At 32.4% G+C, this 72,089-nt stretch overlaps 3 protein-coding genes across 3 annotated transcripts in view; 2 read left to right on the plus strand and 1 right to left on the minus strand.

The window, feature by feature from the left end:
- The window catches only part of LOC143056239 (uncharacterized), a 6,177-nt gene extending 1,964 nt beyond the window's left edge, over nucleotides 1-4,213 (minus strand). The window contains exons 1-2 of the mRNA XM_076229323.1: nucleotides 4,170-4,213; nucleotides 2,819-2,846 (exon numbers count right to left, since the gene is read on the minus strand). The gene's annotated coding sequence lies outside the window, so the exon portion shown is untranslated. The remainder of the gene's footprint in view (nucleotides 1-2,818; nucleotides 2,847-4,169) is intronic.
- Nucleotides 4,214-16,909: 12,696 nt separating this feature from the next.
- Nucleotides 16,910-19,726, plus strand: LOC143057169 (uncharacterized). Its single transcript, XM_076230417.1, has 3 exons — nucleotides 16,910-16,995; nucleotides 18,664-18,755; nucleotides 19,326-19,726. Exons 1-3 carry the CDS (start codon nucleotides 16,963-16,965, stop codon nucleotides 19,570-19,572), a joined length of 372 nt encoding a protein of 123 aa, XP_076086532.1. The 5' UTR covers nucleotides 16,910-16,962; the 3' UTR covers nucleotides 19,573-19,726.
- A 4,662-nt stretch (nucleotides 19,727-24,388) lies between these two features.
- On the plus strand, nucleotides 24,389-50,638 carry LOC143057405 (uncharacterized). The gene is made up of 17 exons (XM_076230708.1): nucleotides 24,389-24,534; nucleotides 24,983-25,127; nucleotides 26,864-27,019; nucleotides 28,298-28,559; nucleotides 28,934-29,082; nucleotides 30,889-31,142; nucleotides 31,452-31,672; nucleotides 32,189-32,397; nucleotides 33,785-33,971; nucleotides 36,191-36,364; nucleotides 38,791-39,234; nucleotides 39,885-40,038; nucleotides 40,494-40,633; nucleotides 41,029-41,132; nucleotides 47,848-48,007; nucleotides 48,195-48,274; nucleotides 49,705-50,638. Exons 1-17 carry the CDS (start codon nucleotides 24,389-24,391, stop codon nucleotides 49,927-49,929), a joined length of 3,210 nt encoding a protein of 1,069 aa, XP_076086823.1. The 3' UTR covers nucleotides 49,930-50,638.
- Nucleotides 50,639-72,089: the final 21,451 nt, after the last annotated feature.

A 72,089-nucleotide genomic window follows, 5' to 3' on the forward strand; every position in this document is an offset into this window, starting at 1 on the left:
TACCAGTAAATGCAGTTGTAACTAATAAAGGAGAAACAATATCTTGAAAATCTGAATTTTAGATTATCATTCCCAATCCTACTCTGAGCAGCACTTTCATAATTTATTTCACGCTTTCAAAAATTGCCGTGAATTCTTTCAAACAATGCATTTTTGTTAATAAAATTAAAAAATAAGAGATTTCCTCTCTCCAAATTTGATGCAACACATTTAAGATATATGCACTATACACATATATATCTTTATCGTAGTGACCACAGATAAATACCCATATAAAAATATTTTCAAATAATTTGAACTTCGACAATTAAAAAAAAATATAAATGCAAAAAATGATATTTGATTCATATCATATGATTTTAGTATTTTGGTAAACATAAAAATATTGTTTGAACCATTCAAGTATCTGTATTTGCAGTTTTAGGACAAAACGACCAGCACTAAATGCTAGGATTTGAAGTAAGAACATAGGGTTGATACGTTTTAAAAGATAAACTTGTATCAACTGGTGCAAGAAGATATGTGTCTAAAAACGTCATAAAAAACATATTTTTCTACTTGAACCGAGTAGTGGCGTAGTTTTACTTATTTGTTGTCAAAATATGTCTATACACTGTACATATATAAACTTAAAGTTCATACCCTATATATGCGACAATATATAACTTAAAATACAGTCAGCTTCAATTGTCTTTCAATTGAAAGCTGTTGATTTACATACTGAACAGCTTGATCTATGTCAAACTGTGAAAAGAATGAAACATGTAAAAATCTAAGTTGCTCACATGATGATACAATCAAACAAATATCAGTAAACATAAAATAAATTTGGCATGCATCAAAAATGACAAGAAATTTGAAATTTCGAGACAAATCTGCAATGGTTGCAGCAGTAACCTTAGTGAATGAAATATAAAGGTGTCTCAGTTGTGAAGCATGTGACAATATTACTACTTGGTTATCATTTATTGATGTCCCACTTATATCAAGGGTGGTTAAATTTCGCAAGGACATTACAAATGCAAGATTGTTTAGCGGTGTTTCTGCTACATACAATTCTTGAATAGTAGGAGTAAGCTTTAGCATCAATTTGGTAAATCTGTGTGACCCAAAAGTAATATTTTGGTTACTTAGATTGAGACATACAAGCTGATTATTTTTCACGATCATTTCCATCATTGCAATGTCTATAGTATAGGAATCGTCAAATTCTACAATAGTCCACAAGCTTTGCATTTTTCGCACAACATCCTTTAGACCTCTGCATATTTTACAGACTGTATAAAGTAACTCCGACACAGGAATATAACTAAGTACCATTATCACTAATTCTTCAGGAAGGTCTAATAGACTAGCTGAAAATATTAAACAAGTGAATTATTGCAAACACCTATATTTTATAAATGTCATACTTATTTTTTCAAGAATCTAATATACTTTTATTCTATATGTACGAGTGCTCAGGTGAAGACCGAAGAGCGTTGTTTTGTTATATTTGCCATTTTATAAATTAAAACAAAATTAAAATGTATCAATAGCTTCAAAAGTTATAGATATATTTTGACATTTTAACTGAGTTTACAAATGGAAAATATAACATAATAAAACCTTCAATGATGTTGACTTGAGTCTTTTTGTCGCTGTTTTTAAAAGAAGTAGAAGCTAGATATCTGCACTGAAATATATATCAAGCCACTCAGTGACTCACATTAAGTTTCAAGACACTTTATGTTAAAAAAACTCCAATGATTGGAGACCATGGTTCAAAGGTAAATTACTCAGAAATGAGTATGCAACATTCACCAATTTTAGATATTGATAAATTAATTATGTATATTTTTCATGTTAATTAATTTTACTAATATTCCACGTTTGATATGGAAACAAGGTATGGGATACCCATAATTGCCACGTTTATTGCAAGCCGTTCACGTCAAAACTCAGTATGTTTAAACCATTTTTCGAAAAATTTACACACTGAGAATTAGAAAGAAAAACACTGAGATGAAATAAACTGAAAAACACATCCTGAGAATTGAAAATTACACAATGAGATTTGTGCGCACTTTTTCTGCGCACAGATCGAATTTGCATATCTAATCTGTATCTATTACAATCTTAAACAACTAGGAGACAGAACTCGCTTTTAATTTGTAGCCTAAGTTCATGGCTCAAATTGTTATTTCGATTAAGTTTATGTCATCAGCAGTCCAAGGTCTGTTTAAGTTACGATTAGTAAAGATGTGAAGAATTTCCCTAAATCTCCTGTATCTTTAATTGACATTATTAGGAAACTCGAGAGTTCTAATGCATCTGTATGTATTTAAAACTTTAAAAACAGGTTTAATCCACAATTTTTTACATTATAAAATGCCTGTACCAAGTCAGGAATATGACAGTTGCTCTCCATTCGTTCGATGTGTTTGAGCCATCCCCTTGTTTTTGCCATGTGATAATAAGGACTTTCTCTTTAGAATTGTCCTTGGAATTCGGATTTTTTGTTATTTTACTTTTTACAACTTGCACACAACATGAACATAAATCTCATTGTGTAATTTTTGAAGTCTCAGTGTGTAATTTTCAAAGCTCACTGTGTGTTATTTATATTTTTGTAATCTCAGTGCGTCTTTTTGATATCTCAATGTGTATGTTTTTATTCTTAGTGTGTGTTTTCAGGTTTTTTAATCTGTGGTTTTTTTTAATTCTCAGTGTGTTAATTTTTCGAAAAATGTTTTAAACATAGTTTTGACGAGAACTGCTTGCCATATACGATGATATAACGTTACCACATCTCTGTTCATACACATATTATACTTACAGTAATTGCAAGGGATCTCTAAGCTGACCTGTAAAATACAAGAACAGATCAAAAGATTTAATCACATTATAAAGTGCCATAGTTTGTCAGCTTGGCGTGTGACATCAAATTTCCCTCATTTTTTAAACTAGCTTATAATACAGACATTACAGCAATCGGACTTGAGTATGTACAGGTTCAAACAAAATCTTTTGTTAGCAACCTTGCTAGCTGAAGCGTAAAGTCGTTATTAGCTTATAAGGTTTACCTTTATTACCCTTATTTTGAAGTAGTTTAGTCCAAAAGACGATAAATTGATTAGTCCACTCTCAAATTAGGGTAGTAAAGGTAAACCTAAGAACGATGTTACGCTTCAGCTAGCAAGAAAGGTAATCAAAGTTTTTGATTGAACGTACATAGTCAAATCCGATGGCTGTAATGTTCAACATGATTAGACAGTCATTTATTTATTCCTGGTATGGCGGACTAAAACAGCTTATTTTTAATACGAAGTTAACAATACGTCATGTCAGTATTTATTGTAAAAAAAATATGGAAAATAAGGATAGATCATAGAGGGAAATTTTTGTTTACTAAATTTGAGAATGGAAATTGGGAATGTGCTAAAGAGACAACAACCTGACTAAAGAACAGAAAACAGTTGACAAAATTTGTCGTCTTTGTACTGTTTATTGCACACACAAAAACATTGCGGTAGGGGCTTTGCCCATTGTTAAAGGCCGTACGGTGACCTATAATAGTTGTTAATTTCTGTGTCATTTGGTCTCTTGTGAAGAGTTGTCTCATTGGCAATTACACCACATCTTCTTTTTTATATTAACCGAACAATTATAATTAATCTGCCCCGTCATTTTTTCAGTACTGCACGAGATTTTTTTTCTCGCTGAACACTTCGAAGTAACAAGAGTCACAAGAACAGTCATTGGAACTTTATATAGGGGGAGGGGGTCTATATAGTTCAAATGAACTCGTAGTGACTCAGTATTAAAACATCAAAGGATCTTATTTTGCCGCAACTGTGAATTAAAAAAATCAGAACTCGACTGGCTCTCTCCAACGTAAATTTCGTGACACCCTATGTTAATTTATAGTTAAACCTGATTATTTTATGAGGCGACCATTTTACTTTCACAGCTGGAGAAAAGGGGTTGTGTTTTTTTTTGCATCAAAAACAAAATTCCCCTAACGTGTGTATACTACGGCAGACACGTGGAAAAGCCTTTTTATAGAAGTTTTTTTACAACAATAACTTAATGATTGATTGATTGATTGTTGTTTGTTTAACGCCACATGAGCACAACAAGGCTATATCGCGGCGAGATATCATTTAATAAATTGTTTCTTATCTTACCTCCATTTGCTTGAAATAAAATGCTCAAATGTGATGGCGACCTGATCCTTCCAAAGTCAAAATGAAAATGAACAGGTTAAAATCGTGCCACATTTATCTCGATTTAGCTGTAAACTTTCCCGTTGCTCGCCTTAATTTAAAACAATGTGTTGCTTTATAAAACAATATATCGAAGAAAAAAAGGCAATTTATTATTATTGCATGATATTTTTATTGACTTATAAATTAATCTTAAAATGTTTTCTCGTTTTGATAATTTGTCGCGTTATTTAAAACGATTTATTTTTATGGCGATAAAAAACAAATCGGCTTAATGCCTTGTTAGGCATTTTGTCGAAAAAAATAAATCGCAGTAATGAGAAATAAAGCAGTTTCCCGCTAAAAGTTATATCGCCTTCATGGATTATAAGTATTAAAACGAGGGTAATATACGCTTCCGTAGCTACGTAATTGTGTTGAATTTAACGCGTTAAAGTAAATTAAATGTATTGTAGCAACGTAATTGTGTTGAATTTAACGCGTTAATGTGATTGATTATGACACATGTGGCCAGTGCGACGGGTATTTTATCGCGATAAACGTCTTTTTTCACCTACGGGTTAAATCCCAAACTTGATAATTGCAAAGTTTAACGCGTTAAATATAATTATTTCTTTACGCGTTAAAATCTCGTTTTAACGCGTTAAAACTGTATTTATCGCGTTAAATGTGATTTTATCGCGTTAAATGTTAACGCGTTACTTTATCGGGTTTTTGACATGATCGGCCTTTCATAGCCATTTGTCGTCATAATGATCGTTAGCATAATACAACGATGACATTTAACACTTCGACATTTCACACATCGACAATTCACGAATCGACAAGTCACATGTTACAAGTTACAAAACATCAATATACAAAAAGACAATTTACCAATAAAGAATTTTGAAATCTACAAGTTACAAATTGACAATTAACAAATGAAGAATGTTGAATTTTGATACAAAGATACATGTTACAAATCGACAATTTACGAATGAAGCATTATGATGAAATTGCACAGTTACAAGTAACAAACTGACAATTTACCGATTAAGAATGTTGAAACTACAAAGGTGCAAGTTACAAATTGACAATTTACGAATTAAGCATTATGAATTTCACAATAACAAGTTACAAAATAACAATTTACGAATTAACAATTTAGAAATTGCACAGTTACAAGTTACGAATTGACAAGTTACGAGTTAAGAATTTTGACCTCGTTGGCTTTCCATAGAGATCGGCAGTGCAAGTTATCACTAAGTTTGTATATATTATTAACTTGATGAATTGCTTCTTGACGTAAAAGATTCATCAGGCTAAAGGAACTGTTATATAGAATATTGGTCCATCTATGTAAAAATCTGTTTGACTTTATGCCTGTTGTAAGTGGCGAAGACTTTAAAACTAACCCTTTTAAAATAATTCCTTGATCAATTTTTCTACCGCTGTCATATTTTAAATATTATACCAGCGTAGATCGGTCAGGACTGTTTATTGGGACTGTATTCCCACGCAGTTGTTTAACATCTCAACTATCACCACCTTTTGAAATTTTAGAGTTGTGCCAGTTCACATCGTAAATAACTATTTTTATTTTGGCATATCTCTGTAGTCTTTGCGCCGTGTTTGGAAATTTTAAAATTGTTCAAGCGTTCGCTTAAATTGTATTAATTTCAAGATTTTGATAGAGTCTTAATTTGAATTGACATGATCGATTCATTTGTCATCGTGCTATTACCGAGGAAGGATATCTGTTATCCGAAATATCTAACATATAATTGGTCGTTTTATTGTGTTTTTGGTGATGTTGTACCCTTTTAGACTTGTTATATATGGAATATATATTCCATATAGATGTTCTCTTATTTACAGGAGGTTTATACACCGAAGAAGAAACCGAGCGCCATCTGTCGTCATAATGATCGTTGGCATAATACAACGATGACATTTCACACATTGACAATTTAACGAATCGAGATGTTACAAGTTACAAAACCCTCGTAAACATGGTAAATATAAAGGATTCAGTTTTGATATTTCTACGAAAACTTTCGATTTGTGTTAACGTTTTGGTGTAAAAAAAAAACAAACTTATTGAACCGCTGAAATAATTTTAACACAATAATATTCTCATAAAAAAAGAATGCAAAATGTGCGATATGATATTAATTACATTAAACAACTGGTCAATAGAAATAGAACACTTTTACTGAATGTAAACATTGATAAAAACTGCAAATTAAGGATTGTTCACATTTTCAATAGATGTGATTAACTGATTTAGCAGCTATAAAATTTAAGTATGTTCTGTGTTAATTTTATACACTGATTTAATCATAAATTATAGTATCAAGTAATATCGCTTATGCCTGTTTATCGAAGCAGTCTTATGACTATGATATGCGCGAATGCCATCTTAGAACACATTTATGTGGTTATATCAAACGTGTCGCAACCTAGCAGTGGCGGGTCCATAATTTTTCATTAAAAGGGGGTTCCAGTCATGCTTCAGTGATTCCCTATATGATGAACCAAATGTTTCCAACGAAAAGGAGAAGGCGGGGCCACAGGGCCCCTTGGATCCGCCTATGCCTGGAATATATCATAGGAATTAGGTGGTCTCCTTTAAATAGTCCTTACTGTAAGATACATTTGATGGTGCTTATTTTGGATCTCAAATTCCTTTTAAGCACTCTTGTTTTCAATATTGCAATGGAAAGTTCACTGAAAGGTTATGATTTATGCGTTTCCACTGTCAACGTATACTTATTCCACCTAAAGAAGTTTCCTTGGACATTTTGTTATCAACAATGCCATATATGATATATGTTCCTATTTTTATTATTGAATTCTATGCTGTAATACATTTACATAATAGTTCTTGAAAAACTGGTCATTATCGTGATATATGGACTGCACACATGACAGTGGTATTGCCTAAGATAGTGATAATGACTGAGCCGAAGGGTAGGTCATTATCGCTGTCACAGTCAATACCACTGTCCTACGGGCAGTCCATGTATCACGATAATGACCAGTTCTTCAAAAACTATTATGTTTATTTCATTGAGGAACCATGTTTTTAAAAATTCTCATAAATTCAAAATGTCCAAAGCAAACTAGAGCAGTTACATGTGATTTCTATGGCAAAGATTGAAGAATAGTCGTAGTAATACTGCCATTCATTTTAGTTCAATTCTTCAGTATATGACTACTAAATCAAGTTCTCTATGATTTTATAATTTACGAAAACATATGGTTAACAATTCAACAACTTAAATATTATATTGAAAACAGGTAAATGTTTTATTAAAGGGACATCTCTCTAACAGAGAAATCACGCCCAAACGGTCATTAACAGACGTATACCACGCCCCACCTGTCATTATCATGTAAAAATCCGTTAACGACCGGTTTTCTGGTCCGTGTTCTGTTAATGACCGCTGGAATTTATTACTGAAGAATAATGAATATCATGTGGTCCAATAAGAGAAGCTTATTCTTAACCGATATGAAATAAATGTATTTAATGCAGGACAGTATTGTGAACTTGTTTTTTTTTATATAAAAATTGAAACAACACGTTATAAATGTATTTGCCTCCGAGCGCCTTTTTTTATTTACCTTCATCAGGAACGTCCATGGCCGAATATTTAAAAGCAAATGATGCATAATAACTGAACAAGTTGAAAAAAATATACCACAAAAAGTATAGGTGCTTGAGGACATACAGAACCCTAACTTGAGGCCCACAGTCCCTCCCCTTATATTTTTATGAATCACAAATTTCTAATATGTACTAGGAATATCAAAGTACTGAAGTACTGAACATCGGTTGACAATTACGCGCGTGGATAAATGACAGGAAATTCAACCTCACCGTAATAGCTTTTATATTATAGTGATACATATCAGTATACACTAGTTTGTTGTTATATATTATAAGAATATAAAAGTTACATGTATATATGATTTTCATCTATTTGTATATCATTATATTCTACTATTCTAATAATAGTGCAATGCAAGTGCATGGTGGACACTCTTCTGTAAAAATTCGATTTTTCTAAAAGATTGGATATGACTAGGCATTCATATTTTCCCACAAAAAACAATCTTCCATGCAGAGTTACCGGTCCTTGCGGAATGGTTGCAAAACGGTTTTTAGATGTTCTTCCGTATGCTTATCACAATTTTTCAGTACGCGGTATGCATAGATATTATCAATGATTTTTTACTCATATTTATATATATCTAATGACAATACATTTTCATATCATTAATTTATGTTCTAAACAAAAATATTTTTATCAGTATTTATTGAAGAGATGTATTTATAACGAGGGGCTCAGTGGCTCAATGGTCTGTAGTTACTACTGTAATCATCATCCAGTCAACACTGAGGTTGTGAGTTCGAACCCGCTCGTGTGAGTGCATTCGACTCCAATCTTAATTGACTAGGAATGTCAATTTTCCGATCGAAAGTCGGTGGTTTTCTCCCGGCACTCCGGCTTCCTCCACCAATAAAAACTGGCCGCCAAGAAAAAGTCTAAATACGGTGCTTAAAAGTGGCCATTTGGTGGCGTTAAAACACAAAAAATCAAATCAATCATAACGATAAGGAATGTTATTTCGCACTCGTTAATATCCGCGTAGTTTACCATGTTTATAGATCGGTTACAAACCCAAAACGAGAGTTATGGAACGGAAATCTAGGCGATAGCAATACATTGGAATGCCCTCACGGTCATCGCGATTTAAAAAGGAAACGATACAAGGCAATGTATTTTTTATATATATATATATATTATATGTCATTTGTTCAGTATTTGCTTTGTTGTATAGGGAAACTTTTCTAGGTGGTTTTTTTTTTTTTGCTCAATCAGAATGAGGAGGAATGGACGACGCTATCTGTATATGGGAGATTGACAAGATGTAGATAAACAGATTAATAAGATAAATGTAAACAAAGCTACCGGCTTTGATGGTGCATCGGTCAAAATTTTAAAAGTAGCCAAACCAGTAATTGTGAAATCTATAACTAAACTTATTAATATGTCAATAAGAAATTCAGAGTTTCCTGAAGATCTAAAGGAAGTAGAGCTTTGACTAGTTCCTACGGCCTCCCAGAAAGAAAAAAAATAGCCTTGCCAGACGTCATAACTATTTGGACTAAGCTTTGACATAAAAAAAAATATAGTCAGCTAGAGGCAGGAAACCTCAAACCTGTTAGCATACTACCGGTGGTGTCAAAGTTCTTCGAAAGGACCATATATAAACCAGCAACTTATAGAATATTTTAGTAATATTTTCCATCCTTCTTTGTCAGCTTTCAGACCTTGCTATGGCTGTAATACAGCACTTCTAAAAGTCATTGTGGACTGGAAAAAAGCAGTCGACAAAAAAGTATATGTTGCAGCTGTGCTTATGGACCTTCCGAAGGCCTTTGACTGCGTACCCCATAACTTACTGTTGAAGTTGAAGGCATATGGCCTGTCAAATGAGGCACTTGATCTTATCGGCAATTATTTGTCGAACAGAAAACAATGTGTTAAAGTGGGTGCATATTTTAGCACCTGGCAAAACATTTATAAAGGTGTACTGCAGGGCTAAATATTGGGTTCTGTGCTTTTCAATATTTTCAAGAACTCTCTCTGTATAGGAGATTGGCATGTAGACTTGACCCACATTCAGCTTCAGACTCGATTTGACATTGAAGATATACGACTCAAAGTTTTCAAATTGCAATATTTTTTTTAATTATTCAATGGAATTTAATTCATCAAGTTAGAATTTTATTTGTTGTTAATACATTTTTTTGTATACCAAAAGTTGGATTAAGTTATTCGACAACCCAACAGTACTTTTCATATATTTTTTAATAATATCACACAAATAAACTTTTAGTTTCACAAAAAGTAAAGTTGAAAGATGTCCATTGAATATTAAAAAAAGTTATTGAAGTTAGAATAAGTCCGTTCAGGTCTTTTCATTTCTCCGACTGTTCGGGTCCAACTTTTGGCACAAAATATTTTATTTTATTTAAAACATTTAAATTTTTATGAAAATGGATATTTACATTTAATTATATTCTAACTTGATGAAATTCCATTGAATAATAAAAAAGGTTATTGCAATTTGAATAATTTGAGTCGTATATCCTCATGCATGTCTATTCAGGTCTTTCCAGGGTCACTTTCAGGTCTTTGGTTTAACCCCCGATAGAGGGCGTAGTAATCAGGTAATGATTAGAGTTCACCTTCTTTTCATTTTGAGCGTGAAAGGTAATACATGTGCCAAATACTACTCTCTTTATAATGTTGTCTTAATAAGTGAATGCCAGTAAGGAATGGAATTAACTCAAGAAAATGCATATTTGAGCCTGTTTGAAGTGAATTTGCCCTGAAAACCAGCCGAAAAGGTCAACTTCGATTTAAAAAAATTGTCAACGTGGGCATTTGAATTCAATGAACAGAGATTTTCAATAGAAGTGAACATAATTTAGTTATGGTCAGTTACACCAGCTTGATCAATTGATTTCCAAACAAAAAAAATCATGTTGAATGTTTTTGTAGGTACGGAAAGGGATTTTTTTAAATCAACTGATCTTGGGCAACTTAACCTCATTTTAAAGGCATTGTGAAGACATTTTCAAAACAGTTTCACTTTTATCAATACACATAAAAACAACGAAGAAATAGCAAATATTCAAAATGGTAATTTTTATACTATTCTGGAAAAACTGTTTCCTCTCTTCAAAAGATAATAAAATATATTTTTTTAATCATTTGGGTTATAGTTTCGTTTATATTGCTTCTTTTACATCTTGTCAGTTAATTTCCATCCTCCATATTAATTTTTTTGGTCAAAATAGAAGCATAAAGCATGAAAATGTCAACCACTCTCATGAAATTCTATAGTCTAAAGTCACATAACATGACGATACCTTTATATATTCCTTTTTTTCAGAGCATCAGTTGGTATATTAAAAATGTAAAGTAAAACTTTATAAACATTTGAATCTAAAGAAACAAAAAATAAATATGAATATTACTCTTTATATACAAATGTATATGTTTGTATGCGTGTATAAAAAAGATGTGGTATGATTGCCAATGAGACAACTCTCCACAAGAGACCAAATATGACACTGAAATTAACAACTATAGGTCACCTTACGGCCTTCAACAATGAGCAAAGCCCATACTGCATAGCTATAAAAGGCCCAGAAATGACAAATGTAAAACAACTCAAACGAGAAAACTAACCGCCTAATTTATGTACAAAATAAAACGAAAAACAAATAACACATCAACAAACGACAACCAATGAATTACAGGCTCCTGACTTTGGACAGGCACATACATACAGAATGTGGCGGGGTTAAACATGTTAGTGGGTGCCCAATTCCCCTGACCTGTGACAGTACAACATAAGAATGAACTATAAAAATCAGTTGTACCACGAGAGACAAGAAAAGTTTTGAAATATGTCATCTGTCTTTGTATAGTCATGATAGTTTTAGAATGTTCCCTTTTCATTAACATTCTATTTAATGAAATATTCTTATTCTTATATAGCATGTATTGTGCAAGGCCGTAGCGCATGTTCATTTAAAGTGAGGCAAATCGCCGAGCGGAGCGAGTCGAAATTTTTGTAGCCTTTTTTATGGGGGGTTCGGGTGCCTGAAACAGGAGAAGCTAGCTTATTTCAGCATTACTATATGTAATAAAAAACAAAAAAATATAACAGAAATGCGTTATTTTTATTAGCTAGCCTATAAGTAAATATTAAAATAATCTCTGTTGGTCAAACAACTTTCCAATTTTCCTGTGTGTGACCTGTACTATCGAAAAGCTTCAACATACGTTCTTACAGGGTTTCCCCTGGGTCAATTATTTTTTTCGCCACCTCTATCGCCAAAACAATATATTTTTCGCCACTTTATTATTTTTTTCGCCAAGTAACATAACTATTTTTCGTTTAAAATTTACCTTTTTTTCTTAAAAATTAATGGACATGTTTAGATTATATCATACCAGTATAGTTCGTAGGGAAAGTTTCTTTTAAAGAAAAATATTGATGTGCCCTTTTGTACTAAGAAGTGTTTTTTACAACAAAATAAAAGCTTTTATCACATGATATTTTGATCCCTCATTTCATGTGTAGCCATAACATTTAAGGGCTACTCTCATTCGAGGGGTTGTTCCCAACCTTTTGGATATATTTCTTCATAACGACAGTTTTCTTTTCTTGACCATCGTAAATGAAAAAGTTGAGACGTAAAACTATGCTTGAAACACGCGTGTCACTCAAACGACTTTAAAGTAGTCTCCCTAATCAATTACCTATATTAAAGTCAAAGGATAGTTAGAGTTTTAAATCGGAGATTTTTTTTGCTTTTGAAAATTTTTCGTCACAACAACAGCTTTCTTTTCTAAACTATCTTTAAAAGGAGAGGAGACGTCAAAAGTTTGCTTCAAACACGTGCGTCGCAAAGTGGTAAATGTGACATTTAGCAGAAGCCATTTAACCATATCATTTTGTCAAACAATTCAATCAACACCTTTATTAATTAGTCCTTTGTTGTCGATAGCTATAAAATGCAATCAGCTGATTATTTATTTTCTGTCCAAATCTTAATGAGGTCAAGGTGAATTCTGAGTATTGTCTGATCGGGTAAAGTCCGAGAAACTCGAAAAAAGTAAATAAACAAGATGGAGGAAAATAAATCGTTCTATATATTTCTTTCGCCAAATTCTTTTGCAAATGACAAATTTTTATCGCCACAATTATTATTTTTTCGCAAATTGCGAAAATGGCGACCGCCAGCGGAAACCCTGCGTTCTTATGTATATACATGAATATATATTTATGTCCAGTAGCAAGTTATAAGCTTCTAGAAGACGAGAACATTTTATAAATATTTTCAAACAATACCAAAAATATATTTCATACTTTTTTATTAAAGATAAATAAAAATCATGAATTGCCTTATACACCAAAGACTTCCATAGAAAAGGCGCTTCATGATTTGTTTAAATTAATTATGAATATTTTTTTTTTATTTTTGGTCAATGAATTATTTTACCGATTAGCATTTGTTGTTCAGTGAGTTGATATTGTAAACATTGGTAGCTATAGCGTTATCGATTCAAAAATAAACCAAGGAAAGTAATAAGCCAGCATACTTATAGGGGGTGATAAGACTCATGAGTTACCTTTTTCATCTTTTTTTCTCTTTGAAGAACCCGTCTTCAATCAGTTTTGTAACGACATTAAGATTTGTTTCAATATTTTTATTTGTATTTGTATTCGGAACACTTCTTTTTTTACCGTCACCGCTATGGTAAAAGCTGCAATCGCTGCTGCAGAGTGGACACACTGTATGTAGTGTGCCGGTAGATAATTGGAAACTCGAAACTCGCATATTGATAATGTAAAATACATAATTAAAAAAAATGACACTTCTAAAGTTTGGTCGTCGTTTCAAAAGTGAGGCATTTGCCTCATTTGCCTCCATTACGCTACGGCCCTGTTGTGAATGCTTATAAATAAAAATAAACAACAACCTTCTAACAATTATTCTACCGGACTAAAATACCCGTTGCACTGAAAAACAATGAAAATAATATAACATTATTTTTATTTGAGAAATTTCAAACAAAATAATTATGTCAGATCACTGTAAATACTTGTATGTATAAAAGTAAAGTAAATTCATATCTGTATATCAGTTACAATATTTATACAGTGAAATCTGTAAACCAATCTCATTCAGGACTGAAATTAAAAATGCATTGAATAGCATTCGAAGTGAACTAGCTGCTGCTACTGCATGGATTCCTATAATTCTTTTAGTTGAACATGTTGAAAATACATATATTGATTGTTGTTAAACCACATTATTCAGTATCCTTACTATCTCGTGTGCAATGGCAAGTGGTTGAACTATCTTTAAATCGCAATAAACTGGCTGTGTAATGCAAAAAAAAAAAAAAACTATCACCGCTGATTTCCAATCAAAACTAAACCAAAAATTGTCCATGCAAGGAAAATAACTCTGTATACACAAAAAGGGGGGTGATTTATAAAAATTGATTTTGATATGAACACAGCTATCTAGATTTATTTATTGGACCTTATTATTTAATTAATATATTATTAAACTTAATAAAAAAGTACATTTTATGGCTATTAACGTTCCCTTGTATTTTTTTTGAAATGTATATGTTATTAAACTTTCAAACCCTTGTTTGTACCTCAAATATTTCATCATATTCCCAAAAATTATAATATACAGAATCATGAATATTCATATAATATCTATCAAAAGCAATCAGAACCTTCTGAGACTTAACAAGTTAATAGAAGGCAGTAATCGGAGGTCACTCAAAGATTTTATTTTTACACACATCTGGGAACACATGGCCGTATTTTCACCTCATTAAGTACAGTAGAAGTGTATACAAAATGGCATCAATTTCACATGTCTGATTTATGGATTTCAAGATAAACGATGTTTTTTGTAAGAGTTCATTACAGTTTTCATCTTTTTGTTAATTACGATGTTGTCATGGAACTACGGTAAACGTTGCAAATTCATCCGCCCCCCCGCGGTGCTTGTATGATAAATTGATTAAAAATCAAAGGCCATCTGACTGAATTTCTATTTACAAATACTAATTAATTATGAGGATTGTTATGACCCATCAGGTAATCCGATTACTTGCAACAACAAATTTAACACCTGTTGTGACCGTTGATTAGCGCAGGGTTGTAAACTTGTCATAAAAGAGGGAAGAAAGATACCAGATGGACAGTCAAACTCATAAATCGAAAATAAACTGACAACACCAAGGCTAAAAATGAAAAAAAAGGTAGAGACAAACAATAGTACACACGACACAACATAGAAAACTATAGAATAAGCAACACGAACCCCACCAAAAACTAGGGGGGATCTCATGTGCTCCTGAAGGGTAAACAGATCGTGCTCCACATGTTCCACCCATTGTGTTGCTTATGTAATAAAAAATCAGGTAAATAGTCTTAATTGGGTAGGTCACATTCATGAAAGGGAAGGGAATTGTAGTTACGACGTAAGGAACATATCCAAAATCATTTGTGAAATGGTCATTCCATAACCGTCAACCAACTCTTGATGGTGTCCGTAAAATTTTTGAATTTTACACAATCTGTCCCCAGGTAAAATTATAGATTTTTAAAAATTGATCAGAAAAACTTCAAAATTGGTAACCAATAATTTTTCGGGTATATTTTGTGAAAATCATGATTTTGACTTGTTTTACAATCCTGATATTGGGATTCGGGTTGAGGGATGAAAATTGGGATGATACCGCGAAAATTGGGATAGTTGGCAGGTATGATAGTTTCCACATCCCATGACAGAATCTTTCATAATAAGGGCTAAGATACAGTCAAATCATACAATACTGACTGCCAATCATGCCATTATATATAAAGTCCCTTGCTGTTACACAAAAAAGGTTGATTTTCATAGTGCCAAAGTGACTAATGGCCTTCAAAATCCTAGCTTAAACCCTGTTAAAGTAATACAATAAACCATCAATGCTAACTTTCGGGAAGTTTGCTTCTCAAAATAAAAAGTTTTTAAAAGACTGTTATAAATCAATAGAATATAAATAAAAGAGCTATATAAATAAGCAGACAAAAACTGTGGTCTTGCATGCTTGTTTTCGAGATATTAACCATTGAAAATTGTTTGGCAGGATATAATTCTCTCTAAATTTTTTCATACATTTACATATATAACATAGATTAAGGCAGCAACCTTTTGATTTTCTGGGGGGGCTATGGTTTTTTTTTTTCGCGACAAGTAGAAAACAATTTTTTTCTTTCAATTTTAGCATTACATATAGTGGCAGCTGAGGGTGAAACAAACAATTTTTTTTTCTCAGAATCAAAAACAAATTATTTTTTTCTCCAAAAACTGGAAACAAACTTTTTTTTCCAAAAAAAACCACCGAATTAAATATAGATGTTATAAAATTTTATTTTTTTTGGGGGGGGGGGGGGGCTAAGGAGGGTCAGTGAAAAAACTACATGTATTAACTGTTTTTGCCCATCCCATTTATGGGCATTATATTTTCTGGTCTGTGTGTGTTTGTTCGTCCATGCATCCATTCATCTGTCCTCGCCTCGGGTTAATGTTTTTGGCCAAGGTAGTGTTTGAAGAAGTTAGGAGTCCAATCAACTTGAAACTTGGTATACATGTTTCCTATGATATGATGTTTCTAAATTTTTTGCCAAATTAGAGTTTTTACCCCAACTTCACAGTCCACTAAACATAGAAAATGATAGTGCAAGCCAGGAGCATCTGTGTACTATGGACACATTCTTGTTTGTTAATGAAATTTAAATACTCCAAACATCTGCATACAGGCATAATCTGTTTAATCTTAACCATAAGATTAAAGATGCATTCGCTTTCAAAGTCCTCTGTATTGGCTGTTTCTGAATTCAATGGAATACCAAATGAAAAATAAACAACGTGATTTGGTTGAGTTTCTATTATTAAGGATGAATTTTAGTAAAAAATAATGTTTTGGTGTAGGCGTTGGAAAATATTACCCATAATGCATTAGATCCTGAAACAACAGTGACAGAAATTTTTTAATGCTAAAAAATAAATAGAAAAGATATTGATATAAAACTATTTTTTCAGAAAATTGTGAAGGCATTGAATTTAACAGAGAGTATTGTACATGATACAGAATCAAAGATGAACGATTTAAAAAATCAGTTACCACAAGAAGTAAGTTGTTATTATCAGTATATCAAGAGGTTTAAACCTATTATACATTGTCAGCTTCTGACAGTAGAATTCAGTCTGACTAATGTGTTGACTTCATACTTCTGTCTTCATGACATTGCCAGAACTAAGTTTTTCTTGCTATATGACCATAGTAGCAAAATATGTCTCTTTTTTTACAAGTTGCATTTTAGCTCACTTTTCTGAAGGAACTGCATGTGGCATGACTTGGCGTCCATCGCCCTGAACCAATTCCAACAAAACTTGAGCTGAATAATCCTTAAAGTTATCTAGAATAAAGTTTTTGTTTTATTAACTGTTTTGTCAAAAAACATGGCTACCATTGCTAAAAATATAACACAGGGGTAAAATGCAGTTTTTGGCTTATATCTCCAAAACCAAAGCATTTAGAGCAAATCTGACTTGGGGTGAAAGTTTTCATTAGATGAAGTTCTATCAGCCCTGTAATTTTCAGTTCAATCTGATAACCCATTGTTGGGTTGCTGCCACTAAGTTGGTAATGAAATTTTGCAGTTTTTAACAGGATTTTTGTGACAAAAATGTCGGTTATTGATTTGGGGATGTACGGCGGTCGGGCGACCGGGCGGCACCAAATGTTGTCCGTGCATTTTCTCATGAACCGTGCATTTAAAGCTTTTAAAATTTTAATATGTTGTTACTGACAACAAAATGAAGGTCAAGTTCAAGAATGACAATTTTGACTTTTACCGTTAAGGAGTTGTGGTTCTTGAAAGATTGAAAATGGCGTTTCCAGTCGTGTCAGTGCATTTACGCATGAACTGTTCAACCAAAGCTTCCCAAATTTTAATATGTTGTTACTGATGAAAAAATGGAGGTCAAGTTCAAGAATGACGATTTTGACTTTTACCGTTCAGGAGTTATGGTTCTTGAAAGATTGAAAAATGGTGTTTCCAGTCGTGTCAGACGTGAGTGCATTTACGCATGAACTGTTCAACCAAAGCTTCCCAAATTTTAATATGTTGTTACTGATGACAAAATGGAGATCAAGTTCAAGAATGACGATTTTGACTTTTACTGTTCAGGAGTTATGGTTCTTGAAAGATTGAAAAATGGTGTTTCCAGTCGTGTCCGTGCATTTACTCATGAACTGTTCAACCAAAGCTTTTCAAATTTTAATATGTTGTTACTCAGATGACAAAATGGAGGTCAAGTTCAATAATGTCGATTTAAAACTTTTACCGTTCAGGAGTTATGGTTCTTGAAAGATAAAAAAATGACGTTTCCATTCATGTTGTTGCATTTACTCATGAATCATTCAACCTAAGCTCTTTCAAATTTTAATATGTTGATACTGATGATAAAATGCAGGTCAAATTTGATATTGACGATTTTCACTTTCACTTCATCAGTTATGGTTCTTGTGATATTGCCAGGAGACAAATAAATGTTAATAAATCCGGTTTGCTGTCGTTGTGACAGCCTCTTGTTAGTTATTATCTTGAAAGTTATTAATGATAAACAATGAACTGCATAGTGTGAACAACAAAAATGTTCAGCAAGGTGAGATCTTCAAAAAAGTTCATATGACCAAAATTGACCCCTTAAGGAGTTAGTGCCCTCTAAGGACAATTTTACACAATTTGTTTATCATGTTTTCTAACTTTAAAAAATCTTCTTCTCTGAAACTAGGTAGAGGAATATTTGGAGGAGGAGAGAGAAGAAAAAATGCAATCAACTGATTTTGGAGCATTCATGCGCAGTATCAATGAATTAGAAGAACTGTAGGTTTATTATGAGTTAACAAATAATGTTTTGTTTGATATTACTGTATAATATTGAAAATAAATAGGAAAATAGGGAAACTGTTTAAAGGTAATCGATAAACAAGCAACTTTAAATTTAAAAATTGTCTTCATGAATTAACACACTGGAAAAGTGGTATTATAAAAACTAAATAATAATTTGGTTCCAGAAGAAAATAAATACTTTAATAAGACCATGTCAAATCCAATTCTTGTTTGGGAGTCCCTGCTTGTTGAAAAAAGTTGTAAAAAAATAAAATCTTTAAACCTGCATCCAATGCGAGTCCAAAGTGTCCTGAACTTTTATTTCAAAATTTTTAATTCAGTTGTGCATTTGACACAAGTCTAGAGCTACATTTTAACCAAAAAAATTAAATATGTCTTCAAGAGTAATTATTATATTATTTTTTTTTTATATAATTGTCTGAGCCAAAATGTTACTGCAGAACATGTTTTCGGAAATGTTTAGGATAGTCGGTCAATCTTTTTTTCCCAGAAATATGTTTTAATGTCATTATGACTTACAATGTATATTGTTTTCTTATTCAGGTTAGAAGAAGAGGAACAAGAGATGTCTAAGGAAAGACGATTTTTGGAGGGGAGGGTCCATGAAATACAAACAAAACTTGTGAAGGAAATGGAAAGATCAAAACAAATGATGAAATTGAAAAATGATTATGAACAAGCTATTAAAGAATTAGAAGAAAAACTTGGGAAAGAACAACAGGTATACTTCTTATTCTATATCCTTACTAGTGAAAGATCATTGTATGTGGTACTCATGTTGTACAAATAAATAAATAACCTACAACACCTATGTAACTGTTGAAATTATAAAATCTATAATGGTGTTTTGTGTTTTGCTGCATGTGCTTGTTTTTAGCACGGAGAGTCCATAATTAGGCTATTTGGAAGTTTCCATCTTACAAAGGTATAGTGTTTAAAAATTAAGGCTGTCAACGAGTACTTGAGTACTGGCGTAAATTGCTCGGGAGCATGAAGTATCGATTACCAAAATGATACTTGACTAACCCATTTCCTGTTAGAATGTTCTTAAGTTTAGACAAACTATATTTCTATTGAGAGCACCTGACCCGGGACATTATATATTATTAAAAATTAAAAATAAAAAGATTACTATTCTAATGTTTCCGATTAACTGTCATTTTGAATTCCTTAAAAGGTATATGTAGGATAAATGAACAAGAGCACTTTCCAAAGGCTGACACTTTTAGCTAATCTAAGTCACCCCACCCCCACACACACCTCTGTACCGTCAGATCTTGTCTTTTTATCATCAGGACTGATGGTTACCTAACAAATTTGAGAAATCAGTACCTTGGAAGTTGACAAGATTACATTTTTAAATAAGACCAAATTCATTGCACAATGTATCGACCCTAAAAAAATGATTAATGTCATCTGTAAGTTCTAATTATCATCCCTTTGCTGATCATTAAATGTGTTTTTCTAAGGTTTCCAAAAATTGATACTGTTGTTTTATAGTTTCCAAATACTGTTGTTTGAGTAATAATTTTTTATTAAGTTAATAAATTACTTGGCCAGTTAACATAATTAGTACGCATAGTAAATGAGCTAAAATTAATCAATAATGGTAAAAAAATAATTTGACTTTTATCTAGTCCTAGGTATTAACCTAGTACTGCAGGACATTGGTATAGTGACGACCTGTATAACTTTACTCTACTGATGGTCGTCGATATATTGATAACTTTGGGTAGTTTCATTCAGTGCCGGTCGTCGCTATATTGACTTTCTAAATAAGGTAAAGGTTTCGAGTTCTAGCCAATCAAATCACGCAGATATTCTTATTTTTTGTCAATATTACGTCAGAAGAAGGATTTCCCCGTAGAGAGATGTTTTTATTGGTTGCTTCCAGCATTCCATTTTAAAATTATTTTGATGACAAATTTGACCCCGTAGTTTGTTTACTTTCAAGTTTGAAACAATGGAAGTCGTCAAAGTAGACCCTGAAAATCATGATTTTGTTGAAGAAATAATTCTAAACGATGATTGTAATAAAGGATTTTTATGTTTTGATGAGGATGATCTTGAAAATGATGAAAATATAACAACGTTTGAGGACACCTGGAAACCTGGATACACGTGGTATCGCTTTTGATGCTAAAGTAAAAACTCTGCTGTTGGACAAAATCCAGTGATGATAGATTTCTTTAGTTTAATTATTGATTAAAATTTCATAAATAAATTAGTTGAAGAAACAAACCAATACACTATAAACATTTTTTTCCTCGGATAGGACAATAACATTGAAACCACACTCTTGGTTTAAATTTAAATTACCAGGGTTGACATGAAGTGGTGTTTCACGAAATAAGGAAAATATAATATTAAGACAGCTATTTCACTTTTAAGGTGGCACGCGGCTCTAAATTGATTTTTTTATTTTATATAGGATATCACTATATTTTTCTATAAATGAACTTTATCTTATACTTATTACAAAAATAAAATAAAAAAATGGGGTCACTGTTCATTTACGCTCACAATCTGCCTTCGAAAGAAGCATACATTTTTGTAAAGGTACCTTTTTTCTGTTGAACTAATAGGAGAAATAAAAAAAGAACTTAATTACAGAAATCGCTCAAATTTTACAATAGTTTAGTTTTTTAAGTACAGCTTAATTGAAAATAATAATAAAAAATAATTCACCGATGAGTTAAAAATATTTCCATTTTAATGCCAAAAAATGGCATTATTGTACCAAAGGGAGATAATTTTGAGCGTTTTCAATGATATCTACATTTTAAAATTCATCTGGGGCAAACACGAATTATTTTTTTGGAATTATTTTTGTACCATATAATAAAGTAACAACTACTAAAGGTAATGAATAAAATTTGTAATGAAAAATAAATGTTTACTTTTTTCTGAAATTTTTATACCCTCGAGCCTCCTTAACACTTTCACTACTGAATTTATTTTTTTCGCGGGATTCCCTGGCCGAAAATTTATTTGCACGTGCCATATGCCTGACTGGGATTTATTTGACATGTGCTTCAGCAAAAACGACCTCATAGTTTTGGTCATTGAAAACTCAGGAACCGTAGCGAGTTGTGCGGTCAAATTTTGATAAAATGTAGATAAATATCATAGGTTGAGCGTCCGTAACCTTTTCATAGAGTGAGAAGCAGTTTACCTTAAAAACGTGTGTCGAAAACGTAGATTGATTGAGTCAGAAGATAATTTTTGTCATTGCCTACCGTATATCACTTTCACTTCCATTCGGCAACATTTCTTAAGCACACGTGTGTTTTAAAATTCTATTTCTATGAGGTACTGAATTATTTTCTTTCAAAACCTGTTTTCTTGGCAATAATACTTCTAAATCGAGACTGTCGTTTACGTAGATTTTGGCTGCCATTTGTTTACGGTTTCGAAAGAAGAAAGATAACTCGGGCTCGATAACGGACAATAACTCTTCCAGACGAGGTGTATAATACCCCCAGCGTTGATGTGCGATTACTGAACTAATTAAAAATAATTGTTAACTGCAATAATAATCGACATGGGACTTCATTACTTTATGACTTAACCCCAGTATTATGCCTTAATTCTTCCACATGTGAATGAGATAAAGCTTTCCAATAAATAAAAGTAAATGAACCCTAAAAGTGATTTTTTTTAAAAGTTCTAAATCCATGAAATTTCCGATAAATTCGATTTGGGTCATGGAGGTTGTATAATATAAAAAAATATTTAAGCATTAATAAATGTACTACAAATAAGCAAATATTCAGCTGTATCTCAAGATAAAGAGCCTAGTGATTTGATTTTTTTTTGAAAATTGTTGAAATTAAATTTGAACTATGTAGTCCAAATTTAGGATGCATAAAATTGACAAATACATCAACTGATGTTTGTTAAAGCAGCACAAATAAATACCAAAAGCTGGCAATTAATATTTTATAAATTTATTTTCATCATAGTTAAATTTATTAATCACATGCAGTAGAGGTAAAGAAGATAATATATGCAGACAACTACTGGGTACTGTTTTATTTAAACTCATGATATGTACACACAGATGCAAGTCGTTGAAAACTATTGCCAAAAAGGGATTAAAATACATCATGTACATGTTTTACTGCAAAATGCAGTTTTAAAATTCATTGATGGAAAGCTTACACCAGGGAGCTGCATGATATATATATAGTTTGTAATAACATTTGGAAGCTATGAAATTTGTTTTAGTTTATAATTCTGCATACTCATTGAATAGGAGGATTCATATCATAAATTTTGATTTTAAAATTTAGTGAGGACAATGGAAACTATTTTTTTTAATTTTCTGTTATATTGTTGGGTTATTTAATGGAATCACAGTTTGTCAAAAAGGGAATAAAAATTACTTGAGTGAGGTTGTTATACTACATTTTTTGTACAGACTCCTGAGAGTGTCTAAAACGATGATAAAAGACTCTGACTCAATCGGTAATGAAAGGTTGACTGTCAAACGGCAACAAGAAATAATTATTTACAGTCGTGCACCTTATGGCGACAATCAAAGTCTCGATTTCAGGTTGTTTTACAAATATCGATCTTCTCACAACTCCAAAATATACGTACAATCACTACTTTTGTTCAAGTTAAACGACTTTCATGACCACAGGTTAAGTTTTCTCAATGTTTCAACTCGAAATGAAACTCCTGACCACGATTGTTTATGATTCCGCCATTTTGTTTTTCACGAGGTTTTTTTTTTCTCAACAATCTTTGAAAAAACATATTTTAACAGTGTTTTTACGCCCAATACTAAAATATCGAATGCATTTGGTGTTTATCATAACATCCATGGAGCAACGGTGCCAAGAAACATGTTTAAACGTTATTTTTACTGTTTGCACTGTGACCGTCTAAAAATAGAAATCTATGTATCCTTAAGGATACATTCGGCATCTACACGGGGGTGCCAAAAGGATACATTCGGCATGCGCGCGGGTGTGCCAAAAGGATACATTCGGCATGAAAGGGTTAAGTGCTATAATTAATTTATAATTAAATAAGATAAACAAATATGTTTAATGATCAAATAAATAAAAACATAATTTTTCTACTTTTATTTGATTTAACTAAATAATTTCATAATCCACTGTAACTTATTTTACACTATGAAATTCTGCATTCAATTCTGCAAAACAAATACATTCAATGTTATTTTCTAAAATGTTCAGAAATTAAAGAAAATTAACAAAAAAATAACATGGTGTAAAACTGATAAATTTCTGTAAAACAACTCGGCACAGTGAGATGCAGAGGCTAATAAGCATCATGGCACTGCAGTGAACTGATAAACTATTTCTAGGTGGCAGTACTAGGGTTAATGTTGAGGGTTTTACGATCATAGAACCACCTACAAATGGTATAATTTGTGTTTCCATTTTTTAAATTTTTCACCAAGCAAGTACTTGAGTATCACTCCGTAAATCCAACGAGTAATCGATTACTAAATATTCACAGAGTTATACATCCTTATTAAAAATAAATGTATATTTTAACAGGAAAATTTTTATTCAAATGCCTCTGACTCCACTCTTTTTGTCATAATTCTGTGTACAAAGATTATCGTAATGATTACTTTTCTGACAATACAATTTCAATTTTTACAGGCAAGACAAGAATTAGAAAAAGTATTAGATGAAAAGATACATCAAGTTGAAGATCTACAGTATCAAATATCCAAGAGAGAGGAAGAGGTTCAACATGCTCTTCAGAGGTAAAAATTGTGATGGCTAGCTTGCAAGTATTTCTATAGGAGACATGTGTATGGCAACCAAATAATTTCTTCTGCCGCATGGACAATTACTTTTTTTAAGTTCAGCAGGCTCAGTGTAAGCTTTTCCCATCACTTGGCATAACATTAATTCAAGGTAGAATTTAGACTCAGCTTGATTTTATTTATGGACTATGTTTAAATTCTGGTACAAAAATTATCTGAAGCATAATTTTGTAAAGGGCGGTGGTTAATGATAGACAGATAAGTAATTAACTTCCAAATTCAAAAGGTTAACTTCAGAAGAAGTGCCTATATCAATGAGAAGGCAATCTATATTATAACAGATAACATGTATTACTTTTGTCTGACAGCTTAAAAAAGGATTAATCATTATAGGTACAAATGATACTTTACATTTATACTAAAAGTATTAATTTTCAATTTTTAGTGCTGAAGAAGAAAGTGTCAGTAAAGCTTCCTCAATGAAACAAATGAGAGAGGTACAGAATCAAATCAAGGAATTACAGGAAGACTTGGAGGCCGAGCGGGAGAGTCGGAACACTGCAGAAAAACAAAAAAGGGATATAAGTGAGGTAAAGATATAAAAAGGGGTATAAGTGAGGTAAAGATATAAAAATAAATAGTTGTGCTAATGAGACAACTATCAACATTAAGTATGGCCTTTGTTAATGAGATAAGCATATACCATGTAGTCAACTTTATAAGCCCAACATTAAATTATGAGAAACAAGTTTTCACCAAAGGACAAAGTTGAAATGGACTTTACCCTTGATAAAATGGTGCAGGATATCTCAGGATAATCTTGAGAAAAATCACAGGGCAATCTTGAGATATCCTGATCCTGGGATAGGGTTAAACATGGGATGGTATTGGAACAAGGATATTCCAGGGATATCCAGAGACCATCCAGACCATAAATATCTTAGTAGAAAATCCTGTGAAACTACTGAGCCAATTTATTCAAACTTGTCCACAATCATCATTTAAATAGGGTATTTAGTTTAAAATTGGTGTTTGATGACCCCGCTAGCAAACCAAGAGGCTAAAAATGGTACATAGGGTAAAATGCAGTTTTTGGCTCATATCTCTGAAACCAAAGCATTTAATACAAAAAGATGTTCACTAGGTCACGATCTCTCTGCCCTGAAATTTTCAGATGAATCGGACAAATTGCTGCCTCTGAATTGGTAATTTTTCAAAAAATTTGCAGCTTTTTAGTTATTGTCTTCAATATTATTATAGATAGAGATAAACTGTAAACAGCAATGATGTACAGCAAAGAGAGATCTACATATAAGTTTACATGAGCAAAATGGTCAATTGACCCATTAAGGATTTATTGCCCTTTATAGTCAATTTTTAACCATTTTTCGTAAATCTTAGTTTACTTTTACAAAAATCTTCTCCTCTGAAACTACTTGGCCAAATTTTACCAAACATGGCAAAATCATTATAAGGGTATCTAGTTTTAAAAATGTGTCCGGTGACCCGGCCAACCAACCAAGATGGCTGCCATGGCTAAAAATAGAACATAGGGGTAAAATGCAGTTTTTGGCTTATAATTCAAAAACCAAAGTATTTTTTCAATTTTTGAGTCAATTTTTAACCATTTTTCGTAAATCTTAGTTATCTTTTACAAAAATATTCTCCTCTGAAACTACTTGGCCACAATCATCTTTGGGGTATGTAGTTTAAAAAATGTGTCTTGTGACCTGGCCATCCAACCAAGATGGCCGCCACGGCTAAAAATAGAACATAGGGGTAAAATGCAGTTTTTGGCTTATAACTCAAAAACCAAAGCATTTAGAGCAAATAGGACGGATTTAAATTGTTTATCAGGTCAATATCTATCTTAATTACACCTTATGTAAGAATCCTGGGTTTTGATTGGTTGATAGCCAGTGTATTTTTCACAAATTTACTGCTATCAAATGCATATCGTTCATTTTTAACGTTGCCGGGGTATATGCAAAAAGGATATGCCTTTTTTACCCTCTCTGCCGTGGTATTTGCCAAAAAATACTCTCTCCGACTGGACGCTTGTAACGTCACGATCATCAATGCATTTTAGACATTTGGTGTAATTAAACAGATATAGCATGTTCTTGAGGGGTATTTGCGAAAAATACCAGTCGAGAGAATGTTAAATTTCGCGAGCCGTAAGGCTCAAGGTGAATGACACAGGCTCTTTAGAGCCTCTAGTTATAGATTAACCACTCATTTTCATCTGTTGCTACACATGCTTATTTTTGCTGTGCAAAAGTTTATTTTCCACTTTTGTACTTGATTGTTTCCTTATTTTTTCTAGGTATACATCCAAGCAGTCAGTGGTAAAGGCCATGCTGTTACAGAAGTGATGTTATGGGAGGGACCAGTAGATGGTATAGCTACCTTCAATCATTACAGGGAATCAGACTGGACACAGGAATTCTGCAGCTGTTGTTTTATTACACCTATACCAGAGGTAGGACAGAATGTCTTACTGTGGATTCATTTATTTTCATGGATACCAATTTTTGTAGTTTGAGGAAACCTTGCTTAATCATGGACATTTATTTTTGTGGTTTTGGCAAATTCTGCATACCTTTCTTTAGAAAATTTGTAATTTGTTGAAAATTTAATTTCGTTGTTCCCTTGAACCCATGAAAACCATGAAAAATTGGTATTCTATGAATACTTATGAATCAACAATATGTCAACTGTGTTTTATGTTAAGGATGAACTTAGGTGAGGTTAGGTGAAAATTAATAAATTAAGAAGTTAAAATTGAGACTATAAGCTGGTAGAGCATTAATTGAGGATAAAAATAAGCTAAAAATATTGATAGGTCATGGACCTCCTTTTCCAGATATTTGAGATTTGAAATGTGGCGGGAAAAGGCTGACTCAGACTTTTACCTTATATATTTGCATTGGTATTATCAGGTCTCAAAACAAAAGAAAGAAAATTAAGAATCTTTTAAAATTTTGGTAAAGGACCTTTCATGAGCTATTAAGTCTTATATGAAAAAATAAATGGGTGTTATGGGGCAAAATATTTTACATTGTATTGTATGGAAAAACACCAAGGAGTTCGAAACATTTGACACAAATTCCAAAACCTCACCTAAGTACATCCTAAAGCTCTTGATTAGTGCAGATAAATCAAGAAAAGAAATTTGATTTTAACTTTATTTTTTTCTAATCACAAAATTATTTTACGACTCTTGAGTGGTATAAAAATGAAACGAAAAGATACAAAAGAGAGGCGAAAGATATCAAAGGGACATTCAAACTCACTAGTCAAAAATAAACTGACAACTCCATGGCTAAAAGAGAAAAAGACCAACAGTACACAAACACAACATAGAAAACTTAAGCAATAGGAACTCAATAAAATACTGGGGGTGATTGAAGATGCTCTGAAAGGGTAAGCAGATCTTACTCCACATGTGGCAAACATCATGTTGCTCATGTTAGAACTCTAAAAAATGTGCTTGTTATTCAATGCTTTCTAAGATTCAAGTTAATATTTATTAATCTTGATTTCTATTATTAATTATTTAATATTCTAATTGATCTTGACTACAATGAATGAATGTATTTCGGCCGGAAGGATGAAAGTTCATAAGAATAAATGTACTGAGATGAATACAAGTTTCATGCATCCACAATGGGTTTGTCAGTTTAAATAATGCAGTAATCAAATTTGTGCATATAATTATAACTTATAAATAACAACATGATCCTCTTTTTTGTTTTAGAACTGCACTGCGTGTAATTGTACCAAATATTTATCTGATAAATTTGGTAATGATAATGTGACAGCACCACCTACAATGTCTACCACTACCATGGTACAGACAACAACTCAACCGTATGAAATAGTTCAGACTGTAAAAACAAATGAAAAAGACATTGTATACAATATCACAAACCCTGGCAACACAACTGTTACTGACCAGGAACCAGTAGATACCAGTACATCACCTGCCCAGCCTTCATGTGGTATACAAGTTGTGGCAGGTCAGTACCAACCTATATTGTTACATTGTGTTATGAAATTGTTTGATAAATTCAGAGATAAAAATTTATGAGGAAATCTATATAATTTTAAAACACTACACAGTTATATATGTTAGAGTGATTAGAAAAAAACAGATGACTTATGAGTGCTAATGAGACAACTCTCCATCCAAGTCACAATTTGTGAAAAGTAATCCATTATAAGTCAATGTACGGTCTTTAACACATAGACTTGGCTCGCACTAAACAGCAAGCTATAATAGGCCCCCAAAATTACTAGTGTCAAACAGTTCAAACAGGAAAAACAACGGTCTAATATAAAACAAGAAACACTTATGATCCTTATTTTTAGTTTAAATTTATATTTGTTTCAGATACAAGTCCATATTTAGTGTCCTGGTGTAGATTGTATAATGATTCCTTGACTCCTCTTTACACTGATGATGACCTAGATTTTGACCCATCAGCTGGTTTCCATGACTATAAGATGGTAGTTGATTATGAGAAATATGATCAGATTGAGGTAAGACGATAGTTGTGCTCCTGCTGTAGGCAATGTGCCTTGTATTTTTAACTGTTACCCTTGTCCCATTTCTTTTCCATACTCTTAATATAAGTTTTCTTGTTCCATTTTTTTTTAACTCTTACACAGTGCTAAGAGTAAGATGAACCAATACTGCAGATAAAGTTAGATTTTGAACAGTGTATCACTTACCGTTCTAGAGTTATGCCCCTTTACAATTTTGAGAATCACAATTTTTTTCCTCTCACTCTGACTTAAGTTTGCTTTATCGAAACATATGGACCTTAGTTGAAGTTTCATAATAAATGGTGATCATCCTGCAAACACAGAATGATTTCTTTAAACAACCTCAAAAAGCGGTTGAAACAAACAAAATACGTTGTTCGTCAACATGTGAACAAGAAAAACCTTGAAAAATAGTTTATATAGAGAATAATACATGGCAAAATCCGTATCATATGTCGTATCATCCCGAGACATCAATATCAGCCCAAGGGCCTTTAGGCCCGAGGGATGATATTGGTCGAGGGTGATACGGCATGTGATACGGATTTTGCCATGTATTATACACTTTATCATATATTTCAACAGAAGAGTATTATATTATATGAACTGTTTTTTGATCCATAGCACTGGGTTACCTTCAGTTCTACTTTTGTCTTGTTTCAAAGGCCTTAAAAGAACTGCTCAATTACTTATCCGAAGCACCTGTGTTACCTTACAATTTGCGTGCTGTTGTTTTAAAAATATTTTGTTTATTATTGTATTAATTTGTGTGTTTTGTATTTTTCATTGTTGTATTTAGTTTGCCGAAAAATATGAAAACTTGACGTTCGTGACGTCACATACAATATGAAAACTCGACGTTTGTGACGTCACATACCAAACAATGACGTCATTCAAAAAATTTACCTATTTTGAGGAAAATTTTTCTTAAGCAAAAAAAAAAACCAAAACTGACTATGTAAAAAAAAAAAAAAAAAAAAAAAAAGTAGGGGTGTGATAAAGGGTATGCGATAAAGGGTGCGCGATATGGATTAAACAGCAGGCTATTTATCACATATGCAAAACTACTGTATTTACTACTAAACATATGATAAATAATTTTATTTACTCCCTAGTTTCACTCCTCTGAAAAAGTTTTTTTCTTGACTAGATATCGTAGAAAAAAACAAACACAGTATATTGTTGTGTCTTTGCTACAAGATCGCCTATAATTTTACATGTTCACCATAAATATATATACAATCAGCAATTCATAAATGAATCAATTTTTTTACTATACACAAATTGATAAGAAATAATAAGTTACATATAATATGGGTAAATGGGGTGGGAAGATGGGGAATAGTATACCAAACCAACCTTGTCTATCTTGTAACCAGCTTTGCATTGGTCAAACACACCTTAAATCTTCTTATATACTGGTTGCCGTAATTGTCCCAGCAGAAAGGAATTCAATGGGTATACTCTATCTTGTTTCTAGATATGGAAAGACTGTTATGTATAAAACATAGGAACTTAAAGAAATGTACCTTCTTTTTTTGTTCTTGGTGTTTGAAGGTGTATGTAGATGGGTCTATGTTCAGTAAGATATGTTGGATCCAAGAATTCCTTTGTTTCATTTTTCAGAAAACTTGGTGCTTGAAGGTGTATGTAGATGGGTCTATGTTCAGTAAGATATGTGGTATCCCAGAATTCCTTTGTTTTATTTTTCAGAAAACGTGGTGTTTGAAGGTGAATGTAAATGGTTCTATGTTCAGTAAGATATGTGGGATCCAAGAATTCCTTTGTTTTATTTTTCAGAAAACTTGGTGCTTGAAGGTGTATGTAGATAGGTATATGTTCAGTAAGATATTTGGTATCCCAGAATTCAGTAGTGACACCAAACTATTGCTCCATGTCTTCAATAAGAACAATTATGTACCACCAATCACAGATTTGTTTGACGTGTTCTCGACTAGAGCCAGCTTCAGGAATGTGATAATGCCTCCATCTTCTGATGCTATGTGTAGATATGGGGGAGTTATACCCATTGACAGATATGAAGCTGGTATTGGGTGAGTTTACAGCAACTCAACAACACACCAAATATATCAAGAGATCAACAAATTTACTTTAAAAAAGGCAAAAGGTGCACATGCACGTTTAATCAAGCTCAAAATTGTCTAGTCTTATTGTGTCTTAGAAGATGTGGTAAGATTGTCAATGAGACAACTCCAAATGACCCAGACATTAACAACTATAGGTCACCGAACAGCCTTCAACAATGAGCAAAGCCCTTAATGCATACTCAGCTTTAAAATGCCCTGAAATGACAAATGTAAAACAATGCAAATGAAAAAAACTAACCAGAAATTTTATTTCAGAACTGACCAGTTAATGACAGATGTGGTATCTTATCAGGAAGTACTGGATCCCTGTATACCATGCTATAGTCCCTGTGCTCCATACACTTGTCAAACCACATGCAACCCAACAGAACAGAAACTGTTAAACTTTACGTTAACAGATCTCAGCTTGCCTGCTAAAAGAGAGGAGAATACAACAGGACAGTTGGTCAACACGTCTATTTCTTACTTTTTAACAGGTACATGTCTTTATATATCTAGACATTGCATCACATAACAAAACTGAAAAATAAGGAGATATGATTGGCAATGAGACATTTATATATCAAAGTATGAATAACTTGGACTATGCATGGTTTTATTTCACACTTTTACTTTACAGTAAAACACATTTTCAATCCTTTTCTTTGAAGGTACTAGATAAGTATAATCTGTAACAGGAAAACAGAGCATTTTTGTTTTGAAAGTATATATACACTATCCTCTTGCTATATGTTATAAACAGCAAAAATGAAGTGATCAGACAGGAATGAGAATGAAATTTGTTATAATAAGAAGATATAAGTGTTGTATTTGAAGATTTGCATGCATTTAAAATACATGATTTGATGCTCTCACAATATAATAATGCTTTAGCTATTTCCAGAAGATAACTATTTGTCACATTCATTTCAATATCTCCATTCGTACACAATTAAAGAATGCACTGCTATGGGAGATGGCACAATTTCATATTTAATATCTTGTGTTTCTAGTAAAGTCCGTCTTAAGTTCAGGAAAATCTGCTGAAGCATCATCATCTGTGTTTTATATTGATGACACATTACCATGGTTTGACCTTGATCAGATGACCCCAATGTATATTGACATAAAACAAGGGGAACTAACTCCTGTCAGCTTCCAGTCATCAAACAGTACAATCAAAGCATTTTGGAGATGTATTGATGAAGAAAGTCAGATTGTGGTGAGTGCAATTTTTAACCGGATTTTTGTGTCAAAAATGTTGGTTATTGATTTGGGGATGTACGGCGGGCCGGGGGGGGTTTGGTGCGGCGAGAGGTCGGGTGCGCGGGCGGCAGCCAAATGTTGTCCGTGCATTTACTCATGAAGTGTTCAACCAAACCTTTTAAAATTTTATTATGTTGTTACTGACAACAAAATGGAGGTCAAGTTCAATAATGACGATTTTGACTTTTACCGCTCAGGAGTTACGGTTCTTGAAAGTTTAAAAAATGTTGTGTCTGTGCATTTACTCATGAACCGTTCAACCAAACCTTTTAAAATTTTAATATGTTGTTACTGACAACATAACGGAGGTCAATTTCAATAATGACGATTTTTACTTTTACCGTTCAGGAGTAACGGTTCTTGAAAGTTTAAAAAATGTCGTATCCGTGCATTTACTCATGAACCAGTCAACCAAACCTTTTAAAATTTTAATATGTTGTTACTGACAACAAAATGGAGGTCAAGTTCAATAATGACGATTTTGACTATTTTCAAAATCCTAGGTAGGAGGACTTCGTAATTTTTTCTTACTTTATTCATTAAGGGCACACAGTTTGTCCTGCTAGAAGGTCATTTTCTATCTAGTTTATATGTTGTTATTGTTGACAACATGGAAGTCAAGTTTGATATTGATAATCATAAATTTTACCTATTAGGAGTTTTAGTCCTTGTAATATTGATATTTGCCAGAACACAAATAAATGTTAAAGAATCTGGTTTACTGTCATTTTGACCGCTCTTGTTGTTTTGTCATTTAGGGGCTCTAACACACATTTTCCATATCATTTGTGTCAAGTTTTATGATTAGGTGACTCTTTGTTTAGCACTTCACAATATATATTCCGATTTAGGTGCCACCTATGGCCAACCTTTTCTCACGGCATTGAAGACCAATTAGAGTCCTTAGGCTGTTTTTCGCTCATTGGTTGAGTTGTTGTCTCTTTCACGTATTCCCCAATTCTATTCTCAAGTTTGCTTAATATTGTGTGGATTATTTTTCCAAAAAATCGTCAAAACCTGTCTGTAGGTTCGTTCATAAGTTTAATCAGAATAAGAACACATGAGCTGGAATTTGTACACAATTTTTGAACAGAATACACAATTGAGCAATCAATCAATTAATTGTTTGGAATGGAATTAAAAGTTGTGAGAAAAATACATAACTTCATTAAGTACTGGAAATTGTTTTATTTTAACAAAACAATTCTATTGTGGTGTTTTGTGAACTGCTGGAATGGGAACATCATAGAGAGGACAGATTCTAATGTCAAATAAAGTTATATTTTGATATTTACATTTTAAATTATGGACTTAATTTTTCATCTCATTTTAATACTTGACAGGAAAATTGGTGGTCTATAGGTACCTTAGTAGGTGGTGATGATCTACAGCCCTGGACATCAGTGGGAGAGGATCAGATAGCCAGTAACAACAGCTTTGGAGGAATTCTACAGAACAATAAGACCTATTATGTGTCCGTACGGTGTCGGAATGGGGCAGGACTTGAAGCTACACACACTGATAAGATAGGTAAAAGTTGACTCTTAAAGGAGGAAGTTATAGGATGATATTTTTGAAAACCTTATGGGGGAAGAAGGCTAATGACTTGATATTATCTTGGAAGTCTCAACATGAATAGATTTACTTTTATCTGTTACCTAATTTTCTTTCTTTTAAACAATATACTCATAGTAGTCCATCATGGTTGTCTTTTGTTACACTTTTTTTTAGTTTCTGTATGAACTCAAAGGAGGGTGTTAGTTGTGTCTTTTAATTTGCTTGACCATTACAAAAGAGCTTTAAACAATTGTTATTGGGTTGGTTTATTGTAGAAGATAGTAATATAATTATTTTGTTTTGTTATATTTTTGTATAAAAATTGCAGATAGTTGGTGTTTTTATGCCCCACCTACGATAGTAGAGGGGCATTATGTTTTCTGGTCTGTGCGTCCGTCTGTCTGTTCGTCCGTCCGTCTGTTCGTTCGTCCGTCCGTCTGTCCCGGTTCAGGTTAAAGTTTTTGGTCAAGGTAGTTTTTGATGAAGTTTAAGTCCAATCAACTTGAAACTTAGTATACATGTGCCCTATGATATGATCTTTCTAATTTAAATGCCAAATTAGAGTTTTGACCCCAATTTTACGGTTCACTGAACATAGAAAATGATAGTGCAAATTTCAGGTTAAAGTTTTTGGCTTCAGGTTAAAGTTTTTGGTCAAGGTAGTTTTTGATGAAGTTGAAGTCCAATCAACTTGAAACTTAGTATACATGTGCCCTATGATATGATCTTTCTAATTTAAATGCCAAATTAGAGTTTTGACCCCAATTTTACGGTTCACTGAACATAGAAAATGATAGTGCAAATTTCAGGTTAAAGTTTTTGGCTTCAGGTTAAAGTTTTTGGTCAAGGTAGTTTTTGATGAAGTTGAAGTCCAATCAACTTGAAACTTAGTATACATGTGCCCTATGATATGATCTTTCTAATTTAAATGCCAAATTAGAGTTTTGACCCCAATTTTACGGTTCACTGAACATAGAAAATGATAGTGCAAATTTCAGGTTAAAGTTTTTGGCTTCAGGTTAAAGTTTTTGGTCAAGGTAGTTTTTGATGAAGTTGAAGTCCAATCAACTTGAAACTTAGTATACATGTGCCCTATGATATGATCTTTCTAATTTAAATGCCAAATTAGAGTTTTGACCCCAATTTTACGGTTCACTGAACATAGAAAATGATCGTGCAAATTTCAGGTTAAAGTTTTTGGTCAAGGTAGTTTTTGATAAAGTAGAAGTCCAATCAACTTGAAACTTAGTATACATGTTCCCTTTGATAAGATCATTCTAATTTTAATGCCAAATTAGAGAATTTATTCCAATTTCACAGTCCTTTAAACATAGAAAATGATAGTGCGAGTGGGGCATCCGTGTACTGTGGACACATTCTTGTTTATTTTGTATATTGCAATGATGTTGCGTAAAGGTGCACACAGTTGGTATCTGCTTTTTCTACAGTGACATTGGTTTTTTTTTCTGATATGATATTTTCCTTTTGGTTAAAAACATAAAGTTTTGTTTGCTATCCAACTCAAAATAGTTATAAAAGGTACAACAGTAAAATTAATGGAACTGAAATAGGTATTGTTAAGTCGGATTTTAGTTGTTGTGTTTTATGTTACCTATAAAAAGGAAGATGTGGAATGCTTACCAATGAGACAACTCTCAACAAGAGACCAAATGACACAGAAATTAACAGCTATAGGTCTCCATACATCCTTCAACAATGTTAAAGTAAGATTTTAGGTGTTGTGTTTTATAATACTTGTTAAATTCTAATTCATAACCTTAAACAAACATAAAATATTTATCAAATAACCACAAACTCTTACATGGGAGACGCCACTTACTGAAATAAGTGCACATTTTAATATAAATATGAGTATAATATTTTGGAAAGTTCATATAAATACACAGGTATTAATCAGCTTGTACATTTACTGGTTTCCCCATACTAATGGTCTACAAATCTGAAAATAAATAATATAATTAATAATACTATTCATTTGGCAAAATGCTACTGTACACTTTGACTGCAATAGCTTGAATGACTTTAAACCACCTGAGTTCACCTGTGCATGAACTCGATATCCCAATCAAACCGACCTTACTATAATTAACCAAACACTAGTCAACTAAAAACCAACAACATTTTTACATGTTCGATTTCTGTACAACTTTGATAAATACATTTTGTTACAGGAGTGAGAGTTTTACTAGAACCCCCGTCAGCTAATGGAGTAATTGTAACTATTCCTGATTCTTCTGACTTTACTGGTATTGACATTTATCCAAATGGTTCCAGGACGACAACTTTTGATTCTTCAATGGGAATGACCTTCACTGTGGGAACAGACCAATCTATTTATAGATATGGTAAGTTTCAATACAGGACTTTGTATCCTTCAAATAGGCTGACCATCTTTATTTTATTTTGAGCTGATTATTTTTTATGCCCCATTTATGGGCATAATGTTTTCTGGTCTGTGCGTCTGTCTGTCTGTCCGTCCGTCTGTCCAGCTTCAGGTTAAAGTTTTTGGTTAAGGTAGTTTTTGACGAAGTTAAGTCCAATCATTTTGAAACTTAGTACACATGTTACCCAGGGCTTCCAAGAAATATTTGAGCCAGCCGGACATTTTATCATACATGTCAAGTGACATGATATTCGCGTGTAATACACGCTTTTTCAACGGTTTACATGCGAGGATTTTGTCACATGGCGTGTACACGCTTTTCACCACTTTACACGCAATTACACGCTTTTTCGTTCTTTTCATTTTTTGGTCGTTAGTGATATCGCTATTCTCGGGTTTTTTCCTTATTCGGTGATAAATACCGAAAAATTCGAAGTAATTGTTTGGCTGCCTTATTGTTTATTTTTCTTTATGGACAAACAGTAAAAGGTAAGTAGTTTGTGATTAGTTTTAATGATTTTGTGACTTTCTTTCAAATTCACTTTATAGGGGAAATGTGCACAGAAAGAGGTCATTTTCAGGGCCTGTACCGTCGTCTAAAGTGCCGATTGTTAAGCCAAAACGATGTGTACGGCAAGATTCAAGATTTATAAATTATATTTTTGGCGTTCAAGTTTCAATGATCGAGTGACAAGTAACGCATAATTTGTGCATTCTTTGTTACAATGATAAAAACCCCAATATATGTGAGAGGAGAAATACAATGTAGCTATTTGAATAAGCATTTAACATGTTTATCTAATGGAAATCAAATTTATAAAACATTTTCAATTTCAATTTCAGTTTCAAATCTAGCCTATACAGGAACAGATTTCTACAGGCCATGGGGATAAAAATATCACAGAACTGTTGGATCAGCTCTCATAGTACCAGCTTTCTTCTGATGAACTACCCAGTTTTAACCAGGCAATAGCAATGGGAGTAATGGCAGAGATAATAGAGGACAATTTACATTGCTATAAAAAAACAAACATTATGACATTCTTTCAAATCTTGATGAAGCTAATTCAGTCAAATATCAATTCCTACTGTGGGAAAGCCTTTTCAATTATAAAGAAATTGACACGGAATTCTGATCAGAACTTGACTATGGTACATTTGTTTGTGTGCTGTTATCAAATAAATGTAACTAAACTTGAAACTGGCAGTTGTTTTGAATATGTGCCTAGTGGTGGTGCTTTAAAAGCAACATAACAGACCACTGTTTATTGTTTAATACAATAAAAGTTCATAGTAGAATATACATTGTTTTTTTTATATTCAAAATTTTGTATGAAATTATGAACATTACCACATTCATATTAACAAGTCCGCATCTACGTCACACGTTTTCACACGCTTTTTGACATATCATGTCATGTCATGACATGATTTCCCATTGTCAGAGGTTGACATGTATGCATTTTATATCTGATCCTGATTTTAGTCCCGAAATACCAAGTCACAAAAGGCAATCATGGAAATCACTTTCAATTGGCCATACAAACCCCTGAAATGTAGAAAATAACTTTGAATAAACCGATTAATTTATACAATGTCCGGTACTGAAAATAGTTTACCTGTCACCTGAACAGGTAGATTTCAGCTGTCCAACAACTAATTAGCCTTTATTAAAATTAGAAAGTATTGAAGTAGGGGTTGTTTTGATAGTAATTAATCATCATGTCACTTTTATGACCGGAAATGTGTGGCTGTTAAAGACAAAAGGTTGGGTCAAGAAGATTGCGAATAATGTTAAAATGACCAACTTTTAAGAAAAGCCTTGAAAACTAAAAAGTAAATGACCGTTTCATGCTTTGCCCAGCCGGACTATTACCAGACATAACACAAATGTCCGGAATATATGACCTTTTTGGAAGACTTGATGTTACCTATGATATGATCTTTCTAATTTTAATGCCAAATTAGAGATTTTCCCTCATGTTCACGGTCCCCTGAACATAGAAAATGATAGTGCGAGTGGGGCATCCGTGTGCTTATGGACACATTCTTGTTTTCAAATACTTTGAATTTAAGTTAATTATTCTTGGTAGAACTTGGTGTTATTTAAGTAGTTTTCAAAGAACTGGGAGGGATATCCAGGTGATTTATTTCTATGTTCATCAAACCTTTAGTTTCCAAAACAATAGAAATTAAATGGAAATATTTCATTAATTAAGTTCTTTATTTACACAAATTTGAAAAGAGATCAATAATAAAAAGTTTTATCTATAATCATCAGTTCATAGCTAGAAAAGTTTAATGAATAAAATGCATGACAAAAAAAGTGAGATACAAATTAATTTCTGTCATGATTGTTAAACAATTGTTTTTTCTATCGTTATATAGACTGGTGTTTGGGGTCAGATGAACTCAGAGATGATATTTTCCCATGCACATGGATTGGCCATAATGCTTCAGGAACCATCAAAATACAAAATGGCTGGTTGACAATAAACACAGCAGACATCAGAAGACTGTCAGAGTTTAATCCTGCACAAGATAGTTCCCTGTCAGAAACAGAAAGACTTAGTGATGATAACAATGTTTTTAAGATGGAGCCAGGAAGAACAATCTTTATGATGCTACAAGTGTGTAATGAGGCAGTGTTGTGTACACCATTGCAGATAGCGTCAGTCCTTGTAATAAATGACAAATCTGTTGTATGTCCTTTGATGAATGGAGATCATGGGATTAGGTTAGAAATGAAACCTGATACTGGTACATGTCAAAGTTATAAAAGAAAGAGACATGCATCACATCCTGATGAAATTGACATTGTAACTTCTAATTGTAAGTTTGATTTACTTACCTCATCCAGTTTGTGAAAAAAAACAAGTGATTTTTTTTAATGGCCATTGTGGATAAAGTAGGGTAAAATGCAATAAATAGGCTAATATCTTGAAAACCAAAATAGAAAAAGCAAAGGAAGAGAAGATTGATCAGCTTAATATCAGTTTAATTAGATTTCAAATATATCACTTCAAATATAAAACATAGAATTAAATCAATCTCAGCACGCAACAAGACTATGTTATAACTTTAAAAAAAAAAGTGCTGCATATCAGCTTATCCAGTCAATCTTTTTATCACACACTATTTACAGCGGGGCCCACAGAGATGATGTTTAGTTGGTATTAGAAAATTATAAAAAATAAAAATGATCTGAAAGAAAATTAAGATCTGCAATTTAATCAAACATGAATTCAATCGTCAATTCACTGCTGTTTCAGTCTTTATACATCCTTGGCTGTCAAATATGCGACTTTGAGTGTTCCTGTTAAAGGTAAATCCAGAAAAGCTATTTGACGAATGAAATTTATTAAGTGTCTTTTTCATACTTTTCAACATGGTTATTTTAAACACAAATGTAATTTTTATTAATCTGGTTTGATCCAGAAAACCATAAATAATATATGTATGCTTTAAGCCTGTATTTTCAGCTGGAATACTTACTGGACAAAGTTTGTTATTACAACCAATGGACAATGCAACACTGACAGCAAACTATTTGTCATCTGCCTCTGACAATTTCCTTCCTTATATCGTCAACCCATACAACACCACAGATAAACTAAAAAGACTATTACATGGAAGGTCAGTGATCTAAAGTTATCATGGTAAAATTTTCAAAGTATGCACCAAAACTATCAAAGTAGAGTCTTTGGATATTATTAGAATTGTTCAATCAGACTTATGGTGTTCAACGAATAAAACCTCTTTGTATAGAACTTTTTTTTGAACACTGACATTTTTATGCAAAAATTTATTAACACCACAAAATCAATTTTCCACAAGCAACAATAAATAAATCTACATATTTGAATCATGCTTCAGAAGTATTTAATTATAAAACATTGAGTCAAACTTGGAGACAAATAATATGCTAATTAAAGTTTCTTAAACTGTTGGTGGAAGCATTGTAATATCTTATAAAAGGGATTTCATTAAAAAAAAAATCTACACTAAAAATAGTAATAACATCTTTTCTAATGTTGACTGGTGTATATCAAAATTGGGAGTTAAAAATTCCCTTTCTTTACATTTTACAGATGGAATAAAAGTGAATTCACTTTTTGTCTTGCATCAGTTGGACATGTACCTTACTCAGGACCGATAACTATGACATATGATGACACAGAAGATGGTAAAAACAGTGGAATGAAACTTATCATCACACATTGGAATCCAAGTATGCAGTTTATATTTCAGTAGCAATTAAGGGGTTCATTGTAGTAGCTGAATTTATACTTTATAACCTGTGAAGAATCACTGAATTTTGTGAATTTTATGGATGTAAGGGCATGTTATTCACATTATGAAAAAGATCCTCAATATTAAATGTAATGTACAGGTGCAGTTGAGAAGAAAATAAGGTCAACACTCTTGTAAGGAAAATTTGTTCACTAAGTATATATAGATATGTTCCTCTGGAGACCGGTCTTCTGTGCTAGTCAAAAATAAATTATGTTGATTCTGCTGTCATTTTATGTATGCATGAACTATTAGCTACTTAATATGATACATCAATTCCTTATTATCATATTTTAAAACACTTAAAAATGTTCATTTACATATTTTGAACAGGAAATCAACAATGGGAGATAACTAGCAGATCCTGTTTGGGAGTAGATGGTGTAACAGATCTAGAAGTACAGGACCCTACTCATTCCAGTACACACACAATTAAGGTAATAAAATTTAACAATTGATATAAATGTACAGCAATCCAACAACACATTTTTATTCCCCATTTATAGGCATTATGTTTTCTGGTCTGTGCGTCCTTTCGTTTGTCCGTCTGTCCAGCTTCAGGTTTAAGTTTTTGGTCGAGGTAGTTTTTGATGAAGTTGAACTTGAAACTTACTACACATGTTCCCTATGATATGATCTTTCTAATTTAAATGCCAAATTAGATTTTTAACTCCATTTTCAGGGTCCACTGAACATGGAAAATGATATTGCGGATGGGGCATCCGTGTACTGGGGACACATTCTTGTTTCTAGAATTATTATCTAGAGGTCACATTAAGGCATTCAATGTTTGGATATACAGTGTAACCTGTGTTATCCAACACACACTGGGGGGATCAGAAAAAAATGTTGGATTAAGCAGGGTGTTGTAATATTCAGGGTTTTTTTCTGCAAGGATATGCATATTTTGGGACCATGAAAATGTGTTAGTTAAAGTAGGATGTTGGAATACTAAGGTGTAGTTAAAGTACAAAAAAATGTAGGTTACACTTTTATATCTTTAAATTATCCATAATTTTATGACAGTCTATTTTGTTAAAGTACATATTGGTATAGATGATAATTTATGGGCAGGCTGTATAAAAAAGAGAGATCCACCAACCCATTAAAAAGAATCATTTTGTTCAGCAGGTGCATTGTTATTGTTGCATTATCTAGCTACCTGGTCCCACATACAACCTTTTGTTTATTAACCTAAAATTTTTTAGTATTATTAAAGGTGATACCTTACTACAGGGAGATAATGTGAGGGTACCCACATTGCACATATTTTCACAGTTTTAAATTTTAACCTACATTTAGTTATGCTTCAGACAAAAGTTTTCATTATGTGTTTATTTTGTAGATGTATCATTATTTGCTATATGGTTTAATTCACCAATTCAATTTTGAATCCATAAAAAATCATAGAAAAATTGGTCTGAACTGAACTCCAAACGATCAATAATTATGTTATGAGGAGTACCCAAATTGCATCCATGCTAAATTCGCATAGTCCAAAGTGGAATAACAGAGATTTTGTTTAATTTCCTCAAATATTTTGAACAATTAGATATTTGTCCATGCTAACTCTTCATTTTTGGGGAAAGACGCCTTGAAGCCGTCAATCCCCTATGGGGTTGACCAGAGTGACATTCCCTCACATCATTCATTTTGTTTTTATAGTGTGGAAAACCCACCAACAAATCTTACTGAGATTGATGAGAAGGAAACACACAAATGAATAGATTGACTAAATAAAACACTTTTCTACACATTTCCCTTCTGTTTCTAGCGAAATTATCGTATTTTGAGCTCTCTTTTACACTATTTACGTTTCTTTTACAATCCGGAAAAATCAGTATGACGAGATATTCTAAATATATCCAACCTACATTATATTTTATAATGACGTCATTGTTGGAATAAAATAATGCCACACTATGCAGAAGCAGGGATATCCTTCACTGGTTATTTAAATCATTCTCAGAGTTCGTGCACTAATTATAAATTGTTATTTGTTAAATTTAAACATAATTATGTTTGCTGTAGATAATTCAAACATCAACATCTGGGGCGTAGCTGGGTCCCTTTGAAGTGCACGCCAACCAGGGGGGGTTTGGGGGGGATTGTCCCTCCAAGATTTTTTTTTTGGCTAGACGCAAAATGGTGCGTTCTGACGGCCTAAAATTGGTTTGATTAGCAAATTATTAAGACTGTATTTGATCATTTTTTATTGAGAAACATCCTGAATATTTTTCAAAAGTCTGCCCTTCGTTTTTTTGGCTGCAACAAAAACGTCCATGGCCTTGTCTAAATTGACCTCAAAATCACGGTGGAACCCAGAGCCGATAATCTGTCATTTCTCATTTATACCAAAAAGGTCTGCAATATCAAGAGTGGTTTGGTATAGCTCGTTCCAAACATTATCATCATTTTGCTCAGAACGCACCATTTCAGTAACGGACTAGTACTGCGGAACTTGGCTTGATGAAGTCTTGAAAGGCGATTTTATTTTATTTTAAATGCGTTGACGCCTCAATATTTCGTCGACAGGAAGGTGTCAAAACAGAACATTATGAAGTAGCCCTTCAAAACAATAATTTAAAGAGGGAATTCAGATTTGTATTTACCGTTATCGTAATTTACATATAAAAGAGGGGTGAAAGATACCAAAGGGACAGTCAAACTCATATAAAGTTTACTGTAATTCATTAAATTGTTCAGGGTCGGAACCAAAGTTGAGAGATAAAAATGGAACAAAAGTCAATTGGTCATTTTTTTGCCAAAATAATGTACGAAATTTACAACCCTTATCTAAACAAACATGTGAGTAACAACCCCTGCAGCCCTGTTAGTTCAACGACGTGCATTATATATTTTTTTAATTGAAATGGAGTTAATATAGATCAATATACCTTGTCGGAAATTTGAAGGTGTGGACATCTTTCCATTTGTCGGGCAAAAGTTGTAACTTTACATCTTTTCCTAAGAATTCGAATCTATCAACAAAGAAATATCTCGATAAGATGGTTTTTTGTACTGGCTTTGACATGACACTGATGTGGCATTAAGTTAAGTTCAATCATCGTCAATTTTTGACGTTTCAGGGGTGTCTAAATTGTCCTGATTTGTTGCTGGGTGTGTTTCTGCATGACTATCACTGTTGGTAGGCGTTTTTGTGAGAGAATAAAAATGTCTAGCGTTTGCCCTTTACTTAGGCTTGTCAGTCCTTGTCACGCTTTGAACTGTTTATGTATTCACGGTTTTATACGCTGCTTTTTACGTCCAGTACCAGAAGAAAATTCTCGCAAAAAAATTAAAAACGATTTCGGTCAGGGTTGATTTTACAGACGGAAATATTATTGTGACGTTATTAAAATAGTTATACTGTATCGTTTTCTACTTTGCTTGATTAAGTTAGATTTAATATTTTTTACTCGTTTGTATTTTTTAAAAATTTTTCGGCGTATTAAAATTATTTTTTTAGACCCCGATATGTGAACGCCATGGCGTGACAGCGTATATGGAGCTACACCCCAGAACATGCAATACTTTAATTTGTAGATCAACATCTTTCAAAGTAAACAAAGTTGGTGGAGATACATGAGATTGGGGAGAGAAACGATTTTTTTTAATTTATCTGTAAAATTCTGTTTTGTGAATCTTCCTCCAAATCAGGAGCACCTCAATTGATGAGTAATTATCCACTAAAATAAAACTTGAAAATGTGACATTTAGTATATGATTAGTAGTCTTCCATTAAAACTAAATTGTGTGTACCAACAAATGAATCATTGTAATGGTAAAAAAAAAATTAAAGAAAAGTTGCATTTTATAGTTTAAACCTATTTATTCATGAAATTTACAAATATTTCAAAATGTAGGATCTGGAAACAAGCTTCACACAGTTTACATCAATCATATTATTTTCTATTAGTACCTGTATCCCTGTGATGAGAGTTGTAACTGGGAACTTTATCAATAGAAATTAAAAATTAAATGGATTTTTCAGTCCTATAAACTTTCTTAAGTAAAAAATTAAAAATATTAGAGTACTGTCACAAAAAATGGAAAATGGCCTAGCCTGCAGTTCAGTGGTACACAATTAAGATTTCAGAAAACATTGTAGTTGTTGTTAAATGACAGAAATCAGTTGAATTTTACATAATTAACTATCAACTTTAATCGAATGTTTAGATTTAGAAGATGCAGATCTCTTGGTCCAAATTGAATCATAAACTAAGGTAACAAAATTAGATTAAACAACAACAATTGACTTCAATATTGTCAACCTTTCTACATGTTCTAGCTGTTCTTTTTTTCATTCCTTATATGAAGACTTATCAAAAGATACATCCCCCCCCCCCCCCCCCCCCCCCAAAAAAAAAGAGACAAGGGCTGTCTTTCCCCTCAGAGCTATTCAGCTCATTGATTTAAGAAATGGATGTTTGTAACATATTGTACTTGCTAATTTTAAAAAGATGACGTTTTGATGACATTGCATGGCGATGTTTTCCGTACATTTTGCTTTTCCAGTAAACACTGCATCTGTTGATGAATACTGTGAACGTTTTGTGGATATCTAAATATGTTTACCTATGTTGAAAGATGTGCATAGTATCAAATCATAAAAATACCAATTGTTTTGTCTAGTAATCTTGTACAAATAAGTCAACATGACCGAAATAACTCCCCTTTAGGAGTTATTGCCCTTTATAGTCAATTTTTAACCATTTTTCGTAAATCTTAGTTATCTTTTACAAAAATCTTCTCCTCTGAAACTACTCAGCCAAATTAATCCAAACTTGGCCACAATCATCTTTGGGGTATCTAGTTTAAAAAATGTGTCCGGTGACCCGGCCAACCATCCAAGATGGCCACCGTGGCTAAAAATAGAACATAGGGGGTAAAATGCAGTTTTTGGCTTATAACTCGAAACCCAAAGCATTTAGAGCAAATCTGACATGGGATGAAATTGTTTATCAGGTCAAGATCTACCTGCCCTGAAATTTTCAGATGAATTGGACAACCCGTTGTTGGGTTGCTGCCCCTGAATTGGTAATTTTAAGGAAATTTTACTGTTTTTGGTTATAATCTTGAATATTATTATAGATAGAGATAAACTGTAAACAGCAATAATGTTCAGCAAAGTAAGATTTACAAATAAGTCAACACGACAGAAATGGTCAGTTGACCCCTTTAGGAGTTATTGCCCTTTATAGTAATTTTTTTACCTTTTTTCATAAATCTTAGTAATCTTTTACAAAAATCTTCTCCTGAAACTACTGAGCCAAATTAATCCAAACTTGGCCACAATCATCTTTCGGGTATCTTGTTTAAAAAATGTGTCCGGTGACCCGGCCATCCAACCAAGATGGCTGCCATGGCTAAAAATAGAACATAGGGGTAAAATGCAGTTTTTGGCTTATAACTCAAAAACCAAAGTATTTAGAGCAAATCTGACATGGGGTAAAATTGTTTATCAGGTCAAGATCTATCTGCCCTGAAATTTTCAGATGAATCAGACATCCTGTTGTAGGGTTGCTGCCCATGAATTGGTAATTTTAAGGAAATTTTGCCGTTTTTGGTTATTATCTTGAATACTATTATAGATAGAGATAAACTGTAAACATCAATAATGTTCAGCAAAATAAGATCTACAAATAAGTCAACTTGATTAAAATGGTCAGTTGACCCCTTTAGGAGTTATTGCCCTTGATAGTCATTTTTTACCAATTTTTCGTAAATTTTGTAGTCTTTTACAAAAATCTTCTCCTCTGAAACTACTAGACCAAATTTTACTCAGCCACAATTATCATTGGAGTATGTAGTTTAATAAATGTGTCCGGTGACCTGGCAAACCCACCAAGATGGCCATCATGGCTAAAAATAGAACATAGGGGTAAAATGTAGATTTTGGCTTAGAACTCTGAAACCAAAGCATTTAGAGCAAATCTGAAAAGGAGTTAAATTGTTTATCTAGTCAATATTTATCTGCTCTGAAATTTTCAGGGGAACTCGAAGAGTTATTGCCCTTTATAGTCAATTTTAAACAATTTTCATTAATTTTATAAATTTTTGTAAATTTTTACAAAATATTTTCCTCTGTGTAACTAAAGGGCCAAGTTAATTATAGATAGAGAAAATTGTAAGTAGCAAGAATGTTCAGTAAAGTAAGATCTACAAACACATCACCAACATCAAAACACAATTTTGTCATGAATCTATCGGTGTCCTTTGTTTAATACATGTATGCACATAGACCAAGGTGAGCGACACAGGCTCTTAAGAGCCTCTAGTTTACTTGACCTCAACCTCATTTCATGTATCAGTGAACAAGGTTAAGTTTTGGTGGTCAAGTCCATATCTCGGATACTATAAGCAATAGGTCTAGTATATTCGGTGTATGGAAGGACTGTAAGGTGTACATATCCAACTGGCAGGTGTCATCTGACCTTGACCTCATTTTCATGGTTCAGTGGTTAAAGCTTAGTTTTTGTGCTTTGGTCTGTTATTCTCATACTTTATGCAATTGTTCTACTATATTTGTTGTATCGAATAATTGTAAGGTGTACATATCTAGCGGTCAGATGTCATCTGACCTTGACCTCATTTTCATGGTTCAGTGGTCAAAGTTAAGTTTTTGAGTTTTGGTCTTTTTATCTTATACTATATGCCATTAAGTCAACTATTTGGTGTATGGAAATATTTTATGATCTATATGTCAGTTGTACAGGTTTTTTTTTACCTTGACCTCGTTTTCACGGTTCATTGCTCAGTGTTAAGTTTTTGTGTTTTTGGTCTATTTTTTCTTAAAACATAAGCTATAGGTCAACTATATTTGTTGTATGGAAGCATTGTTAGCTGCACATGTCTGCCTGGCATAGTTCAATTTAGTTCTGCCAAGTTTTACATGAATTTAATTTAAAACAATGCACCTTAATCTACATTGATCACTAGCCTGTTAACTCTGAAGTTAAGAGTTCTAACCATGTTTATGGTAAAATTGGTTGGACTCCCAATTTAAATTGACATATGGTTTGATAGCTTGTGATTCTTGATGCTTCCACCAATTAAAACAAGCCTTTTTTATATAGCTTATGTTGCTGAATATGGTTTTAAACTGGTGTAAAATAGAAATTAAGATTTTATATATAACATGTATTACAGCAAAAAGATGATGAGATCAATCAACTGAAGAAAGAAACAACAAGGTTAAATAAAGTAAGGGAGACAATCCAGAGAAGACTAAGACAAATAGAAGATCTAAAAGCTGAAGTCGAACAACAGAAGGAAATCCTGAAAAGTCAAAATCTGGCTTTGGAAAGAGGTGATTATTTTATTGATCTTAAAGCAACAAATAATGTTTGAAAATACACTCAAATTTTATTTCAAAAATGCTCAAATATAAGTGTTTACTCATAATAATAGACTAACGAAACAGAGAATTGCGATAACAATAATATTTTTGGATTTTACAAGTTTTATTTTAAACCACACTTTTATGTATATTTCAGATCTGGATGCCACTATTAAGAAAGTAGATACTGGTAAAAAGGAAAACCAAGATGTAAAGAAATTTGAAACTGAAAAGAAGGTAACATATGTTTTACTATGAAAATTAATAATTTATTCCATTTTAAATTGATTAATTAATTGTTCTGTTTGAAAAAATAAATAAATGTTTTTTGTCTAGCCTTCGACTTTTGTTGAAAAAAGCATGACATAGCGATCCTACATTCCGTCAGCAGCAGCGTCTTTGTCCACAAATATTCATTGTGGTTAAAGTCATAAGAAACGAGTGACCGGTGAAAAATAATGTTCTTCCAATTCTTGAACCAATGCATACAGACATCATAAACTTCTTCTGTGCTCGAATTTATCAATTTTTTCGTGCAAATTTCGTATAATTGTCAATTTTATTTTCAATCGGTCAGTGTTGTTGTGAAAATATGGCAGGTAATTAAAGTTCGTGTATTGAAGCCGAAGTTTAACGATTGTCACCTGTTTGTCAACAATTGACGAAAAATAAACAAAAAAGCATGGAAATTGAGCACGTGTTTAAAATGTAAATTCAGATAACAGTTTATTTTAAGGACATCCATGCGTATTGTGGTCACCGGATTTTTACGAGATGGGTCACACTGAGGTCACCTTGCATACGGAAAATATGTCGGGGGAATTGCTTGCTGGAAGGAAGCTATTCAAATAAAGTAAACTTCTTCTAAATATGAATAAATTAAAGAATTTTCTTCAGAAAAAAGTATATGTACATAAGTTTTATAATGAAAACTATCCATTGAGTTATAAAAATCATATGCATTATTTTTTTTTTATTTGAGGTTTCTTATGACTTTAAAAGTTTTTGAAATTTTTATAACTTTCTTAAACTATCCTGAACTTGTACCAAATGTTTATGATTATAAGATAGTATCAAAAAGTTAATTTTGTTCAAATCTTCTACCTGTTTTTCTGTATTTTACTTATAAATAGACTTAGTTTTTCTTTCAGTTAACATTACATGCAGTCTGCAGTTAAGTTTTTAAAACATTTATTAGATTCATAAACTATCCTGGATTTTTACCAAACTTGGACAGAAGCTTCTAAAAATCAAAAGATAGTAATGAAATGAATATTTTTATTATTTTTTATCCTCATTTTTGTTGAGCTTTCAATTAACAGCAAAAGTAGGTGAGAGGAACCCTTACAAATTTTTATGCCCCACCTACGATAGTAGAGGGGCATTATGTTTTCTGGTCTGTGCCTCCTTCCGTCTGTTCGTTCGTCCCACTTCAGGTGTTAGCTCACCTGGCCCGAAGGACAGTAACATTTTGTCGGATTTCAATATTATTCACTACACTATAAGTTTTTATATTCAGATAGTTTTCCAAAATATTAGGTTTACATTAAAATGTCAATCATGATTACAGGCTCATGACCTTCAATTATTCTTAATAGTTCTAGGGACGTTTTACTTATGTAAGTTGACTTTAACTTTAAACGGTTAAACATTCTATTATTTTTCAGTTGAGAGAGTTGGAGGCTGAATTAGAAGATGAACGTTATCAGGGAGCTAATGCTCTCAACAGCAGAAAGAAATTAGAAAATAACATTAAGGATCTTCGACAACAAGCAGAGTTAGCTGTTTGTGTAAAGGAAGATGCTGTCAAACAGCTTAAACGTGTACAGGCTCAGATGAATGACAATCAAACAGAACTTGATAGTCTCATGATGAAATGCAAGCCTCCATGAAGGATATAGAAAGGAAACTTCAGAATTATAAAGCTGATGTACATGTTCTCTAACTTAAGATGCCTCAACCAAATGTTAAGTAACCTATACACAATGTTTTTTACGTACCACAAAATACAGATCATGATGAATTTGGTGGGGTCACTTTAATAATTATCGAGTTATGGCCCTTGATCATTCGGAATGTATCCTCGGGCGCATGTCAAATGTATCCTTAAGGATACATAGATTTCTATTTTTAGATGGTCACAGTGCAAACAGTAAAAATAACGTTTAGAACTGTTTCTTAGCCCAGTTGCTTCATAGATGTTATTACAAACCTCAAATGCATTCGATATTTTATTATTGGGTCTAAAAAGGTGTCAAAATATGTTTTTTCAAAGATTGTTGAGAAAAAAAACTCCTGAAAAACAAAAACCTTTCATTACCAATTACATCAGAGTGTTTTACCATTGTTTTATCATGAAAATTGAAAATCATTTAACTTGTACAAAAGTAATGAATGTACGTATATTTTGGAATTGTGAGATGGATATTTGTAAAACAACCTGAAATGGAGACTTTGATTGTCATCATTAGGTGCACGACTGAAATTTATTATTTCTTGCTGACAGTCAACCTTTCATTACTGATTCAATCAAGAGTCTACAACTATTGTTTTATACACTCTTGGGGGTTTGTGGTGCTACAGGTTATATTTATACCCCACGCAACGAAGTATCATGTATCTCGTCTTGTAACAGAGGATTTTAAAGGTCTGGTTCAGCATACAAAAAATTTTAAAGTTCTTATGAAAAACAAATTCTGTCATGTCTGTTGACAGAGAAAAAAAAATGAGATGCCAAGATGATTATTTTTATTTAACAAATTGTTTTTCTCATTTTTTTTTTTTAAAGAAAACATTGTCAAAGAAGGGAAGTGGGAAAAAAATGTGATTTAGAAGGGAAGGTTTTTTTTTTGCCGAAGGGAAGGTATTTTTTTTGCCGAAGGGAAGGGATTTTTTTTTGCCGAAGGGAAGGGATTTTTTTACCAAAGTAAAACATTATAAGGTGTTGTTTGTTTCTACTGAAGGTGGCATCATTTGTTATTGTTAAATAATACTTTTCCTGTTTGTTTCTTCTGCTACTGAAGGTGGCATCATTTATTATTGTTAAATAATACTTTTCCTGTTTGTTTTTGAAAACAATAGGGGTTTATTTTTTTGGTTTTGAAAATTATAAGGAACATAATTAATTATTCCCCCTCATGTTGCGCACAAACACAAAAGATGAATGGTCAATGCAGCAGTGCCTAAATTTATATCACAATTTGCAATGCTAATATAAACAACCATTTTTGACACTAGGAAACATCTCTTTTGTGTACAAGAAGAGACTTCAAATGGTATTTAAATTGCTGCTTCTCTCAGAAGCAAAGCATATAGGAGTAAGGAGTAAGAGAAAATACTGATAAAATTGGAGTTGCAATAATGGGACCAGATTAGGACTTGTGACTGTTTCCTTGTAAGTCAGCTTCTTAAATTTACACTGTTTATTGGACTAGTACATGTAAGCAGGTATCTCCTTACCACATTAATATATAGGCTTATATGTTAGTAACACCTTCTGCTGGATGTAAAAGATTGATCAATAGACTGGTAACAGTGGTTAATAGTATAACAACCTCACTCAAGTAATTTATATGTCCCATTTATGGGCATTATGTTTTCTGGTCTGTTTTTTCATACTGTCCGTTCGTCTGTTGGTCGAGGTAGTTGATGGAGTTCAAGTCCAATCAACTTGAAATTTAGTACACATGTTCCCTATGATATGATCTTTCTAATTTTAATGCCAAATTAGATTTTCTCCCATTTTCACAGTTCACTGAACATAGAAAATGATAGTGGGGATGGGGCATCTGTGTACTGAGGACACATTCTTGTTATTTTCTTTTTGACAAACCATTCCATTAAATAGCCCAACAATATAAACAGAAAAAAATAATAGTTTCCATTGTCCTCACTCAATTTGAAAATTAATTTATGATATGAATCCTACTTAATGCAGCATAAGTAAACTGAAAATAACACAAATTCTGTCCAATTGTACAGCTTCAAAATGTTATTACACACTATCAGCTTCCTGATGTAATTTTTTTATATTATATGACCCCCATGACTGTAGATCACATTCATTGAAAATTTCATGGATTTAATCACTTTTTGTCTACATTTGCTTTTATTTGTTAGAAAGCTTCATTTCATTTCCATGTGAAAGAATTGAGGCATTACTGGAGTGATATCTGATAAAGTAAAGAAGTCCCATCGATTATTATTGCAGTTAAAATTAATTTTTTCATGATCGCACATCAACGTGGGGGATATTATACAACTTGTCTGGAAGAGTTAATTGTCCGTTATTGAGCCTGAGTTGTCTTCCTTCTTTCGTAACTGTGAACAAATGGCGGCCAAAAAATATGTGAATGACTGTCTCGATTTAGAAGTGTTTTTGCCAAGAAAACGGAAACGATTTTTGGAGGAAATTAATTCAGTGGCTCAAAGAAATAACAAGAAATATCTTCTGAGTCAATCAATCTACGTTATCGATACACGTTTTTAAAGTTAACTGCTTCTTTCTCTATGAAAAGTTTATGGACACTCAACCTATAATATTTATCTACATTTTATCAAAATTTGTCTGCACAACTCGCTACGGTTTCTGCATTTTCAATGACCTACAAGGTGCAACAAAAATAAACAGTAAGGGAACATACATAGAAACAACGAAAATGACATTTGCATTCCAACTATAAGTTACTGTATGGCCATATTGTAGAGTCTGCTAAAAAAAAAAAGGCCAAAAAAATGACAAATTTGAAATACCAAACAATTCAAATGGGGTTTAAACTAGTTTGACGGTGCCAATGCTCCCTTTACCTTTCACATCTGATATTAATTTTTTTACCTAGAGCTCTGTTAAACAAAAGTGATAAAATAATAAAAAAATATTACAAAAACAAAATTATAAAAAAATAAAATAAAAAAAATGTATAAAAATAAAATACCCCAAAAAATTGTAAAAGAATTAATAAAAAAAATAAGAGAAAATAAAATACCCCAAATAATATGAAAAAAATTTAAAAAAATGTGAAAAAATAAAATAGCAAAAAATAATATGAAAACAAAATTGTAAAAAAATAATAAAAAAATATGAAAAAATAAAATAACAAAAATAAAATGAAAAAAAAACAAATTTGTGAAAAAACATGGAAAAATAATATGAAAACAAAATACTAAAAAAATGAATTGAAAAAATTAAAAAATTAAATACCCAAAAATAATATGAAAACAAAATTGTGAATAGAGTTCTAGATAATAAACATGGAGGTTGGTGTAAAAAGTGGGATTATTTTGAATATTATTCATGCCCTGCTGTACGTTCATTCCAAAATTGATCTCCATTCTCATAACTTTAGCTTGACTTGACATTGTTATAAAACAAAGTACACAATACTGAATATTACATAACACCGATCAAGTTTAAATTTTGTTGGCAACACTTTTTTGGAATTGTGCCCCTTAATATGAAAGCAAAGGTATCAATGTGTCCCATTGACACATGAACTTTTAATTTTTCTATATGTTTTTCAAATTAAAACATTTGATATTTTAATTATCTATAGCTTTGTAAAAAAAAAAACCTAATAAAAAGATAAAATGACAAGAAATAATATCAAAACAAAATTGTAAACATTGCGGCAGGCAACACTAGAAAAGATGGTAAGCATCTTTTGTAATTTATTCCCTTGTTGTCTCTCAACCTCATTTTAATCAGGAGATAAAGTTACAAAAAGTCTATTCCTTAAATGTCAATTTATTGATTTAATGCCAGCTAGAGTGCCTAGAGAGAATCTACAACACGAAGTTGAAAAATTTACTATCCTGTTGATCCAATATTTTTGGAGTGTATCTGCCACAAGTTGGATTCAAACTCACAACCTCTGTGAGTATTGACATGCTAGGTATACAGTAGTTGACTATTTGGACACCTCGGCCATCTAGACCACCAATGTCAATTTAATATTAATCAAACATGTAAAGTCTTGTCCTCAATTTCAGTGCAATTTAAAAATGCATTTATGAAAAAAGTGCCTACTATTTTGGTTTTGCCTGCAGCATCCTACAGTAGGATGCAAAATTTAGATTACTATATATAGTTAATATTTATGCACCAATATAGCTAATGGGGGCATTAAGTGTTACTCTTGAGGTTTGTCTTTCATTTTCCACTCCCCACTCTTACTTAAGCTGCCTTAAATTTTATAAAACTTGTACACAATGAACAGAACCACAATGCACAGAGATCGAATTCGGGCATGCAGTGAGTCATTTATTGTTCTAGAGTTATGTCGCTTTTTTACTTGGTAAATTTTTATTGCGAAGCTTGAGTGTCCTCAAACACCTTCCTCTTAATCTTTTATTATTTAGGCACCACTTTATTTTTTCTTGGAATATTGTTAAACAGCTAAAGATTTTTCATTTCATAATAATAAAAAAAAACCAGTATCCCCAACAATTTTTAAACTTATTTCACTGATGTATGGATTTTTTTAGTCAATATTATGTAACTAGTTTTATTTTTATACAACTGCAAAATTTTTTTAATATTTGGTCGTATATTGTATATTGCATGTATCACGTTGTATCGACGTCAGCGTCTTCCGAAGACAGATGGTTTCCGGATAATAACTTTAGTTAACCCTTTAACCTACAAGGATTTTTACCTTTTCTACCTGATTAAAGGCCGTCTAATTTCAATAAATTGTACATTTAGTTGAGGCCAATTTCCAGAAAACTTGATTAAAGGACAATAACTCTTTCGTAAGTCACATGGTATCTCTCAAAAAGTCATGTGACATGCTGAATTAAAGTGAAAAACAATGTACAGTTCAAGCGGAAAAGATGCTGCATAGACATTTAGTTAGAAAAATAGAACATAGTTTTAGTGTAAAAGTAATGCATGAAGACTTTGGGAAACGTACTAGGTGAAAACTTTATACAGAAATACAGAAAGATGTAAAACCTGCCAGATGGGTAGAAATATCTTTGCTTGAAACACAGAAAAATAATGGAATTTTTGTCAAAGTCAAATAAATGGCCCAAGTTTATGTAAAAGATGTGGTATTCACTACTGCTTACAGAATGATCGAACCTTAAAGAAAGAATTTTAAGTGAATATATTTAATGAAAATCTGTTATGGTTTAGTTTCCAGGCTAAAAATGTAACAAAAGCAGAGAGAGAGAAGAAAGGGGAAAAAGGGGGGGAGAGAATTAATTTTCTTATAAGCTTGATAATGCATTTCAGTTGTCGTAACTCTAATTGAAAAATAGCCTTTATATTACACATCTTTTGGTGGTGCGGCAGTATATTTCAGGAAAATGAAAAAAAATTGTGGAGAACTGTTAAAATATGATACCGCTGAAAACTTATGTTATCCTTTACTGAAAAATCAGCCTTCTGCAAACTGTTACGGCAGATCTGCCGCAAATACTGCGGTAAGGTTGCTGCAAATAGTTTGCCGCAACTACACTGCGACTTTTTACCATGCAAATGAAGGTTGGGACAGAAGTTTTATAGCCTTAAATAGTTTGTGGTGAACTTCTGCCAACTATTTGTCGTGAACCTCTGGCAAACTTTGATAGCCTTATATAGTTTGTGGTGAACTTCTGGCATTTTTGCGTTGAACTTCTGACAATCTTCCAAAACCTTATATAGTTTGCAGTGAACTACTGGCAAATCAAGTGACTGATAATTTTTGTACCAATAATAGAAAATTTACATGCAAAAACTGCCTAAATTAACTTACAAAGAGATGATCAATGATGCATGGCCTGTTCCAAGAACTAATTGAATCATATATAACTCAGACATCTATCATATATAACATCCATTTATTTTTTAGGACTGCTTTAAAGTTTGTTTACAAAGTTCCTTTAAATTTAAGAACTTTAAGAGTTTGTGACAACCTTGCGGCAACTTTTAACATATGTTTGCGGACAGTTTGCTGCTAGCGGCAAACACTGGTGAACAACTTTCAGGTCTTCTGGCGAACTAAAAAGATTGCTGCAACCTTACCACAAGGTTGCAGTAATGTTTCTCTTTTTATAAGGGATGTAGAGGTTTTGAGTTTCTCTAAATTTGAGTTAAAAGAAATTGATTTGTTATACAAGACATTTTTTTTATGCCCCACCTACGATAGTAGAAGGGCATTATGTTTTCTGGTCTGTGTGTCCTTCCGTCTGTACGTTCGTCTGTCTGTCTGTCCGATAGTAGAGGGGCATTATGTTTTCTGGTCTGTGTCCTTCCCTCTGTACGTTTGTCTGTCTGTCCGTTTGTCTGTCCGTCCGTTCGTCCTACTTCAGGTTAAATTGTTTGGTCAAGGTAGTTTTTGATGAAGCTGAAGTCCAATCAACTTGAAACTTAGTACACATGTTCCTTATGATATTATCTTTCTTATTTTAAAACAAAATTAGACTTTTGACCCCATTTTCAAGGTCCACTGAACATGGAAATTAAAAGTGTGAGTTTCAGGTTAAAGTTTTTGGTCAAGGTAGTTTTTGATGAAGCTGAAGTCCAATCAACTTGAAACTTAGTACACATGTTCCTTATGATATGATCTTTCTTATTTTAAAACAAAATTATACTTTTGACCCCATTTTCATGGTCCACTGAACATAGAAATTAAAAGTGAGTTTCAGGTTAAAGTTTTTGGTCTAGGTAGTTTTTGATGAAGTTAAAGTCGAATCAACTTGAAACTTAGAACACATGTTCCCTATTGGTTGATCTTTTTACTTTTAAGGCCAAATTAGATTTTTTACCCAATTTTACAGTCCATTGAACATGGAAAATGATAATGCGAGTAGGGCATCCGTGTACTTTGGACACATTCTTGTTTAAAGTGTTTTATAAGGCCGAAGATCCATTTCCTTTATTTTATTAACACACATTTTCTCAGAAATGAAGTCTGCAGATGATTTTTTGCAGTTAAACTACACCCTGAATTTTAGTTTATGAATCATGGAAAGAATTGACTTTAAACTTTATCTTTTTAAACCCTAATTGTTCAGTAGAATCTTTTTAAGCAGCCATTGAAATTAAGGTAAAAATTTTGAAAAATATGAAATATTGGATTGGAGTCAAATGCACCCGCACGAGCCGGTTCGAACTCACAACCTCAGTGTTGACTGGCTAGTGATTACAGTAGTAACTACTTGGACCACTCGGCCACCAAGGCCCCATATAAAATTTGAATTTAAAGATCTAAGTATCAAGGATTATTAACAGTCAATATAAAAAAGAAGATGTGGTATGATTGCCAATGAGACAACTGTCCACAAGAGACCAAAATGACACAGAAGTCTGTTTTAAGCATGTCACTCATGGGAAGTGTCAAAAGTGACCTTTTAAAAGAGGTTCTGAAATATTCCCAGTCCAAAAAAAACATGTGGCTGGGATTGTAACTTGGTTAAGTGTTACAGTTGGAAGATTTATTGTTCTGACATGTGAGCAGACAAATATTAAATGGTGGACTCTTGCTCTGTAAATTTGAAGAAGATATTTAAAGGTGTTGATACAATTGGCTAAATAAGTTGGTGAAATGCTTTTCAGTGGTATTAATTGAAGGGAGAGGAATACAAGGAGTCACAAAATTTACTTCATATTTCTAGATCCATAAATAAGGTGACCACTGAAATATATAGAGAAAATTCTTGATATGGTATCCAAGAGACCATTAGAGATAGTTGACTTCTTAAACAAGTGATGACCTTAAGGGTGTATTCTTTTGACTTTTCAGTCTTGTTCAGTCTCGTTGAAATCTCGTTCTTGAATTATTTCCAAAACATGTGATACAAGTGAAAAATATCAATGAATTTTAAAAATATTATAATCAAACATAACTCTGTGAAAAAATTGTGTATTTACAATGAACAGTTTTTGAGTAATCCAGTTTTCAAATTTTACGACTAATCAAGTCAGTATTTTTAGCCAAAATTTTTAGAAAATGGGTGAGGGATACAAAAAATGATTTTACAAGAATCATGTACATCCCATATCATTTTGGTCTTTTCAAATTTCTTAGATATGTATCATTTCAATCAAGAAAGTTGAAATAATATGCATTTTGTTCTTAAAACTGAGAAAAATTACAAAAATACAAAATTGACAGCATGGTAAATTTTACACAAAAAAGCATCAAAATATGATAAAACTTTCTTATATTAACACCTACCTATAGTTTTTTGTTTAAAATTTATTCAGATTGGTCCACTTCATCTTTATAGAAAGTATGAAAAAAAGTTTAATTGTGGAACTGTGATTTTATTCACAATAATAGCCCAAAAATAGGTAAAATTCGATGAAAAATGGGAAAAACATAAAAATTAGGCATTTTCAAAGGGCCGTAGCAAAAAAAGAAGTGCACCACCAGATGATTTTTTTCTTCACCAATTATTTTGTTACAGTCTTATAAACCCAAAAATCTGGTTAAGAAAAAAAGTTTAATTCTAGAAATTTTGGCTCCTCAGAGGTGTACATCCTTGAGGCAGGTTTGACTGTATATGATTATTTTTTTTCACATCTTGAATTTTTGTTAACAATAAAACATGTAAAGAATGACTTTTAATCAACACGATCATTAACAATCCTTGTTTCAGAAGTTTCTTTTTAAGCAGCAACTGTTTTTTTAAAGAAAATATCTACATGCATGCATGAGATGCATAGAGTGGAATAATTAGCAAGGAGACATGAAATTCATTAACAGGTATAATTGGATTGCTGCTACACAAGAAAAGTTCACAATGGGAAAATTGAAGTCTCTTTTGTCAAATTATAGCTCTCAGCTGGTCCTTGCTGACGGTTTCTAGGTGATGGCAAGTATTGAAGCACAGCGCCGTATCAGTGTTGTATCCTTCTTCTGGTTCAGTTTGTTAGGTGTGGTCAACTTTTGAGTTATCTATTTAAAGAGATTGCCTACATTGTGGAATGTGAAATTAAGGGATAATGCTTGATTCTTTTTATCCTTGATAAGTGCCTGTATGAAGTCTGTCTTAAAAGGGGCAGGGTTCCCATAGCAATGTCAACATTTTTTATTTTAGTTCTCTTTTAAATTTTTTAATAGTTCTTCTATGCCATTTTTTCCATTTTTCAGATTTAACAAAAATCTCCCTCTTCAACATTATTTCAATATTTAATTAGTTATAACCCTTTTTTTTGCCCCTCAACAAAGTTGTCAGTGCCATTAAATTTTTACCCTTGTTCGTAATTTCGTCGTTCCACAACAAACCATAATACAGAGTTTTTTTCTATTGAATGCCTTCAGACATTGTGCTGATTTTTGGTATGTGAGTTATCCATGATGAGTTACAGATCAAGTTTAAGTTTTGTTCCCCTCCACTATATTTTTGCCGAAATTATAGGCTTTGGACTTTGAGAAATTGTTGAAAATCACAGTTATACAGACTCTTTTTCTAAACACCTTCAGATATTGGGCTGATTTTTGGTATGTGAGTTAATCATGATGAGTTATAGGTCAAGCTTAGGTTTCGTTCTGCTCTTTGAGAAATTGTTGAAAATCACAGTTATACAGACTTTTTTTTAAACGCTCTCAGATATTGGACTGATTTTTGGTATGTGAGTTAACCATGATGAGTTACAGATCAAGTTTAAGTTTCGTTCTGCTCCACTAGTTTTTGCCAAAAATTACAGGCTTTGGACTTTGAGAAATTGTTGAAAACCACAGTTATACAGACTTTTTTTCTAAACACCTTCAGATTTGAGAAATTGTTGAAAACCACAGTTGTACAGACTTTTTTTCTAAACACCCTCAGATTTTGGGCTGATTTTTGGTTTGTAAGTTAATTAACCATTATGAGTTATAGGTCAAGCTTAAGTTTCGTTCTGCTCCGCTAATTTTCGCTGAAATTACGGGCTTTGGACTTTGAGAAATTATTCAAAATCACAGTTATACGGATTTTCTCTCTATTCCCCTCCATTTTTGAGCTGATTTTTGATATGTGAGGCTTAACCATCATGTTTGTGTCCACATGTGTTTATATTGAAATTGCAGATTTTTCAACTTTTTGGGACGGAGCCATTTGTGTCGCTTTGACACATCTAGTTTCCATTCTGAATTAGTATTCAGGTCTGCAGTAATGCTTTTAAAAATTTTAATTATTATTTTTATTCCTCTAAATTTCCAGTTTATTAATTTGGAAATATTATATCTCTTTTGACTTTTTAATGATCATGAAAAACTTTTGATTTTGGCTCCACAAAGTTTTGGTCTCTGGCAATCTTAATGAAGGTTATTCCACTAATCAGTTAGCTACACTGAAAGTTGTAACATCAATTCATTTAAGTTTATGAAATATTTTAATTTCTTTAAAAAAATTGTACTTATGTCCCTCCATATCTAGTACTTCATTTAAAAATCTTTTCATTCTATGAAGTATCAACATAACCTGGGGGGGGGTTTACTAACATGATACTTCCTAAATAGGTTGTTAGGTATTCAAGTGGCGTGATAGATGGCACAAGGGAGAGAAAGATTGATGTATGACATTCTAGTAAGGGTTTGGAGTACTAACCAGATGGAGGGATATGGTTGCTTTTTATTCATTAAGTATGTGTGCAGAATAGCATGTATTGGGTTGAGACTGACTGTCATTAGTAAATAACTTTCATAAGACAGAACGTGCCATCAATTTAGTCATACATGATTTTAACTTCAGATAAATACCTAATACCTAAAAATCAGAATGGAACACTTCCGGAGCACCTGAGATCACCCCTAGTTTTTGGCAGGGCTCGTGTTGTTTATTCTTTAGTTTTCTATGTTGTGTCATGTGAACTATTGTTTGTCTGTTTGTCTTTTTCATTTTTAGCCATGGAGTTGTCAGTTTATTTTAGATTTATGAGTTTGACTGTCCCTTTGGTATCTTTCTTCCCTCTTTTAAATAAGGAATCTCTTTGGGGTGATGAAATGTAAAGTTGGAAAAAATGTTCTCTCTTCAGACCTATTCACGTTTAGAATTTTGTTTACATTTGTTCTTTTCATTTCGAATGACCATTATTTTTATATTCCAATTTTAATTTAATGGGGAACAGATAAATGGCCATCTTCCTTTTAAAATCAATTTATCACCAATTTGATATCCTATTTTTGTAACACATGCAGTTGACATTTCTATAGGAACCAACTACTGTTAACCAACTTATTTTGTGGACCTTTGAATTGTGTTGTCATTTCTATCATATTTCGCAGTTGATTTTTTTTTTTTGTGTATCGCCAATTCTATCATATTTCACATAAGGATTATTTTTCTATGTAAATATAAGAAAGACAATGTGGTATGATTGCCAATAAGACATTACTCTCCTAAAGAGACTTAATGACTCAAAAAATTAACAGCTTAAGGTAACTGTACGACCGTCAACGATGAGCAAAGCCCAAACCGCATTGTCATCCATAAAAGGCCTCAAAATCACATGTGCAAAACAATTCAAACAAAAAAACTGATATTTTTTTGTGTATCTCCTTTTGTATCATATGTCACTTAGGAATTTTTTCGCCATATATATATATAGAAGATGTGGTATGATTGCCAATGAGACAACTCTCCACAAGTGACTAAATAACACAGAAATTAATAACTATAGGTAACTGTATGGCCCTCAATGATGAGCAAAGCCCGAACTGCATAGCTATTTAGGCACAGAAATCACATATGTAAAACAATTGAAACCACAAAACTTATGACCATACAGACATTTCTATCATATTTCTCAGCTGATATTTTTTTCACATATTGCCATTTCTATCATATTTCACAAGACTTTTTCTGCTTTTATATTAAAAAAAAAGAAGATGCGGTATGATTGCCAATGAGACAACTCTCCACAAGAAACTCAATGACACAGAAATTAACAGCTATATGTAACTGTACGGCCCTCAATGATGAGCAAAAACCAAAGCGCATAATCAGCTTTGATAGGCCCAGAAATCGCAACTGTAAAACAATTCAAACGAACACACTTAAGGACCATATAGCCATTTTTAGCATTTTTGGATAAATATCGTAATTATCTAATTTTTCGGATTATATCGCAATTCTATTTTGAAATACTCGTGATTTATATTTGGCTTACTTTTTTTCTTTGAAGTCTTCTTAATAAATTGTCCAAAAAATGAGTTGGTTCACAGTATGCTCCTCTTCTAGTCTTGGTCATTCCCCTGTAGCAGTCTCAATAATCCTTTATTCCCCGCCCCTGCTGAGTCAAAGTTAAGAGACTTCTAAATTGGTATTGCTATTCGTTTACTACCCAAAGAAACCTTAAGAGAAAGAGCAAAGACAAGTTGGCTTTGGAAAAGACTAGATGAATCTTCATCCTATCTGGTAACTGTTCCAAAAATGACTCAGCATATGTTTTAAATGATATATGTGGGGTAATTAACGTCAATGATTAAAGTTTCAAAAAAATATTAAATAAGGTTTCTGTATCTTAATTTGGCAGCTTCTGATAAATTAAAGAATATATTTGGTATACATCAATGAGGGGTACTTAACAAACAACAAAAACAAGGCGTCTTTAGGTCAACATAGTCGTCAACAAAGATAGGCATCTATACAATATGTTTAGTGTTTATAGTTTAAAATTAGTCGACAAAATTTACTTAATATCTATAAAGAAAAAAGTTACAAAATTTACTAAATATAAAAATATCTATTAAAAGAAAAAAGTTGACAAAATTTACAAAATATCTTTAAAGAGAAAAGTCGACTAAATTTTATTAGATATCTATAAAGAAAAAAGTTGACAATTTACTTAATATCTATAAAGAAAAATTAAAGTCTACAAAATTTACTAAATGTATGTAAAGAAAAAAGTCTACAAAAATGACTAACCTATAAAGAAAAGAGTCTACAAAATTTACTAAATATCTAAAAAATAATTAAAAATTCTTGCAATTAAATAAGTTTAAAATCTTTAATTCAACAAAAGATTTGGGCTTTCACCAACTTGATGTGAATGATATTGCATTATTATAGTGTCTGAGTACAACATTATTACATAACTTGCTGGGTTCAAATTTCTTTTTTTTTACAAAAATATAAAGTATATCCAAAGTTAACACTGGCAAGTCGAGTATAACAATGTATCTAACACTGCACAATCTGCATAAACCTTCATACCTGCATAGGAAAATTAGCATTGCATATATAAATTAACATGTAAAGCTTATGCTGGCTTGCTGATGTTTTCTTTCATTGTCTATTCAATTAACCCCTAGCCCAATATAGCAACATCCATTTAAAATTGACCTGGGACTGGGATTTTGGGCAGGTAGGGAGGAATAAGGGAAGTACCTTGGCCTGGGATTTTATGGCTTAAAGAAAGGGGAGGGGAAACCCAGTGACACTTGTGAAGTGGGGAGATAAAAGGAATGGGGAAATCCAGGGCCTGGTGTATTTGCGGAGATAAAAGAGGGAGAAGGTTACATCCAGGGGCTGGTGAACAGGGGGAGATAAAAGAATGAATGGGGAAAGAGTTGCTGTCCATTGAATGAAGTAAGTTATGTGTTAATGTTGTATTCACATTGTTGTGATGATTTTAATGTTGCTTTGAAGTTTGTGGAGCACAAATACCTCAGTACTTTTGGATAAAAATTATTATGAAAAAATATTCCGGTTTAAACTTTCAGTTTTTAATAAATATATTCCAGTGTCCAAATTAACCATTAAAGTGGTCTTTCTTAAAGTTGTCAAACAAGAACCAAAGTGTACCTTTAAAACTTTAAATATCAATTGAACATTTAATAAGAAACCTTTGGTTTAAACATGTATGCGAGTTTCGGAATTCCTTTCATTAAAATTGAGTAAAAAAAAATCACTCTATTAAAACAATTTTGTGTTGTAAAGAAACCCACAAAAACATACAATTAAGTACTTGACCTAAAGTATAGAAACTTGTGTTTGTTGGAGACTATATTGACCTCTGGGGTCCCGGTTTTTTGTGTTGTTTAGTTCCTGTCTCAATAACATAATCCCTAAAGTCATTTTCAATTAATTCAAGGACAAATTATAAAAAAAAACAGAATAACCAAATCCTTCATATTAACTTATAATAAGGAATCTCTTTGGGCCGTGATGAAATGTAAAATTGGAAAAATGTTCTCTCTTCAGACCTATTCACATTTAGAATTTTGTTTACATTTGTTCTTTTCATTTCGAATGACCATTATTTTTATATTCCAATTTTAATTTAATGGGGAACAGATAAATGGCCATCTTCCTTTTAAAATCAATGTATCACCAATTTAATTTCCTATTTTTGTAACACATGCAGTTGACATTTCTATAGGAACCAACTACTCTGTTAACCAACTTATTTTGTGGACCTTTGAATTGTGTTGTCATTTCTATCATATTTCGCAGCTGATTTTTTTTTTTGTGTATCGCCAATTCTATCATATTTCACATAAGGATTATTTTTCTATGTAAATATAAGAAAGACAATGTGGTATGATTGCCAATAAGACATTACTCTCCTAAAGAGACTTAATGACTCAAAAAATTAACAGCTTAAGGTAACTGTACGACCGTCAACGATGAGCAAAGCCCAAACCGCATTGTCATCATCCATAAAAGGCCTCAAAATCACAACTGATATTTTTTTGTGTATCTCCTTTTGTATCATATGTCATTTAGGAATTTTTTTGCCATATATATATAGAAGATGTGGTATGATTTCCAATGAGACAACTCTCCACAAGTGACTAAATAACACAGAAATTAATAACTATAGGTAACTGTATGGCCCTCAATGATGAGCAAAGCCCGAACTGCATAGCTATTTAGGCACAGAAATCACATATGTAAAACAATTCAAACCACAAAACTTATGACCATACAGACATTTCTATCATATTTCTCAGCTGATATTTTTTTCACATATTGCCATTTCTATCATATTTCACAAGACTTTTTCTGCTTTTATATTAAAAAAAAAAGAAGATGCGGTATGATTGCCAATGAGACAACTCTCCACAAGAAACTCAATGACACAGAAATTAACAGCTATATGTAACTGTACGGCCCTCAATGATGAGCAAAAACCAAAGCGCATAATCAGCTTTGATAGGCCCAGAAATCGCAACTGTAAAACAATTCAAACGAACACACTTAAGGACCATATAGCCATTTTTAGCATTTTTGGATAAATATCGTAATTATCTAATTTTTCGGATTATATCGCAATTCTATTTTGAAATACTCGTGATTTATATTTGGCTTACTTTTTTTCTTTGAAGTCTTCTTAATAAATTGTCCAAAAAATGAGTTGGTTCACAGTATGCTCCTCTTCTAGTCTTGGTCATCCCCCTGTAGCAGTCTCAATAATCCTTTATTCCCCGCCCCCTGCTGAGTTAAAGTTAAGAGACTTCAAAATTGGTATTGCTATTCGTTTACTACCCAAAGAAACCTTAAGAGAAAGAGCAAAGACAAGTTGGCTTTGGAAAAAAACTAGATGAATCTTCATCCTATCTGGTAACTGTTCCAAAAATGACTCAGCATATGTTTTAAATGATATATGTGGGGTAATTAACGTCAATGAGACAGCAACTTACCAAATTTGACCAAGACACATAGTAACTAAGTTAACATACTGTCTTCAACAATACAAATATTGAGATCTGATATGATTGCCAATAAGACAAACTCTTATCAAATCTAAATGTCAGAGATTGATGCAGGTTCTTTAACAATGGAGCAATGACCTAACATTTCATATTCAAATCACATTTACATATAAACATCAGATGTGGTATGATTGCCATTGGGACAAGTATGTTGCTGGTGTTAGATATCCATCCTATTGTCCATCTTTATATATGAAGTAGACTTGATATAGGTGCTTCTTACGGAAAACAGAGGATCTTGCATTGTACTTTTACCTCGCATTCCCCAATTTAGGCATTTCTTATTTCAAAATTCAAAATTGCTTTTTTTTTATTATTGGTTTTTATTTATATAAAGATAATTCAGAGTTTGTTGACATTATTGATTCCTTCTGTAATTCATATATAGCTAGTTGTAAGGAGCATCCGATATAGGAAGACTGGCCAATATCTTGACCTTAGCCTGGGGGTTGTTGGTGAGGTCAGTTGGGAACTATAAAAAATTACAACAAAGGAGACTTCTTTTTTTCTGATTGTGAACCTACTATTATTATGTAGCAATAATCCAGATATACTTAAATATATGGATTTTGTATCTCCATGTTGATTATTCCACTCTTAGCAATATATGAATTTGGGCCAGGGAATTCTATGGAAAAAAAAATCAGTAGTGAAAGTGTTCCGCCGTTTGATACTTCACTGACAAAAATATAAATTCATAAAGAAAAAAATATTATTTTTTAAATGATTACAGGCAGTCGAGAGACATTTTGTCGCAAAGTCCCTGTCACGAAAAAAAGGATGAAAATTCAGAGTTTACCTTGGGCTAGATATAGTTAATGTGAATTCAGGCCACTGATTGGTCATCTAGGATCTCCTGTAGTTGGTGATCGCAATACTGGTATACCAGTATTGTCGACAATACTGGTATAAAAAATTTGTACCAGTATTGTAACTTTAAAAAAAAAAAAAAAAACCAGCAATACTGGTACATTACTGATATACCAGTATTGTAGTTGTATTGTTGACTATACTTTACGGTATTGTGCTATTTAAAGTCAGAATGCATAGTTTCTTTTCAAGAATAACAAGAGAGACATTCCGATTGTCATTGAAGGATAACAAAAGAGACGTTTTGATGGTCATTAACTCGTCCGTTTTGGCTTTTAAGAAAGTGAAGACAAACAATCAGATAAGATGACAATAGTATGTTATGGAATAATATATCAGTCAAATCATATCATGTTGTTCAGAATCTGGAAAACAGTACCTTTTGAAGTTCATTTTTCAAAGCCCACATGGTGTTCAGAGAATTAATTTCAAAAACAAAAGTAAAACATTGTTGACTCGGCCACAAATAAATAACATTTCCAATTGATTTAGTTTTGTATCCTTCTTATTGAACAGTTTACAAAAAAAAGAGAAAAACAGAGGATATTTCAATGTTCTGTAAATGCTTTAGAAATAATTGCATGATTTAAATACCATAGGCGGATCCAGGCCCCTTTGTGGGAAAAATTTGGTTGATTATATAGGGAATCACTGAAGCATGACTGGAGCCCTCTCCCCCCCCCCCCTTAGGTCAGTCAGCGGGCTCCCCCTTATGAAAAGTAATCTGGATCCGCCACTGAATACATGTAACAGTCTTTCGAGAAAAAAGGGGGGTAATTTGTTTACAAATGTACATAGTTATATGCAAATGAATTTTAAGCCCCCTTTAATTTTAATTTAGCCTACTACATCCGTTTCAAGGGGAAAGCCCTGGGTTTTTTTTCTGTTTGACCGCCAACACAATCAGAAAAATTCTGCCTAGGTTTCTTTAACCCCAAAGTGATTATCTGGTTTTCAAGGATTAACAAATTCAGCTTCTATAAGCGTCTATATGCATTAGACTAAAACAAAGTTCAGAACCTAAAATTTTATGGTGCAGATTTCTACTTGTAAACTAGATATGGCGATTTTTTTTAAATGTTCTGATTTTCAAATGTATCGCAGGAGGCTTTTGATTTAAGGTACCCATTCTGATAAGACTTGGCAGAGTAATTGTAAATCCATCACTGCCTTAAGCCTTATAAAAAAAATGGGTACATGTTTAATCATAACATCATGATATCATTCGACAGAATTAGTGTTCTTACTAATTATTTTTTTTTAAAACCACAAAGATTGTTTCCATGACATTTGGTATATGGATGTTAAACCCATGATTAGGAAGACTTTATTTGACTGATAAAATAAGATGACTCGTTTTTGCAATGTTTTATTGTTTAACTTTTTAATGATAGTTATATCAAATAAGGAAGCTAATTCAATTTAGAATTGAACACTTTGGTTTTTGTCGAGCCTTCGACTTTAGTCGAAAAAGCGACACTAAGCGATCCTACATTCTGTTTTCGTCGTCGGAGGCGTCCACAAATATTCACTCTGTGGTTAAAGTTTTTGAAATTTTAATAACTTTTTTAAACTATACTGAATTTCTACCAAACTTGGACAGAAGTAAATTTTGTAAAAATAAAATTCCATTTTTTCCGTATTTTACTTATAAATGGACTTAGTTTTTCTGCGAGGAAACATTACATTCACTCTGTGGTTAAAGTTTTAAAAATTTTAATAACTTTCATAAACTATCCTTGATTTGTACCAAACTTGGACAGAAGTTTGTTTATGATCATAAGATAGTATCAAGAAGAAAATTTTGTAAAAATAAATTTCCACTTTTCCGTATTTTACTTATAAATGGACTTAATTTTTTGGCCAGAAACAAAACATTCACTCTGTGGTTTAAGTTTTTAAAATTTTTATAATGTTCTTAAACTATCCTGGATTTCTACCAAACTTAGACAAAAGCTTGTTTCTGATCATAAGATATTATTCAGAAGTAAATTTTGTAAAAAAAAAATTCACTTTTTCCGTATTTTACTTATAAATGGACTTAATTTTTCTTCCAGTTAACATTACATACAGTCTGCAGTTAAAGTTTATAAAACATTTATTAGATTCATAAACTATCCTGGATTTTTTTTACCAAACTTAGAAGCTTCTTTCAATCAAAAGACAGTATCGAGAGGGAAATTTTCAGTGATGTTTTTCCTCATTTTTGCTGAGTCTGCGATTAACAGCAAAAGTAGGCGAGACAATGGGTTCCGTGGAACCCTTATGAATTTTTATTAATGTACGAGTCCAAAAACCACGAGGCATGCACGTTTACCAAAAATTCATGGTTCAGTGACTACTTGAAAAATTCTCTATAAGTAATAGGATAACTATATTTGGTATGTAGGTACCCTGCAAGGTCCTCATGCCCTTCAGACAGTTTTCACTTGACCTTGACCTCATTTCATGGATAAGTGAACAAGGTTAAGTTTTGGTGGTCAAGTCCATATCTATAAGCAATATGTTTAGTATATTTGGTGTTTAGAAGGAATGTAAGGTGTACATGTCCAACTGGCAGGTGTCATCTGACCTTGACCTCATTTTCATGGTTCAGTGGTTATAGTTAAGTTTTTGTGTTTTGGTCTCTTGTTTTATACTAAATGCAATAGGTCTATATTTGGTGTATGCAATGATTGTAAGGTGTTCATGTCTAGCTGACAGGTGTCATCTGACCTTGACTTCATTTTCATGGTCTATTTTTTTAATACTCTATGCAATAGGTCAACTATATTTGGTGTATGGAAATATTATGTGATCTATTTCAGTTGAGCAGTTGCACAGGATTTATTGACCTTGACCTCATTTTCACTGTTCATTGCTTAGTGTAAAGTATTTGTGTTTTGGTCTGTTTTTCTTAAAGGGGCACTAGCTACGAGAAAAATCTAATATATTATTTTTATGCCCCACCTAGGATAGTAGAGGGGCATTATGTTTTCTGGTCTGTGCCTCCATTCGTCCGTTCATTCGTCCGTCTGTGCGTCCGTTCGCTTCAGGTTAAAGTTTTTGTTCAAGGTAGTTTTTGAAGAAGTTGAAGTCCAATCAACTTGAAACTTAGTACACATGTTCCCCATGATATGATCTTTCTAATTTTAATGCCAAATTATAGTTTTGACCCCAATTTCGTGGTCCACTGAACATAGAAAATGATAGTACGAAGTTCAGGTTAAAGTTTTTGGTCAAGGTAGTTTTTGATGAAGTTAAAGTTACATCAACTTGAAACTTAGTACACATGTTCCCTATGATATGATTTTTCTAATTTTAATTCCAAATTAAAGGTTTAACCCCAATTTTCACGGTCCACTGAACATAGAAAATGATAGTGCGAGTGGGGCATCTGTGTACTATGGACACATTCTTGTTTTTAACTCAATCATTAGTAAAATGCAAATTGTGAAATATTTATTCGCTTTTAGCAGCCAGTATGGTTCAATTTTGTTAAAATAAGCAAAATAACTGACTATGAATTATTCACTTGCAATTGAATAATTCTACGTCATTGAATCCGTATTCATCTGAACTTCAATTTAACCCTTTCAACTTGAGATGGATAACACATGAATTGTATGTGTATAGTTAATTAAAGGAAAAGAATGTCAACATTGAAAGTGAAACAAAGGTAAATCATTTGATTGATTGATCCGATCCACAAAAAATCATTCTTATTCAGGTAAGAACAATGCTCAACTCGATAATAAATTAGATGGCGTTTAGACTAAAATACACACGAAATGAAGCTCCGTATTTTCAGGCCAATGCCTAGCTGTTCATTGTTTATTTGAGACTTTTAAGGTAGCACAATACAAAGATTTTTTTACTTCCAATCACTAACCTTTGAAATGCTGTAACTTTCTTATGAATGCATAGAAAATAATAAAAGAGGTATATATAGATAGATAAAAGATTAATCTTTTAAATGAATGCAATATTTTTATTATGCAATCATTATGTAATTAGTGGCAAAATCTGGGTAAGTTCACTTGAATGAATTTAGCTCTATCGGGTGTCTCAGATTGTCTCTATGGTATTCCATTCTCTCATAAATCTCTAATTAGTGTAAACATCCTAACCACATAAAAGAAGATATAGTTTAATTAGGTGTAAAATTTGTTCTATACATTCTATCTGCAATCTGAGACACACTTTTGTAGATAATGACCATAGGAACAACATATAATAAAATCAACCCTTTAGGTATACATATGCAGAAGCTAATTTCATTTGAAAGTGGAAATTTGATGAAAAATATTTTAGACACAGTTAACATTATAATTAGTTACATAATTGTTGCATAATACTAACACTGCATTAATTTGAAAAAGTAATCTGTTAGCTTTCCAAAACTTCCACTTTTATAAATTTTCAAGCATTATTAAGAAATTTACAGCATTTTAAAACTTGGGAGTTGGAGTTATACAATCTTTGTATTGTGCTACCTAATAGTTTGAATAAATGTTTTACATTGTTATAAATCAAATATGAGAATTTGATTAAAATTGGTGAATATGAATTCGACAGCTAGTGCCCCTTTAATTTATAAGCAATAGGTCAACTATATTTGTTGTATGGAAGAATTGTTAGCTGTACATGTCTGTCTGGCATGGTTCATTTGACCTTGACCTCATTTTCATGGCTCATTGATCAATGTTCAGTTTTCTTGGTTAATGTAAAGTTTATGTGACAGTTGTAATAAAGCTTGATATTTAGGACTTTCAACATAATATCAATGGTTATTAAAGAAGGCGAGGCATTTCAGGGTGTGCACTCTTGTTTTAGACATCCCAAGCTTTGTCAAACCTTCACAGAATTTTATGAAATCTTAAAAAAGCTTTAATTTTTACAACAATAAGTATTTCAGAGCAAAATTGAATACCTTTAAAATGTTTGTGATATTAAACTCCAGAAAGGTAAAAGATGTCTTGTTTTATTTAATTTTTTTGGTTTAATATTTTGTTGAGACAACTTCAGACCTATTTTGAATATTGTTAAGTTTCGGTATATTTTTCAAAGAAATATCAGGGCACTTTGCGAAAATTTAGTTTGAACAGCATTCCAATCCAAACTGATCCCACTTGGCAGGGCACAAGATGTTGAACCCTGAATGTCGCTGGCAAAGCTCTGTCTGGTTAATATGGTACAGAAGTTGTAAATTTCAAACTGTGATAGACAGGAATGACATTTTGGTGGTAACAGTTGTTTATTAAAAAGTAATTTCAACAAAAATATGTGATCCCAACGTATCATACAGACATGCAGGGAGCAATCTGAGATCATTTTTGCAAGGTTCGACTTTAATAAATTTAATATCAAACCTTGTTGTCTTCTTAAAGCTCTTGACTCTTGTCATGAGTCACTGGTATGGTAGTGATATCTGTAAACTTGATCTGCCGTGTAATAGACAGGGATATTTGGTGTTTTAATAGCTTTTCTGGACAATGACACATTCTGATTCCCAGGATTTAATCTGCCAAATTATTTTCAAAATTATGTACAAAAGTTATCTGCCAATATACTTC

The sequence above is a fragment of the Mytilus galloprovincialis genome, chromosome 13, assembly GCF_965363235.1.
Source record: "Mytilus galloprovincialis chromosome 13, xbMytGall1.hap1.1, whole genome shotgun sequence".
Taxonomy (NCBI): Eukaryota; Metazoa; Mollusca; class Bivalvia; order Mytilida; family Mytilidae; genus Mytilus; species Mytilus galloprovincialis.

Bases quoted from the DNA above. Each gene is read 5' to 3' on its own strand.
- LOC143057169 (XM_076230417.1), top strand. From the start codon at position 16,963: ATGAACGATTTAAAAAATCAGTTACCACAAGAA. The intron at 16,996-18,663 runs GTAAGTTGTTAT...CTCTGAAACTAG, and splicing joins AAAATCAGTTACCACAAGAA to GTAGAGGAATATTTGGAGGA. The intron at 18,756-19,325 runs GTAGGTTTATTA...TTTCTTATTCAG, and splicing joins ATCAATGAATTAGAAGAACT to GTTAGAAGAAGAGGAACAAG.
- LOC143057405 (XM_076230708.1), top strand. From the start codon at position 24,389: ATGATTACTTTTCTGACAATACAATTTCAATTTTTACAGGCAAGACAA. The intron at 36,365-38,790 runs GTAAGTTTCAAT...ATCGTTATATAG, and splicing joins CCAATCTATTTATAGATATG to ACTGGTGTTTGGGGTCAGAT. The intron at 48,275-49,704 runs GTAACATATGTT...ATTATTTTTCAG, and splicing joins AATTTGAAACTGAAAAGAAG to TTGAGAGAGTTGGAGGCTGA.